The following is a 72,089-nucleotide window of genomic DNA, read 5'->3' on the forward strand; positions in this document are numbered from 1 at the left end:
TTCATAAATATTTTGACAATGCAATTATATGAACCAACGACTATTTAAATTAAATAACGATTATTTAACAATTATTAAAAGACTTAAAAAAATATTTTACTATTGAACTATTTAATGGTCCAAATATTATGGGATCTCGAATTCAATGCCTACTTAGTATATTAATTCCCTCACTAATATATAGTTAGTTGGAATGATACATGTTCTTTTTTCTTAACTAGTAGTAATTCTAAATTTGCGTTATGAGTATATTTCTAATAAATAGATACTTTTGGTTCTCTATTAAATGAAAAAATATATATATAAAACCTTACTGCATATATATAAAAATATAAAATATATATTAAAAATAAATTAAATAATACTTATATACAAATATAAAATGAAGATTTTAGCGGCTGATTTTTGTTTTTCGCAATATATATATATATACTTTTGGAGAACTCATGGTCATAGATATACCCTTACCTAGCATTTTGAGACACTCACATCATGTCATGCTTATATTCTCCTTTCTTTATTTTCTCTCATCTAAATGCTGCATATGCAATAATGCAAGTAGTAAAATTCATATTTGATTCCATTTCATCATATTTTGCTGATATCATGTTATATATGCCCATGCATTAGTTAGTCATTTTTGAAATAGTTCCAATTAATTCTCAATAAAACGCTAGCTAGCTGAGGTTTTGTAAATGCTATAATGAGTATTCAGTATTCAGATATACACTTAGCATCCTCTCATCAATTGATAGAATAAATATTAATAACTAATTAATTATATAGTTTTATCACAATATTAAAAAAGATGCAGTCTTTTTTTATAGTAATTAATAATTAAGTACTACCCTACAAAAACTTCTAATATATATATGTGTGTTTAGAAGGAAGGGAAAAGAAAAAGCTGGGCATAGGTTAAAGACAAGATGTTGATGCTGATGATGATGATAAAGGCACATATCATAAAACACACACAAAAACTAACAGAGTCCAAAAAAGAAAAAGGTTTAATTTCCACAACCTTATATATATATATACACACACATTTGTTACTGACAGTGTGACCTGCCTTATTGCCTGAACATATTTATACTCATCACAGAGTTATCAGTCCTAATTAGCCTGCTGCTGCTGCACACAGTGTAGTAGTGTATGTAGTACTACATTCTACTACTACTTTGGCAAAAGGAAACTATCCTCTTCAAATGTTAACCCCCAATAATAACATGCTCATTCTTTAGTATATAGTATTGCTAGATGCTCCCTTTAATTTGTTTTATCACAAAGTATAACAACAACGTTTATAATCAAACATTTGTAATTTATGATTTAGAATTTAAAATAATTTTTAAAAATTAATTAATATTAGCTAAAAAATAAATATTCTATTATTCCTCCTCTTTTATATATTTGAATTAATTTTTTTAGATTTTGTGTTTAGAGTCAAATTAAATGAAATTATATATTAAGGAGAAGCAATAGTAGTTGAACAATTTTCATGTACATTCTTTATTCTTTGTATTAAAATTGATTAATGAGAAGTAAGAGAATATAAAAAAATTGCTTTTAATATTGTAAAAAAAAAATTTGGAACAACATTGAGTTGTTTTTGTTTGACTTTAAAGACTTTTTAATGGATTTTGTGTTAACTCAAAATATTTGTACCCCATATTTATTCTTTGTATTAAAAAAAATTTGTTTATACAAAAAGTAAATACTAATTTTTGACATTAAGGAGTTCAGTATTGTTTTGCCTCTATTGTGATGAATCCTTTTCATGTGTTTAGAAGCAGCAGTACTCTTATCAAAAGGCATTATATATACACTTCAATCTCCGTAAAGGGCAAAGCAGAATGTACAGCCATGTGTTTCAGCACATAAAAGATGCAAACTTAGCTCTATAACAGAAACCCTTTAATAATAATAATAATAATAAAGTAAAACAAAATAGAGAGAGAAGCAAGTGGCTGTACATTGTGCAAAGTGTTTTAAAGTTCAAAGACTAAACAGTAAGAGCAGTTGCTAGGGTTTTGAATCACATAAAAAAAAAAAAAAAAATTAGCCAAAATCTATACATACATGTAATAGAAGCTGTTCATTTGTTCAGAGTCTATATAAAGAGTTATTCTTTTGTGTCTATATCTTGTTTTAGTCTCTTAAATAATATAGACTTGTAATTATCATGCACATAAATATATGTAAAATTTGTAATCTATCTGTGTTATAATTAATGAGGATACTTTATAATGCAGTATCAATAATTAACTAACATTAATTAATTAAAAATATATAACATGAATCAAGTAAAGAGGAGACAAATTAAAATACCTGAGACTATATTAAATGACATAATCTTGTGAAGGATATATGGAGATAGAGATAGTGATGATGATGATTTTCCTAACAAGGTCATACATATAGAACTGCTTTGCTAGGTATTAGGCTACCAAATAAAAGTTCAAAAATTAAAGAAAGACTACTATTGTACTTGGAGAATGCAAAGAACAATGCAGCAGAAACAACAAGAAAGACAAAAGTAGTGACCCCCTTTATGATGAAGGTTTCTTTTCTAGCGAGAAAGCTTGAGAGACAAATCAATGTTGTTGTTGGTGTTGGAATTGGAAGAAGGAGGAGGAAGTTTTCTATAGGGTGTAGAAGTAGGAGGAGGAGGAACAGTGATAGGGGAAGCTTCAGCTTCAGCAGCAGCAATTGTGGGAAATTCCAGCTCCTTGGAAGAAGTGCCTCTGCCATCTTTTCCTGGGAAAAACTCATATTCCATGAAAACTCTGCCACACACTGAGTTTCCCTTCCTGTGAACAGCAACAACTTCCACACCCTACAATAAAACACAAACATGCCCCTTTATTCAATCATTTATTAACCAAATTCCTACTATCATCTATACATCAAATTTAATTATTAATTAATTAATCCACCTCATCAGCACCAGCTTCATCATTCTTAATAATCTCAGTGACTTCTTCCCCATCATCAAGGTTTGGGGCTTCATATCCAACAAAATTAGGACCATTGTTCCATATAATCAAAGAGTTCTCCTTCCTTGCTTTTGATCCATTCACATTCTCCTCATTATTGAACCTTGTTTTCTGAGATAAATCATGGCAATAAATAAATATAAACAAAAAGCTAGGGCAGTAGATTATTTAATCAACACAAAACAATGAACAATTAAATAAGCCATCTGATACCTACCAATGATGTTCAATTCATTAATTCATGAAACGAGAATCACATTGAAATGGAGATTAATTAATTAATTAGTTAGTTAGTTAGTTAGAAGAGTTATTAACAATTAGAGTACCTTAAGGCAAAAATCAAGAGGTTGATGAAGGTGAGAATGGTGGTGAAGATTTGGTATTGAAGTGAGCTCTGATCTCGAGGTCTCAACCAAAGGGGTTCCAAGCAAAGGGTTAAAAACTGGCGCCATTGCCACAGATCCAAACGAGGAACAAGAAGAAGAAGAAGAAGAACCGCCACTAAAGCCACTCCTATTATTCCCCATGAAATGACCAACAGCACTTCCATGAAAAACTTGTTGAGGGATGAATTGAAACCCACCACCATGGACATGGCTTCTTGGTGCTGATGGTGCTGCAGAAGCACCATACTTCATAGTAACACCACCATTGTTACCACCAAAAGTAGCTACCATGTTAGGGTAGTGATGATGATTATGATGATGATGATAATAGTCAGCAGTTGTCGAAGTTGTTGTTGGAAGAACAACCCCAGAGGAAGATGAAGATGAGGGTGAAGAAGAAGATGAAGATGAAGAGTCGTTCATCATCATCATCTTCTTCCAACACTCTTGCATTCTTAACCTTTCAAGCTGTTCAACACCTAAGCCTCTTTGTGGCGGTTTCTTTGGTTTGACACGAGCACCTTTATTCCTTCCTGATCTGATGATTCTTCCTCCATGTTCATTAGAACTCCTTGTTCTTGTTGTTTCCTCACTGAGAACAGGATTGTTATCCATCATGGGTTGTTGATCTTCATGGTTGTTGTTGTTGTTGTTATCAGTAACCATAAGATGCAGAAATGAAGTAGTAGTAGCCATGGGTGAAGGGGTAATGGTGGTTGTTGTCTTAATTTGTTGAAGAGAAAAAAAAGGAATGAAACAGAAAGTTGGAATCTTTTCAGAGAGAATTGAAATGGGTCTAAATGATCTTTTTCATATATATACTCAGTAGAAAGAATTCGACTGTGTTTAAATGCTGAAATGACATGGCCATACGTGTGTTCCTTCGTGTTCTTCTCCTTCATCTTCTAAAATATATAATATTTCATACTATATTCATCTTAAAATTATGAATTATATATCAAATATATCTTAGATATTTATTAAACAACAAAACTTTTATTAGTAATAAGTATAATATATAAGTAGGATAAACCCTAAAATTATATTCTGAACTTGTCAAATTAAATAATAATATACAATGTAATTATAGACGTATTAATTTCCATAGTTTGTTTTATATATACAAGAGGATTAAACAATATGGTATTTTGGTGTAGATCAATGCATTAATATTATGTGATCCTTGCATAACCCTATGATTACGTCACATGTGTTAGTTGCATAAGTTTGATTGGTGGTGAAAGGCAAGGTCCTCTACATTAGAGTGGGGTTTTTTAGTAGTTGTGATGAGGTGATAATCGTGTGACACGTGTCAAACTTTGAGGAATGTGGGCCAAATATGTGTTTAGTTGTATTTGTGGCATTCTCACTCTGTCAGTTTTATAACAAATTTATATGGCAACATATCATTAGGCTTTACATTATCATGCATATTGTTCGTTTTTCAGAAAGTTACATTATTCTTTTGCATTTGGTATGTTAAATATAAGAATAAATTCAATATGTGACACTAATTTTTAATGTGTTAATTAATATTGTCATTATAAAATTAACTTTTTAATTTTTGTTCTTTTAAAAGATTTAGAATTTATGATTTAAGAACTAAAATGTAGACTAAAAAATAATTAATTTTTCATATGATGGTGTTTTGCAATGGGCATATGATGATATAGTTATATGGAATTGAAAGATACGCACGTAATGTTGGTCGGTTCTAAGTGGTAAATCATTTAAAAGATGGAGCCTTTTGGCAATCATAAGGAAGAAGATATAATTGATCATGAATTATGAGAATCTCTGCCTATAGAAATAGACTTGCAATGATGGCTTTCATATTTGAGTAACAAGAAAAAGTTGAACCACGCACATGTAAAGAAGCATATATGGTTCTCTCATCATTCCATGGACCTTAACAACTTAGCTTCAACGTCATATATATATAATGTGAAAATTTTATACCCCAATTATACAAAAATATACATTATATAGGATGGAAAGAAAAGTAACCTTTTGGGTTTTTTTTTTTTTTACTTTATTATATTTATATTTCTCATTATAAAATAAAATAAATAATACTTTAAGAAAAATAATTATCCTGCTATATTTGTATACATAAAAAATCAGTTATAAAATCAATCGTTATATATTTATATATAAAAATACATATATTATTTTATATATTTTAATATATATATATATTTAAATATATATTCTATACAAATAATTGATCAATAGTTAATTTTTCTGTGTGCACATAATACGTTAATTGATATATAATATAGTACAAGTTAATTTGAACATGCAAGCCAACATACATTAGCTCATTACTATTGTATCTAATTTGGGTTGATCTATTAGTTAGTTTATTGATTTATTTAAGTAAGTGTCAGATATTCGAATTTTGTTTTGTACATGTAAAAATTTATTAGCCAAGAATAAATTCTTAAATTGAGTTTTAATTCATGATAGATTAGTCATTTATCTATTGTGTTGAAGAATACCGAAAAAAAAAAAAAATAACTAACTTCTGTTGCATTTATTAGGGGTGATCACGGGTAGGGTTTGTTTAGATTTGAGGTGAAATTAGAACCGAACTAATTGAATTGTAATTAGTTCGATTTAGTTTGAATTTATGTTTTTTGTGTATGTATCCAAACAAAACCGATTAAGAACGGATTGGTTCAGTTTGGATAATTGGGTACCTGACTATCCGATAAAACAGAAATTCATAAAAAAAATAAAAAAAAAATTTATCTTAAGAATTCTGTAAATATAATAAACATGTAAAATCAATAATAGAAATAATTAAAAAATGTTAAACACTAAATACATTAAAAACTAAATACATTAAAATTTAAACATATTAAAAGGCATATATATTTTAAATTTTTATTTTTTTTATTTAATTAACACATGGTCGGATCCACGAATTAATTTGGATTCCCAGACAAGTTTTTTTTTTTTTGTTTACCCAAACGGTATCCCCCAACCCGACAGATTAAGGACTAATTTGTCGCGGATCTGAGCTCCATTTAAAGGTCTGCCACTGGCCAATGAGTTGCTGCATGCACAAGGGAGGCGGGGTTCGAACTCCCGACACTTGCTTAAGCGGACGAGTGACCCAGACAAGTTATTAGAAAGAGTTATTGATTTGATTTGATTTGAGTTGGACCTAATTATCCGTTGATTTCAGAACAAATTTAATTAGTTCGGTTCGAATTTAAATAAATAATCGAATACTCAATACTCGTGTCACCCCTAGCATTCATACATTGTGAAATTAATGAAGACTCCTAAGTTGTGATAACATGAATGCAAGTAGTCATATATATGATGCCCTACTTTTGCAAACCTTAGTGAAGACGGGCTTTAATTTGGGGACCCCAAAATGCAAACCATGTGTGTGAGGGTTGCAAAGAATTTTCATTTATTTTGTAAAAGGATAATAATGGTGAAGCTAAGAGTTGAAGTAGGACCAAATATCATGAAATCAAAGGTCATGTATAAGTAACAATCACCATCCCACAATCACAATCAAAATCACAATCACAACATCAAGCACAGGATTATACTAGCGCCGCTTCTTGGAGAATAGCTAGGTTGGTCCCAACAACCTTGAAGATCACAAACTGATCCCCATCCATGCATTTGCTTTTGTGCTTTCATTAATTTCCTTGTTTTATTGTTTTTTATATTCATTTTCAAATGTATTATTATAGTTCATAATTGATTTACTTTTAGAGTAGATTGGATTGGGAGTTTAAGATGGGGAAAAAATTTTATGGATGAATTTTGTTTGTATTCCTACTTAAGAAATTGAATTAAAAAAGTTTTACCCTATTTTCTCCCTAAAGTGAACCTACCCTGAGTGTTATTATGTTTCACTTTTACCACACTTTAATGTAACAGGGTTAAACAATAATATTATTATTTGTCTTGAAGGGGGACCACCTTGACACACCTATTATTAACCTTCGAAAATGCAATCATCTCCTATATATGCTTTCTTCTTCTGCAAATACCTACTTCATCATTATTACTTAGATCATAGGGGGAGGCCAAAATAACAAATTAAAACAACACCAAAACATTCCCAATATTTCTATTTCGATCATTCCTAATTATACATCTTCACATGCTAGTTTCAAATTATTTTTCGTGTATAACCATTAACCAATTAAAATCTAATCTATATATATATATTTACAAATACAATCAGTTAATGCTTATACAATTAACAATATAAACAAGTGAATAATAATAATAATGAGATTCGAACTGAAACTGTTTGTTGTTAGTGAATTTGTCTAAACTTGATAAGTTGATTGAATCGATTTATTTTTTAATGGTTAACTAATTTAAAATAATAAAATATAAAAGTACGTTTAAGTTTTAAATATATTTTATATATAAATATTATTTTATTATATCTAATTTAACTTTAATTAAATCTTTGAAATTTTTAATTTTAGTAGTTCGATTAATAATAATAATAATAAGGGCGGGTGAAGAGGAAAAGCAGGACCCCACAAACAGCTGTTTTATATGAATGCATGTCATACAAATATAACACACTTCATGTTTCATAAATATGGAGGAATCCACCGCCCAAGACGAAGGTTTCACTTCTTGTTTTGTAGCAGCAAAAAGGGGTGGTTTAATGAGTGTGACAATGCAATTAAGTTGTGGGGAAGAGGAGTTAGGACCTAAATCAACTAATACATTATTTTAGGAGGAGGATTCATAATAAAACATAAAAATTATACACAACCAAAAACATCGTAGCACATGTCCTGAACCTGATCATAAGAGAAGCGTTGTTATTAAAAATACCAAAACTAAAAAAAAAAAAAAGAAAATTAAAGAAAAGTAATAGAAAATTGTTTTGTTTGTTGAGAGAATTGCCATAAAAGAATAGTGTTGTTAGAGTAACTGTTGGTTGTAACTTTATGCAACTAGTGAAGGAGCATAACTATTTCTATACAAAACAGCCAAAGATACCTCTCTCCCCTTTCTCTCACACATACATACCAATAAGACAATAAAATCAAAGAAGGACCACACTCACCTCCCCAGATCATTATTTAGATCTCAATCTGAACTGAGATTTCCTCTGCTACTATACTATACTCCACTTTTACCTTTCTGCCCTTACCTACCGTCCTAAGAAGACCCTTTTGCCCCCTCTCCCATCTTATATGCCATAAACTCTCCACTTTTGTTTCACAAAATAATATGAATTATTTTAAATTGTATATCTAATAAATAATATTATATTAATAAAAAAATTATATAAAACATTAGATGCAATCCAAAGATTTTATAAAATATTACTCAGGTAATATGATGAAAAAAGAATAACATCATATATATAAGGATAGATGAAGTAGATGGATCAAAGAAGATTTTGATGAAAGCAACATATATATACCATAGTCCTTAGGGTAGTGAGTGTTATATGGAGCGTGGAGGGATTCCAGGATGGATCGTAGAAACTGCTTGTGTGGGTGTGTTGTTGATACATATAGAGAGCATTGATTAAATTGCAGAGAGAGAAGAAAAAGGGCATGTTTAAGGGTCACCATCACCTGGTAGTTGTGTTGGTCCTGCCAAAAGGAAAACAATTAGAAAACAAAATGAACAGACATAAAAGCAAACATGTTTCTCGTACATGTCCCACACTCCCACCTTAGTAAACACACACCTCTCTCAGCTGTCCTCCAACTCTGTCACCTATCTATCGCATTTTTCACAAATCATCATAATATTATTCCTATAATTCTATCTTCTCATTACAATTATGCACTTGAGTTACTTATCATACAGAGAAAAAAAAAAAAAAAAAAAAAAAAAAAAACCTAACCACCAATGCACTTCTCGTTTATCTTAAAGTTGGGCAGAATTGACCACCTGCGAGTTAAAAACAAGGTTTCGAAAATCAGACCGATAGAGTTAAAGATTCAAAGATTCAACTAAGTTCAACCGAAATTAATTTGGATATAATAAAATAATAAAAATGTTAGATGAACAAGTATTTTATAATTAAGTACACAACCAAGTCTTATTATACTTTAATGAACATTTCAATATATTTTTACTTTCATCTTATTTAGGACGTTAATATACATATTTATTTAGAGTTTTTGTTGTGCCAATAAACTATTGAACAAACTTGATTAAATTTGATTATAAAAAAGATTTGATTATGTAATATCTCTCATAAAATAATATATTTATGTATGAAATATATATTTTTTATAAAATAATTTTTTTGTGTTTTATTATTTTAAGTTAATTGATTGCTAAAAATTAAACTCATTTAATCAATTTACTGATTCGCTCATAACTAATTTTTAACTTAAACCAAACAACGTTGTGATCGATTTTCCGTTAAGGAAAATACTATTTGTACATAAAAATTAGTCACTAAAATCAGTCATCAATGTATTTGTATATAAATATATGTATGGTTTAATTTATTTTTAATGTGTATTTATATTTCAACATATATTTTATACCGATGGCTGATTTTAGTGGCTGATTTTGGTGTACACATAGCATAACTTGTCAGTTAATTCAATTGAAGCGACTAATTTGGTCCGATTTCTAAAAGCATGGTTAAAAACACACACAAAGATAAATGAATACTCATATCATATATTGATATTACTCATATTAGAATTGAGTAAGCATAATGCACAATTACTTAGAGAGTATCTTTATTACCTTTTTGTGAATGTATGGTGTGGATATATATATTTTGTTATTTGAGAAACACCAAGCAGACAAGGAACTTATAAGTCATATTCAAAATACAAAAGCAGATTAATTACTTGTCATATTTGTAGTGTCCCTTTTTATGTCTCTCCAATTAAATAATATAATACATTTGTCAAATTTATTGATAAAGGTAAAATTAATTTCTTTCATTAATTTAAATGTCATAAATATGTTAGTGAATACATATATTGACACATTAATATTGTGAGAACATTTCGAAATCCAGATAGTACTAAGAAAAATTTGAGTTGGGAGGCAAGTTCAGTTTGGTGATTAAGAGGAAGCATACCAAACTGAAACGTGTCACAGCCCATACAAGAGATGAAGTGGACCCCGTGGGGATATGCACGAAGACAACCCAACAAGAAGTTAGGAGTCACTGGTACCGTGGTACTAGAATTCAAGGGCTTCTACATGTGACATCAAAGTTCAAACCATCTTTTGCTCATACTATGAAGTATGAACCTTCAAAGATCAACATTGTTGGATTTGTTGTAAAGACATTTTACTCTCTTGTAGTTATGTTATTTTGGCCCCATGACTGGGTCCTCGAGATCTTGTTTTCTGTCTGATGTGTAAGGCTGTAACTGTAAGCCATAAATCGCAGGTATGTTTGGATAACAGATCCTGAAAGAAAAAAGGATTAAAAAATAAATGGCCAATTTTGTTGGAACAGTATTTTATATTTGAAAAATACTCTTGATTATTGGGATTTCTCGTGATTCAGCTTAGATAAAAGAAGAGGACAATTATTAATAAAGGAAAAAGTACTTTTGCAGTTTTGCCCATCTTTTATTAAATTTATTTTCATTAGAAACATAAAAATACGCCAAAAAAATGATGTTATTTACGAGGAACTGACAGTATCAGCATTTGGGTCGATCATGGAACCACTCTTGATTCTTGAATAAGATAAATCAACTTCAACTCGAAAAGAACCCACCGGCAGCTCTTACAATTCAATAAATGCATGTTATTGGACTTTTATTTCAAACATCCTAAGAAAATAAATAAACAAAGCTATGCGCTGGTATGGATTTTGATAAATACATGTTACAACATATGTACATTATTCGCTCTGGGCATGGGGTAACTAATGTAATGCAACAAAACTTTGCTAAGTGACAGTAAAAAATATTTAAGTATCAATTGCAGTATTAGCAAATGCGACACTTCTAGGGAGAACGAATGATGCACACAACATCCATTTTCCGGGCGCCACAAGTCGTACACGTCGCATTTCTACGTTGACTGCGACCTCTAGCAGGGCAATTCTTATTCTCTGCACCACAAGAGTTTCTTCGTTAACATGCTTTTATGTTTGTTGCAAGGTATATGTATGACTAAATAAACAAAAGGAAGCATAGGGAAAAGAAGAAACAGGTCACACGCATTCAAGAGTGACACAATGGTAAAATTCCCAGTCATTTGGTGTTGAGTCTGATCCAATGACTGCACAAAAATATATACAGATAAAATACCAGCAACTTACCTCGTGAAAATCAAATTCCGGATCTTGCGCTTTGGAGAATCCATAAACATGGATCGTTGGCAAGTTACATTCCGTGTCCTTGGGTCTGTCTTTGTATATTCCCCTAAATGCATCTGCAGTAGAAGAAAAGCATCTAGAAGTTAATCAAGGTGTAAAGAGTTAACCAGATTTAAGTTATAACACTTACATACAAAGTAGGGTCGATCAAATTAGATGAGTGACATATATTTGGATAGATTAAAGGAACATGAGATATATATATATAAAAAGTCACAGTGATCCAGTCATGAAAGGCAACCTAGAAATTCTGCAGCTTCATTTGGCAAGTTCATAACCACTTGCGTGATTGATTGAGCTTTATCACTGGCATACATAGCCCTAATGAACCTTCTCCCATCCATGTTAAAGACCTAGAACAACAGATTAAGAAAAATATTGTTACTGTACGCTGATTCAAGTGTAACTTCTGCCTTGTTTATTAATCAACATGTGAAAGTACACTAATAATGGGTATAGTGCATAGTTTTTAATCATCACTCAGTCACATCATTGTGTAGCACACAAATAATACTTCAAATCCTAAATAGACACTTTGAAAATTCCTGCTTATGTCCGCACTTCTTACCTGCTAATCCATATATAAATATTTTCAGCACTTCTACATTAACCAAGAAATGGCATCTATATATTCCATGGAGCTGCTTCCTTTTTATCATTTCGTGTGTAAAAGTTCATGAAACATATTCGAGAAGATAACCACTTAACAAGCAAGCTTACCTCAATCTTCCTTTCAAGTTTGTTTAGAACACTATTTCTTTCCAGATACTCCACTGCAAATGGGTTTAGATCATTAGCGAAAACATGCTTAACTATCTTTGCTGCAGATATGGCCAAGGGACCAACTCCAGAAAAAACATCACCTGTCAATATGATTTTATAACGTTATTATTATTATTAAGTAGTCATGAATTTTATCCAAAAAAAAAAAACCCTATCATTAAGTCAACATACAGAGAATGCTCTAACAAGTCACCAACTAAAGATAAAAAGAGAAGTTATTGCATGGAAAAGGACAAAGAAAAGGAAAGTCTTTGAAGCAACAGCAACACTTTTGTGCTGTCTGTTTTATGCAGGTCCACTAATTGTTGCTTAGTTTTTATTTTCCTTGAGACTTTCAATGTCATAAAGACTTCAAAGTAATTTTACTGTTCCCATTTTCCAGGAAATCATAAATTCAAGCAAATGTCATTTAAAAAATTAATTGATCTCTTAAATATTAGAAGCTGCTTGACTACACACTATCCAGCTACCAACAACGGGCTGTCTAGCCATCCAAGACTTCTACACCCACTCACAAAATAAATCAGTTCTTCATATGCTTAAATCTATGTAAACCAGCATGTAGCACTAAAATAACCTGAGCCCATAAGTTGTGAAAAGGTTAAATCTCACAGACAAAATTCAATTCCAAGACTTTCTCACTGATCTCATTCTCACAGCCATACTGTTTAGCAAATCTGCACCAAGACCCAAGTAGCACTATCTAATTGTGTCACCGTTAAGCACTTTTGATATTCAAACATTTGTTACAAACAATCAAATTTCATCATTGGTAGCTGACATCAGATTACGCTGAACAGCCAAATTTGTTCAAAACATAGGATCAAATGATACAGAAACTGAAATATAACATAAGTAGGCTGGTATATAATCTAAAGAAATAGATACATACAGACAACATCTTTCCGTGTAAAACCACTCAGAAGCCTTTGTCTTTCAGTTGCAAGCCTAGAACTCCAGTATCTGCATAGTAAAAAAGAAGCAAATTCCAGGTGTTTACTATGTTAGGAGATAGAGAGCTATTACATTGACATGAATTGAACAATTTTTAAAGCAAGTCTTCCAAAATATTCTGTACTGGTCAGTGATGGAAATAGAGCATACACTGTTGCTAAGTCAACCTGAAAGCGTATTCCGTTCTCAACAACTGTGGTAACTAGAGAGTGGTTTCCTGCTAGAACCTCAAGCTGCATGGTCCTGTATTCATTATGAATGGAATCAATCTTGTTCACAACTGTTTGTATCTTTGGCTTATTTTTATCCAGCACAACCTGAATATGATAGTATGTGTTAACATGATTAAGAAATTTTATGATGTTCTAGGTTACACATTTAACTTGATTGGCAAAGATATTTCTATACAAAGAACCTTTGCTATGAGTGTTTTGTATGGTAAATGTTCCTCTCTCAAATTCAGGTGTGCAATGTGACCAACGGTCTCAAAAGCTGAAGGAACAACCACACCATCAGGTAGCAAGACCTCCAGGATCTGCAACAATAATACAGGACTGACTGACTGAGAATTTCTTTTTTCACTCACAATTTGAAGTTGAATAAAGAAATTCAATAGTTTCTTTTTTAAAAGAACATATCTTCTAGAGATCATAATACAAATTTGAAATTAAAAAGTAAACATCGTATGGAACACAGGGCAAAACATATTATTTTATTTTTGAAGCACAGATATCATTTATGTAAACCATGAGGGTGAAAAGAGAATTTCATCTCCCACGACAAGAGAAAGAGAAAAATATTTACATATGAAAAACTGAACACAGATACACACAGCACAGGCTAAAAGATATTTATATTTACAACAGTGGATAACTGGATATCCTTGGTCTAATTACCTCATTCATCTGCCAATAATCATAAAACAGAGTCAACTTGCACCTAACTAGCTCAAAAGTCAAATTTGCACTCTTTTCGGCATACTCCTTTAATACGGCCTGAAGACAGGAAACGTAAACCATGTCAAAAGTGAATGGGTAAAATGTCAGAAACAAAATGTAATAATAATACACAAAAGACAGATATGAATCTACATATGATTATCCCATTTAAAACTACGAATAGCAAGATGGAAAAGTTTGACCAATATCAGGTAACAAATATCCAAACATTAATGTAATTTTTCAACTGTTTTGTATTCACTTTCATGCTAGCACAATTAAACTGAACTGGCGTAAATAACATCGACACTAAGGTCCTCAAGGATTAACAGTATAAATTCCCCACATCAGCATGAAGCTAAAATTGCACGAAGGACTAGATGGCTTGTACAATCGTACAAAGCATACCAAACACAAAACATCATATGAGATTAACATACATGCTTTCAGATGCCTAGTACCATAGCATCACAATGCTATGCCTAAAGCCCTGTTTGTTATGTTGTATAAGTATATACTACATAACTCATTTTTATTATATCTTGTTTGGTGTGAGGTGTGATATATGTGATAGGATTAAGTTACTCGGCTAACCTATTCGGCTGGTATCAATTTACAAGAAGCAATGCATACCAAAGCATAGCATCAATAAACTACTACAAAGACCAACATCACTTGGTAAGAACCAACATATCAACAATCATATTCAAGTCTTCTGAAACAGGTAAGAACTAGTGCCAGAGCTTTCTTTCTGTAATGCTCAAACCGAATTAGTTAGATTGCAGATACTAATAATAATATGAACAAAATCAGATATAAAAAGCAGTTGCAAAATGCTTGTTTGTCACAGAACTCACAGAAACAAAAGAGCCACACACACACCACCTTGATAGCCTCAGGCAAGTCTTGGACGCCGCGACCGGCGTACCGTTCATCCAGCAACAGCAACCTCGTGGAGCCCCTCCACTTCTCCCTCCCAAACTCCTCCTCAACCAAATTCCCCAAAATACCCCCTCCATTATCGTCCTCTTCAACAACCTCCACCGTAGCAAAACCGTTCTTCCCCGTGCGCCTCTCGACTTTCACCTCCTCCTCCTCCTCCTCCTCCTTCTTCTTCTTCTTCCTCTTCGGCGGCCTCGATATCTTCGCCAGGTTCCTGAACTTCACGAAGCCGCGCGTATTGAACGTCCTTGCGAGCTTCTCTCTGTACAGAACGGGGCTCAAAACGTCGCCGTCTCCCTCGGCTTGGCCGTAAATCCGTCGCTGCAACGACACGTGTCCTTCTTCTCCTCCTCCTGATTCTCCGGAGGTAACTAGCGAAGCAAGGTCGGGATCGAGGTCATCACCGGGGACGCGAGCGATGTTGCGAACACGAGGCCAGTTGAGGAGGTGGCCGCGGAGGCGAGTCTCTAAGGCGGAGCAGTGGGCGGAGGGGACGCGGAGGGCGGAGAGGTGGAAGACGCGAGTGAAGGCATCTTCACGGAGGGTGAGAAGGGCATCGTTTTGGGGGCATTGAAGCGTTGGAACGGTTCCTTTGTGGAGGGAAGGTCCGTATAAGATTGGATTGGGATTGGTGGATGAGAAGCGGGTGAAGGATATGGAAATGGGAATTAGGGAGAGGGAGTGTTTGGGATTTGTAAGAGGAAGGAAAAGGAGCTTAGTTGGAGGGGGGAAGTGAGTCCTTAGGAATATGCTCCCTGCTGTCTTCATTCAGAATCAACTGCGTCTGTGTTTCTGTTACTACTCCCGATTCTATGAGCCTATGAATATGGTTGTAGTTTCAGCCCAAGTGAGGATGATGTTGCGGTCAAGTTCTGAAAATCGAATTGGTCATCGAACCACTTTAGTTACTGATTTATTGGTTTATTGATTCAATCGGTTCAATCGTGATTCAATCAAAATAATTATTTGATAATAAAATAATAAATAAAATATAAATAAACACATTAAAACATAATTATAATTTACTTTATATATATATATATATATATATATATCAACAAAATGTTAGTGATAGCTAAATTCATTGTTTGCATTCTCTTACAGATTATATAACTTGGTTTATTGTACAAACAAGAAAACCTCATTTCAAAACATATGCACAGAATAACGGAAGGATAGGACAATGCTAATACAAACTGGAATTTTTGCACTAAAAGGCCTCTTCAAACCCACACATTCAACACATTATTAAAAAAAACACATACCTTGCATTAAATCAAGCAAACATTTCAATTTGTCTTGATATAAGTTCACTCAGTTCTAAGAATACAGTCAAATTCTTCAGAAACATATTTTTAACAAAAGAAACATAAACCAAATAAGCTCTTTTACAAAATTAGCATAAACTCACAAGCTCTAATTTAATAAGATGATCACATGGGTAAAACCAAGGTTCTGAAAACCGGACCGGTCATCAAACCGCTTTAATCACTAGTTCACTGGTTCATTGGTCCAACCAGTCCAACCGGTGGTTCAACTGGAGAAACCGTTTTAGAATAAAATAAATAAATTATAAAGGACCAAAGATGAGGGTACTCCAAGAACTCCTATTAGATGCAACAGCATTCAACATTATCACATATTCTCACACACACATACAAAGCCTTAACTCAAAGAACAACCACAGCAAGTGACTTGGAAAGAAAATGTAAACACCGAAACAATCCCAAGCATACAGAACATGTGAATATTATTATAGCAAACATAATAATAAAATAGCTCTTCTAATGCGTCTCCGAAAATATCCCAAATCAAGAAAACTACATAATCTGATCCACTTGATTCAGAAAGCTACATATATTAGAAAAATTAAGAATCAACTAAAAGAAAAAGAAAAGGAAGGCCTGGTTGATTCGATTCAATTGCCTGAGATGAAGAATCAAACAGGGCTGAGAAGCTCAAGAGTTTAAATGTTAAACCTCAATATTCAAATAACATGACTCCATTATTGTTATTATTACACCCTTCTAATGTCACAAACTCAATATATATTATAGTCCGTTGACACTTGTGTATTCACAACTTGGCCCCATCATTCTGATTCATACCTTAAGTAGAAGAAAAAGTCCCAATAAGCTTTCGCTACAATTTTATCCAGAGAGTTGGGGTTTTGGTTCGGAGTTCATGCCAATGATAATGACGAGAGGGATGAATCCGTGAATCAGTAACATAGGCAGTGCAAATTTTAACAAAGTTCACCACAATGATTAACAACAACAAAAAGCACTGAAGGAACACTCAGTAATATAGACAGTGCAAATTTTAACAAAGCTCATCACAATTATTAACAACAACAAAAAGCACTGAAAGAACAGTGAATCAGTAACATGGGCAGTGCAAAGTTAAAATTTAAAAGTTATCAATTTAAAATTTACCATCAAATACAATTAGTGAGCAAAGCCAATCAATCAAGCACTGACTAAGCATTCTGTTCTGATTCTGTGACTGGGAAGCAACAAATTCAGCAACAAATTCAAGTTACAGCAACAAATTTAACAAATCCTAGTAAAGTCCCGATTTAAAGCAAAAAGGCAAATTTATTTATTACCAATTCAGCAACATGCAGAAATACAGGGACAAGGGAAATCTGGAAAAGAGAGAACACTAAACCAAAACATTAACCAATAATCACAAAACACTAAACCTTCACCCAGCAATTACAAACAAAGCCAGCAATTACAAACATTAGCACATTATAAAACAATCCAAAACACTAAACCTTCACCCAGCAAAACCAGCAACTACAAACAAAGTCATCAGTAAATTTGAACAAAAAAATTAAAAGCCATCAGCAACTAACCAAGGTTCTGAAAACCGGACCGGTCATCAAACCGCTCTAGTCACTGGTTCACTGGTTTATTGGTCCAACCGGTCAAACCATGGTTCAACCGGAAAAACCGTTTCATGATAAAATAATAAGTAAATTATAAATAAACATCATAAAATATCTTTCAAATTTAAAACCCTACACAAACTATCACCAACTAAATGTAATTAATCATCAAAATATGCAAAATAATTGCAGTGCACAAGTTAAAGATAGACAATATTACCTTAATGTAATTGAGTCAAAAAGTAAAACAAAACAGGCTCTTTTAATTCTTTTATGCTTGTAGGCTTTAATATAATCATTAATATAATCATTATCATACAGAGGAAATTTCTTGAAGGAATTTATGGCAACCAAAATAGGCCCTGCTTTTGTCTGAATTGTACAAGATATGATTAACAAGGTTAAATATTGAAGTTAGTTAATCAAACCAAACAAGAATATTTCCCAGTTGTCTCACTAAGTCCAGCCAAATGGAAAAAACATCAGTGTGTACTATCGTAATTCTAGATCATATCTTACTTTCGCATCAGGCAGTGAAACAACAGACTCAGTTCCAGAAGATGTTGTTATCGTCACCAGCTCCTAATTCCCATTTGAAAGTTGAAGCCAACACCGAACCTTTTGAAATAACGAACTTCAGAAGTAAGGCAAAGAAATAGAAAATTCTAAACTATCCATGTCTTACTAATAATGAGAACAGAAAAACTCAATCTCTTAAACTCAATAATTACATCAGTTATCCAACTAAATAATTGGATCACAGTTATCATAAACTGATTTCAAAGCCTAGAAGCAGAGTGAAATTAAAAACATGAAGCATATAATAAATCAAAAGATCACCAATTGCAATTTTTTTAATAAGAACAGAAGTTAAGAACAATGAAAAATGAAGAAAGATTAACATTTTTCAACCCAATTTTAACAAAGCTCATCACAATGATTAACAACAACAAAAAACACTGAAGGAACAGTGAATCAGTAACATGGGCAGTGCAAATTTAAAATTTAAAAGTTATCAATTTAAAATCTATCATCAAATACAATCAGTGAGCAAAGCCAATCAACCAAGCACTGACTGAGCATTCTGTTATGATTCTGTGACTAGGAAGCAACAAATTCAGCAACAAATTCAAGTTACAGCAACAAATTTAACAAATCTTAGTAAAGTCCCGATTTACAGCAACATGCAAAAATACAGGGAGAAGGGAAATCTGGAGAAGAGAGAACAGGGAAGCGATGGTGCAGGGACTCACCAACGGTCGACGGCGAGTCAGCGACCACCCCACGGAAGGCGACGAAGCAAGAGACAACCCCACGAGTTGCTTCGGCCGCCGGCGACGAGACAGGCGAACCACGAGATGCCAGTGACTGAGACGAGACTCGAGTAACACTAGGAGGCAGAATCGAGCAGAGACAACCACGGACGACGAGCAGCAACCAACGCGCACAGCTCGAGCACTCACTGGCGGAGGGAGACGGGAGCAGCCGAGCATAGAGGAGAGAGGTGAGATGCGAGCACACGACGCGGAGGATCCGGCGAGAGGCCCGAGAGCACGAAGACGGTAGTTCTTGAGTGCGACGGACCGCGGCAGCAATCTCCCACTCCGACAGACGGCGACGACGATTGGTGGAGGCTGCTAGGGTTTGCTTTCTTTGGTGGAGGCGAGGGCATTTGCTGTAGGAAAGAGTTGGAGAAGTGGGGGATAAGTGGATAACACGTGCAATCTTTTCCCTTTCAACAAAGGAAACGACGTCGTTTTTGTAAACCGGCTGGCTTCCGGTCCGGTCTGACTGACCGGTTACCGGCCGGTTTAGCGGTTCTCGAGCGGTTTTACATATTCGACCGAATCGTTTTCTTTGTCGGTTCCCGGTTGAACTGGTTCGACTGGCCGGTCTGGTCTGGTTTTTAAAACATTGCAACTAACAGAGCCATCGAGCCATCAGTAACAGAGCAAAGAATTGAAAGCAACAGACTAATAGAGCCATCGAGCCATCAGTAAATTTGAAAAAAAAAATTTACAGCCATCAGTAGCAGACAATTAAAATTTACAACACATTACAAAAAAAAATGGAACAAAAATTGAATAACAATTTCAGAACTTCAAACGAAGAAGAAGACCGAACATTCAGAAATTAAAAGGAAGAAGCGGAGGCGAAGAATTGAAAGCAAGGCCACTAACCTGGGTTCCGTGCCGAGAAGCTAGCGAAGATAAAAACGACGTGCCGAGCTACCTGGGGAAGAGGAAGATGAAAACGACATGCCAGCGAAGATGAAAACGACATGGGGAAGAGGAAGCAACGGCGGCGCTGAGGACCTGGGGACGGTGGCGGCGATGAAGGGCTAGGGTTTTCCTTGGCTTCAGAGGTCTCCAGGGAGTGCACGAATGATTGGGGAAGAAAGGGGGGAGGGTTGGTTCACGAATGGTTCTGCTTTTGTTTTTTTTTTTTCTTTTTTTTTATTTGCGTCGTTTTATTCGAACCGGCCAGTTCAGTGGTTTTCAAGCGGTTTTCTTTCCAACGGTTATAAGTATTGGACCGGATCATTTTATTGCCGGTTCCAGGTTGAACTAGTTCGACCGGCCGGTCCGCTCCGATTTTCAAGACCATGGGTAAAACCCGCGACACTTCAAATTCACTGTAGACAACAACAACAATAAAAGAGTGCATAAAAGATATCATCTTAGTCCAATTTACTTCGTACAAAGGAATAAAATGTAACAAGCATAACTTTGACATTAACCTGGAGACGGTCTCAAGAAACATGCCAGGACGTACTGGATGTGACTTCCTTCCTGTCGCACTCACCTGATTATAAGGAAAGTTATACATGTTATGTCGCTATAATTTGCATTCATGCATAAAACTTAGGGTGAGTATGTTAACAGAATCAAGATGGGGGAGAATGTTTCATAGATGAGATTTGTGTATAAAATTTTAAATAAGTTCTCACACAGAAAGAGTATATAATCCGAAGGGCTGACCGGTAGAACAGAGTTGGCGCTAGCAGAACAGTAGCTGCGGGATGGAGGTAGGAGGCGAGACCGGTGACAGTGGTTTTGAAGCTCAAATGATGGTTGCACGATGGAGGGAAAGAAAGTTGCGACGGTGACTTCAAAGCTCGAAGTTGCGATGGCAGCAGTAGCAAGCCGGTGGTTGGACGGAAGTCAGGGAGTGAGGGAGGAGCTTGATGACGATGAGAGGAAGGAGCAACTCAAGGTCAAGGGTGATGGGGGAGTGCTGCGCATTTTGCCGTTTTGGAGTGAGGGTTGGGTAATGCCGTAATGGTTAGGGTTCCTCAATCCAAGTGGCGCCGTTTTGGCAAAAATTCAGAAAATCAGCCGGATTCGGTTCGGTTCGACCGACCGATTCGATGGTCTAATACCGATTTTTGAAACTGTCGGTTTTAGCATTTGTCCGAGTCGTTTTTTCCATCGGTTTGCGGTTCGATCGGTTTGACCAACCGATTCGAACTGGTTTTCAAAATCTTGGTTATGGTAGTGCGGTTTCTAAACTTTCTATACAGAGTAATTTTTCATAACTCTTAATATTTGTATTAAATAAATAATTTTTTAATAATTAAATCTTAAAAAATCTTATTATAAAATAAATTTATCTTTCTTGTAAAGAGATTAATTAATAATACTTTTAAAATAATAAAAATTTATTAGAACTAAAATACTTAATTTAGATTTTTGGGACAGATGTGGTATTTATTTTTTTTATTTTTGCTTTTTAAGAAAGTAGTCAAAATTTTATGATATTAAATAGTAAATTTTAATTAAAATTATCAAAAAAGTATTATTGAAAAATTCTGATTGACAACTTTTTACATTTAATTAAAATTTTTCTTAGTAGAAATAGGTTTTTTTATTAAATAAAAAAATCCATTTTCAAAAAATGTCTAATTTTTTCTGATAGAAGAGCACGCAGTTAAAAGATTAAAATATTTTTTATTTTAACCATTTTTGTATTTATTAGTATTACATCTATCTATTAAAATTATATAAGTAGACAAAAAAATCTCCTTTATATATAAAAGGAGAAGTCCCAATAATCGACAAGTGCCATATTTCAATGGTTGACACATGTACAAAATATTTTTTTTTTTTTATCTCAAATGCACTCAAATGAGGACAACTAACACAAAATTTGATGGATAAAAAATTTCTAGTTGTCAACAACGTTTTCTTTCAAATGTGCTTATATTTTTTTGGTGACTTTCAAATGTGCTTATATATATACACGCATACATTCACTTTGATTTGTTTACAAAAAAATTAGATCCTTTGTCGGAGTAAGAGAGAGTATATCATTTGGTGATCTAAAAACAAAAATCTCATTAAGATGACGGAATTTTATGACTATCTAGGTGATATTAATACAAAGAAGTTTTGGTGGAGCTTCAAAATTTATGTCATTAGGATATGAAAACTTCCAAGCAAGTTTAACGAGAAAGAAGTGCAAAGTATTGAGATGATCTTGCAAGATAGTAAGGTAAGTATTTTACATATGTAGAGCATTTAAAAAAATAAAAATTATTTACCTAGAGTGTCTTATTCATACCGTTTTTTGTATTTTTGTAAAATGCTAGGGGAATAGGATGATTACTTCAATACCTAAGGCACTGGTCCAAAAGTGGAGTGGTTTGATTGTTCAGTTCCAAATGTATGCCATGAACAATTTTATTGTTGTAAAGAACACAGAATAGCACAAACAATCCCAAATTAGTGGATACTGACATTTTCACATAGGACAACAGTAAATCATATTCAAGAACTAAGCTTTTCGCTAGAAGCCTTTAGATTCAGAACCATAGTTGAGATTCTCAACACTGATAAGAATCAACAGAGCGATTTATTTGGTATGTTCCACTCCTAATCGATATAAATAATCTTTCTATTTATACAGTTGGAATGTTCAGGGTACATTTTAATGTTCCTTTCCTTTTTTTTTTTTGAAGATGTGATTGCGGAGGTGGTTAGTAAAGAGGACTCCAGGGACTTGCTTATCACTAAGGGAAAAGAGACTAAACATTTGATAGTTGTTTTGGAAGACTTAGAGTATATATTACATACATTAACTTTGCTATATTCTTATTACAATTTTTTTGGTGATTTTTTTTTTCATTTGCAAAACACTTGGGATGCATCTCTCACCTGATTTGGTAATTTTTTTTATAGGCACAACAAGATTGACTGCATTTTGTTCGGAAAGATGGTTAATCAAATACTCCCACATCTTGAGGCTGGAACAGGGGAACCTGTGATTGTTCTGCTACAATTCATCAAGGCTATACGGTGGAATTGTAACGATCTACAATTTTGAAAATATAAATATAAATAAGTCTATGTATATAAAGCTATGTGAATATATACTTTTATGGTTAAATGATTTAAAACAAAGTCTCTTTTTGATTTCTTAATTAAAGTATCAGTTCGTATTCACGAAGGCTCAATATTAAATAAAGATAGTATTGAATAAAAAGGTTTAGAAGTAAGTAACGCCTGAGCTTTTAGTGCGATCATGAGGTACTAAAAGTTAGGGTGTTACAGGAATGGTATATCCTGCATGATTGTTTTACATTAATCTGTGTTATGAAAATATTTGTTCAAGTATGTTTTTTACCAATATATCATAATGTCAAAATACAGGATAAACTTCTCTACAAAGCCACTTTGAGGTGTCAAAGATTCACATTAACTCACAGCTAAAAGAGATTGAGACTTTTAGGAGCAGGTTCGTAGAGCCATAATTCTGTTATGTATTTTTAATGCTTGCCATTTTGTTGTGGTGCTTGAGGCTCATAAAAAAAAAAAGAAACTATATGCAAGTTCATAAGCATGAGTTGTACCAAAAGGGTTTATACATACATATGTGGACCGATTGATAGATAGATAAAGTGAATTAAAAAGGTTCCATCAATATAAAAAAATATATGCATATTCATATAATAATTAGTTACTGGAATATTCAATTTCTTATAATAAAATAATTAAATCAAGGAAACTAATTTTTTAAATCTGTTCTAGGTTATTTAGTGATGCACCAGCAACTTCTTCAGTCAGGATTAGCCAGAACTCATCACAAAGCGGATGGTCTGCTGTTGATGAACTAACACAAGGTGATATAGCAATGAAAACTATTGAACAAGTGCTTAACTGTGAAAAGGTAAATACTTTCACTATGTGATGCTATTTTCAAGATTTAGGAAGATAGTTTTTTTTTCATAAACTAATATTTTGTAGGAAGGACCCGCTTGAATTGCTGGAACCATTGTTGCTATTAACGTTGGTAAGAAAGATTGGTATTACAAGTCATGTAGAAACTGTCTGAAGAAAGTGGATACTCCCATTGGAGATAAATATGAGGAGTGTGGCAAGTGTGGCCACATCCATGGAAGTGATGCACTCAGGTGACATTTATGGCTATGTTCCTACAAACCATTCTCATCCTAAAAGTGTTAATTAATTATGAATATATAATCAGATTCAAGCAAATAATGGCTAACTTAAATTATATATTATTTGTTTCCTTATTGCTGAGGATGAATAACAGGTTCAAGATTGAAGTGATGGTGTATAATGGTACTGGAAGCATTAGTTTACTACTTTGGGATAGAGAAATGGTGCAGTTGTGCAGTATGCAAGCAGAGTAGATTAGGGAGCAAGAGGTACATCTTGCTTAATTCGAAATAGTTAGTCAAAATAGTATATAAAAAGTTTGGCTGAGTAATGTATATTTGTGCAGTCCGACGGTGATAATGAGTATCCATCCACTCTTAATAACATAATAGACAAAAAACTGCTACTTAAGCTAAATGTAAAGTTTGCGAATATAAAACAGTTTGTCCATATTTATACTGTGATGAAAATATGTGATGATGAAGAGATTATTGAAAAGAACACGCAAAGTGTGCTATCAACTGAACCATTCACTAACAACACTGTATGTCCAATTATTGTTTATTTGCTAAACTATTTTATATTGCTTTCCATTTGAGATTATGCTTATAATCTATAACTAAGAAATATGGTGGATTTTGGGTAGGAAGGTGGGTGTAGCAACTTGGTGCATGTTTCAGGGGATGTTGTTAATCTCGAGAATGATTGTGATCCTGAGTATAATCTGGTATGTGGTGGAGTATTCGTCGCTTTTCAAAAATAGCTTATGCCTTCATGATATGTTTACATAAAAATTATGCATGTATGTGTTGATGTTTATGGTCTGTTATATCTATCTTTATCTAGGATGTTATAGAGGAATCTATTTCAAGCCTCAAGTGTAAAACACCAGCAAAAAGAACTTCCCAACAGCTTGAAGTGTGTCTCCCAATTTGTGAATGAGACTGATGAAGATGGTCAGTTATCAACTAACAAATTCAGCAGGAAAGGATGGAAGCGACAAAAGGTTCAGACGGGGGATGGAGAATATTGATTGTTTGACAGTATTTGCTGGAAATATTTTGTACTTTGGTTATTTTGAATGACTAATTTGATTGGTAGAGAGCTTTGAACTTATGGTATGTATTTGGATTTCATTAGTTAGTTACTAAGGCTAGAAAGCTTTGCATATTGTCTATGTTTTGGATTAGTATTTTGGTATTAAACGTGTTGCCTTGGAATATCATCGCTATTGATTATTACATGAATAGCTAGTTATATGATTGTGATATTTTGACTTACCAAAAAAGAGTAGGAATTAACTAGCATATATATTAATAATATTAGAAAGATATTAATAATAATATCAATATTAGATGGATATTAATAATAATCTCAAGATATAGAATCAAATAGCATATATATACCATATTGTATATACACGGGTCTGAATTTGAATTTGACAAAATTTGGTAGTGAATTGGTATTATTCACGAACATAGAAAAGGTAAAATAATTTTGAAAGGAATGAATTCAATTTGTATTATATTAAAATATATTTTATACACTTCTTTCTATGGTATGGATTCAATGTGATATACAGTTGTATGGGATCAACTAAGGATTAAAATCAATGTGCATTTATATAAAAAAAGTTTAAATATGAGTGGAAGAAAGTACGTCTTGAGTCATTATGGAGCTCTAACTTTTTTTGAGCCAGTCCTAACTATTCTGATGATATGCATTGACAAATTATATTGGATATGTTAGAAAGTTAAAAAAAATCAAATATTGTCCTGAAAAAATTTTATGAGACCTCAAAGCAATAGAGTATATAAGAGAGAGATATGTAATAGAAAATTTGACATCTAGGATACAAGAGTGACTGTATTTGGTGATGAAGGAATGTCACGTTAGAGGAAAAATTCCAATAGCCAAAATGAGTCGTGAAGAGACTAGAGAATTCAGTGTATCATAATAGTGTGGAAGTGGACATTACTTGCAAATGTTGAAAACAGAATAAATATGATTATAGATCTAAATATGGATTTCATTTGCTAACAATAAAAAAAAAGTTTCTTTTTAATAGATGTCTGTGCCGATAATCAAAAGTGATAAAAAAAAAAAGCAAATAAGAGTCTGCAACACATAGTGCAGAAGAGGAAAGAAATATATATTTAAGAGAGTTATTGAAAAAATTTAGATCATTATCGAGCCCTTAAAGATGCATTGGAATTGTATAATAATTTAAATTATAGGATATATAATCGCTAAATGCAACAGAGAAAGCTTATTTTAAAATCTTAAAATTTCAAAGTTTGAAAAGGTTGAAGTTGACAATGTCATTATGTATATAAGACAAATTTTCTTATTTAGTATAAGCAAGAAGTATTCAATCTGAGAAAAATAAAGCCTAAAGCAAAGATGAGTCCTAAGAAGGCTATAAAATTGGTTATACAATAATATTATTGAAGCAAGAATTACTTCCAAAATACGAATAGATATTATAGATGATTAAATGTATACATTTGGGGTTGTTTTATATGAAAATATTTAACTAGATTGCAGTAAAAACTATCAAATGACCAATTAAAAAATTTATTGTGTTGTCTAATGTGAAAAGATGGATTGTCTATCTTTAAAAAATATCATTATCACGTTTGGTTATTAATATAGAGCCAAATGTGATAACATAGATTGAGCTAGATCAAATGGATACTTTTGTCATTATCGGCAAATTGAAAAACAAGTGAAGAATTAGGGTCTAAATATGGAGTTTTTTTTGTAAAAAAAAAAAAGAGAGTCTACTCTCACATAAATGTCTGTGCAGATAAGCAAAAGTGATAAAAAGCAAATAAGAATATGCAAGACAAGATGCAGGAGAGGCAAGAAATAATTTAGTTATTGAAAAAATATGGATCATGATCGAATCTCTATAGATGCATTTGAATTATATAATATTTTGAATCATAGGAGAGATAATTGCTGAGTGCAAGAGAAGGTAAGAGAGAAAGCTTATTTTAAAATTTGGACATTTTTTAGTTCAAAAATGTTGAAGTTGACAATGTCATTATGGATACAAGGCAAATTTTTTTATTTATTATAAGTAAGAAGTATTCAACTTAAGAAAGATAAAGGCTGAAGTAAGGATGAGTCTTAAGAAGGCTATAGAATTTGTTATACTATAATAGTATTGGAACAGAGATTACTTGTAAAATAAAAATAGCAAGTATAGATGATTAAAGGTGTATATTTTGGATTATTTTATATGAAAATACTTAATTAGCGTGCAATAGAAACTGTCAAATGACCAGTTAAAAAAGTAATTTTGTTGTGTCTAATGTGCAAAATGATGGATTGTTTGCCTTTTTAAAAAAGATCATGGTCACGTTTAGTTATTAATATAGAGTCAAATGTGATAACATAGACTGGACTAGATCAGAGGGGTACTTTTGCCATTATTGGCAAATTAAAAAATAAAGAAAAAATTAAGGTCTGGACATTAGGAAGAAACACCGCACATGTTGAGAGACTAAAAAACGATTCAAATAGATTTGGTCAAAACATTACTAGTAAGTTGATCCTCTAAATATGATTCTGAAACTTCTTTTTAATTTAAATTATAGGAGACATAAACCCTAAAGTCAATAGAAGGATAAAAAAAGCTTATATTAAAAATTGGACAACTCTGAAATGAAAAAGATTGAACTTGACAATGCCATTGTAGAAACATGTTATATTATTATAAGAGAAAAATTGACTAATTTTTAACAAAGTATATATGAGTGAAGGTGCACATTTTGGGTTATTGTACATAAACTTTCTTCGATGATCTATAATAGAAACTGTATAATCACATAAAGACGTATAATGTGTGTCCCAATAGAAGTATGTAGATTGTTTGATGACCAGCAATAAAAGACTATATTAAAGTCAATATTTTTTAAAACTAATTTAAAAACTTAATAGATAAGAAACGGAAAAGTCTAAAACCAAACCAAATAAATATGTTTTTGAAAATTAGGTGATATATAAAATTAGAAGTTTGAATATGAAACATTGCCATTATATGATGCCAATATATTTGTGAGTGTACAAGCAAATGCTTAAAAATTTAAAAAACTGTGAAAAAATTATTGAAAATATCTATAATTAACTAAAGATATACTTAACTACTTTCATTTTATAGTTATTGGATAATTCTTCATACTATCAAAATAATTAAAAAATACTTAAAAAATATTAAAAGACTTTTTTGCCATCAAAAGGTAAACTTAGGTACTATTATATTATGGTTACTCTATAAGTTTTGTTTAATTCAAAGTTGAACTATGATAGGAAAGATATTGCAACCGAAGACAAGATGAGTCAAGAAGATTCTGTCGAATTTGTTATATCATAATAGTTTGAGAACAGGCATTACTTACAGAACTATTCAAGAGTTTACATAATTATAGATATAGATTTGGGGTTATTGTATAGGCCTATAGGATATTAGCTTATAATGGTAACTGTGTGACGAGCAAAAAGAAAAAGTTAGTGTTTTTCATTAAAATTATTGAAATTATTTTGATGGTCATAAGTATGAATTTGTGTCCAATTAAATATGTTAATAAACTCTAAGGATTAAGTTGAATAAAGATTGAATAAATTTTAGATACAAGTGATAAATAAAAAAGCTAATAATAAAGTTGGGCAGAATACTTCTAAGAAATAGGAAGGATCGCATTATGGGAGCCTAGTAGCTGAAACTTAATAAGATGATAAGGATACAAAAATAAAAGTTAGTGTAGTACAACTATAAATTGGTTATAATGACCATTGTCATTTTAAATCCCTTTAAAAAGTTATATATAACCGATATATATGTAGAAAATTTTATATATCTAAAAGAAATAGAACTAAGTCCATATTATGATATAGATAAGATATACAAATATGAAATATTAGCAAAAATAAAAAATTAATTAAGACAGTTCCACCAGACCAAATGTTATATTTTAAGTGACTATCTAAGTATATCTTACCATTCGTAAATAAAACTTCAAATAGAATAGTTATGCTAAGTGACTGAAATTCAGCATCTAACAAAAAGATAGGTTTTGCAAAGATATTCAGTATATACTTAGATATACCTCTCCAAGATAGGTTTCACCATCTAAAAAACGTAATGTTAACAATTTTATAATTGTCCATCATTCAACAACCTATTTAAATCTATTAACTTCATATTATACAATAGTCTGTATTCTTTAGAACATGGTTAGATTAAACAAGTATTTGATTAGTAAGTTAAGTGTATTTCTTATTTGAAATATATCAGAATTAATAAGACAAAAGGATTCTACACGATCAAAACATTACTTTTTCAAGTGATATTTATATCATATATATGAATGGGATATATACCAGATTTTTTAATATGTTGTCCATCAAGCGTGAAACTCTGCAAAAATATGAATGGTATTATAAAGACAGAACTTTACATTGATGATTAAAAACAAATAAATCATATATATCATAATATAAAATGTGGATAGTTGTGCAAGAACAAAGCTAATCTTTTGATTACAGAGGAAAATACTATAGTAGAGACTTTACCATTAATGGTTTTAAAAGGGATGCATATATAGAAATATAATAACCCTGATACAACTCTAATAAAATTGACATGGAAGATATAAATGCTAATGAGAGATATCGGTGTCCTAAAACTATTGCTTCAATAAGTTTTGTGTCATGTCAGAAAAAGTAACAATATTTCACTAATACTAGTGAGCTGCCCGCGCTTCGCGCGGGATGCTTTGTTAATTACTTAATTGTATATACTGTTGTATAATTCATATGAGTTTGAATTGTTTTGGAATCATATTTACTATTAACTAAATCACTTGATATATATTGACTTTGAATATAATGTAATGTGTCCCAATTAAATACGAAAAAGTAGAACGATAATGTTTCTTTTTTTTTGGTATAGGATATATATTCCCTCGGTCGATATTTTTTTTTCACTACTCACTCGATATGACATTGAGGCCTCCTATAATAATAATAATAATAATAATAATAATAATAATAATAATAATAATAATAATAATAATAAATTTCATTCTCCTTCTTTAAGAGATGTAAAAATAATATTCTTCTATCTTCTATTTGTAAAATATATATTTTCTTTTTATATATTTTTTAAAAAACCTCCTCTTTAATCTATTTAAAATTTTTTTATTAACTACCATTAAAAAACCTCATCTTTTTCATTAATTTATTTATCCTTGAAAAATAGGTAAAATTAGTGTTAGTTAATACAAAAAAAAATTAAAATATATTAAAAATGAAGTATTTTTAAAGTTATAAAAAAAAGTATATATTTTATAAATAAATTTTAGCATTTCTTAAAAAAAATGGAATTTTTTCTAATAATAATAATAATAGCGCCGATGATGCATGTTCCCATAATCCCATTAACTAAATCACCGCAATGCTTTATTCAGTCATAGTATGTGGAACATGTTTTTATTTATCCATAGGAAAAGAACAGTAAATAGCATTACATTACCAAAGTGTTGGGTTTAATTTTATTTTTGCAAGCAGAATACTCGTGGTTTAAATTTGGGGTAAATATGTCACTTTTGAAGATAAATTTTGAATTTGAATACTTGCAATCAATTAATAAATTTCTCACCGCCAAAACTTTTTCCCTCTCCAACTCCCCAAGACACATGCATGACACATGACATCTTCTTCATCCATTTTTTTGGCATTTAGCAATTATTACCACCAACCCACATCAATAAGGATTTATTATCACCCACTCCTCTCTATTCCATTAAACACCCTCTTTTTGAAAAACAGATCTGACACTTATAAAAACAATTGACAAGTGATAAATAAAAAGGCTAATAATAAAGTTGGGCAGAATACTTCTAAGAAATAGGAAGGATCGCATTATGGGAGCCTAGTAGCTGAAACTTAATAAGATGATAAGGATACAAAAATAAAAGTTAGTGTAGTACAACTATAAATTGGTTATAATGACCATTGTCATTTTAAATCCCTTTAAAAAGTTATATATAACCGATATATATGTAGAAAATTTTATATATCTAAAAGAAATAGAACTAAGTCCATATTATGATATAGATAAGATATACAAATATAAAATATTAGCAAAAATAAAAAATTAATTAAGACAGTTCCACCAGACCAAATGTTATATTTTAAGTGACTATCTACGTATATCTTACCATTCGTAAATAAAACTTCAAATAGAATAGTTATGCTGAGTGACTGAAATTCAGCATCTAACAAAAAGATAGGTTTTGCAAAGATATTCAGTATATACTTAGATATACCTCTCCAAGATAGGTTTCACCATCTAAAAAACGTAATGTTAACAATTTTATAATTGTCCATCATTCAACAACCTATTTAAATCTATTAACTTCATATTATACAATAGTCTGTATTCTTTAGAACATGGTTAGATTAAACAAGTATTTGATTAGTAAGTTAAGTGTATTTCTTATTTGAAATATATCAGAATTAATAAGACAAAAGGATTCTACACGATCAAAACATTACTTTTTCAAGTGATATTTATATCATATATATGAATGGGATATATACCAGATTTTTTAATATGTTGTCCATCAAGCGTGAAACTCTGCAAAAGTATGAATGGTATTATAAAGACAGAACTTTACATTGATGATTAAAAACAAATAAATCATATATATCATAATATAAAATGTGGATAGTTGTGCAAGAACAAAGCTAATCTTTTGATTACAGAGGAAAATACTATAGTAGAGACTTTACCATTAATGGTTTTAAAAGGGATGCATATATAGAAATATAATAACCCTGATACAACTCTAATAAAATTGACATGTAAGATATAAATGCTAATGAGAGATATCGGTGTCCTAAAACTATTGCTTCAATAAGTTTTGTGTCATGTCAGAAAAAGTAACAATATTTCACTAATACTAGTGAGCTGCCCGCGCTTCGCGCGGGATGCTTTGTTAATTACTTAATTGTATATACTGTTGTATAATTCATATGAGTTTGCATTGTTTTGGAATCATATTTACTATTAACTAAATCATTTGATATATATTGACTTTGAGTATAATGTAATGTGTCCCAATTAAATACGAAAAAGTAGAACGATAATATTTCTTTTTTTTTTGTATAGGATATATATTCCCTCGGTTGATATTTTTTTTTTCACTACTCACTCGATATGACATTGAGGCCTCCTATAATAATAATAATAATAATAATAATAATAATAATAATAATAATAATAATAATAATAAATTTCATTCTCCTTCTTTAAGAGATGTAAAAATAATATTCTTCTATCTTCTATTTGTAAAATATATATTTTCTTTTTATATATTTTTTAAAAAACCTCCTCTTTAATCTATTTAAAATTTTTTTATTAACTACCATTAAAAAACCTCCTCTTTTTCATTAATTTATTTATCCTTGAAAAATAGGTAAAATTAGTGTTAGTTAATACAAAAAAAATTAAAATATATTAAAAATGAAGTATTTTTAAAGTTATAAAAAAGAAAAGTATATATTTTATAAATAAATTTTAGCATTTCTTAAAAAAAATGGAATTTTTTCTAATAATAATAATAATAATAGCGCCGATGATGCATGTTCCCATAATCCCATTAACTAAATCACCGCAATGCTTTATTCAGTCATAGTATGTGGAACATGTTTTTATTTATCCATAGGAAAAGAACGGTAAATAGCATTACATTACCAAAGTGTTGGGTTTAATTTTATTTTTGCAAGCAGAATACTCGTGGTTTAAATTTGGGGTAAATATGTCACTTTTGAAGATAAATTTTGAATTTGAATACTTGCAATCAATTAATAAATTTCTCACCGCCAAAACTTTTTCCCTCTCCAACTCCCCAAGACACATGCATGACACATGACATCTTCTTCATCCATTTTTTTGGCATTTAGCAATTATTACCACCAACCCACATCAATAAGGATTTATTATCACCCACTCCTCTATATTCCATTAAACACCCTCTTTTTGAAAAACAGATCTGACACTTATAAAAACAATTGACAAGTGATAAATAAAAAGGCTAATAATAAAGTTGGGCAGAATACTTCTAAGAAATAGGAAGGATCGCATTATGGGAGCCTAGTAGCTGAAACTTAATAAGATGATAAGGATACAAAAATAAAAGTTAGTGTAGTACAACTATAAATTGGTTATAATGACCATTGTCATTTTAAATCCCTTTAAAAAGTTATATATAACCGATATATATGTAGAAAATTTTATATATATAAAAGAAATAGAACTAAGTCCATATTATGATATAGATAAGATATACAAATATGAAATATTAGCAAAAATAAAAAATTAATTAAGACAGTTCCACCAGACCAAATGTTATATTTTAAGTGACTATCTAAGTATATCTTACCATTCGTAAATAAAATTTCAAATAGAATAGTTATGCTGAGTGACTGAAATTCAGCATCTAACAAAAAGATAGGTTTTGCAAAGATATTCAGTATATACTTAGATATACCTCTCCAAGATAGGTTTCACCATCTAAAAAACGTAATGTTAACAATTTTATAATTGTCCATCATTCAACAACCTATTTAAATCTATTAACTTCATATTATACAATAGTCTGTATTCTTTAGAACATGGTTAGATTAAACAAGTATTTGATTAGTAAGTTAAGTGTATTTCTTATTTGAAATATATCTGAATTAATAAGACAAAAGGATTCTACACGATCAAAACATTACTTTTTCAAGTGATATTTATATCATATATATGAATGGGATATATACCAGATTTTTTAATATGTTGTCCATCAAGCGTGAAACTCTGCAAAAGTATGAATGGTATTATAAAGACAGAACTTTACATTGATGATTAAAAACAAATAAATCATATATATCATAATATAAAATGTGGATAGTTGTGCAAGAACAAAGCTAATCTTTTGATTACAGAGGAAAATACTATAGTAGAGACTTTACCATTAATGGTTTTAAAAGGGATGCATATATAGAAATATAATAACCCTGATACAACTCTAATAAAATTGACATGTAAGATATAAATGCTAATGAGAGATATCGGCGTCCTAAAACTATTGCTTCAATAAGTTTTGTGTCATGTCAGAAAAAGTAACAATATTTCACTAATACTAGTGAGCTGCCCGCGCTTCGCGCGGGATGCTTTGTTAATTACTTAATTGTATATACTGTTGTATAATTCATATGAGTTTGCATTGTTTTGGAATCATATTTACTATTAACTAAATCACTTGATATATATTGACTTTGAGTATAATGTAATGTGTCCCAATTAAATACGAAAAAGTAGAACGATAATGTTTCTTTTTTTTTGGTATAGGATATATATTCCCTCGGTCGATATTTTTTTTTTCACTACTCACTCGATATGACATTGAGGCCTCCTATAATAATAATAATAATAATAATAATAATAATAATAATAAATTTCATTCTCCTTCTTTAAGAGATGTAAAAATAATATTCTTCTATCTTCTATTTGTAAAATATATATTTTCTTTTTATATATTTTTTAAAAAACCTCCTCTTTAATCTATTTAAATTTTTTTTATTAACTACCATTAAAAAACCTCCTCTTTTCCATTAATTTATTTATCCTTGAAAAATAGGTAAAATTAGTGTTAGTTAATACAAAAAAAATTAAAATATATTAAAAATGAAGTATTTTTAAAGTTATAAAAAAGAAAAGTATATATTTTATAAATAAATTTTAGCATTTCTTAAAAAAAATGGAATTTTTTCTAATAATAATAATAATAATAATAATAGCGCCGATGATGCATGTTCCCATAATCCCATTAACTAAATCACCGCAATGCTTTATTCAGTCATAGTATGTGTAACATGTTTTTATTTATCCATAGGAAAAGAACAGTAAATAGCATTACATTACCAAAGTGTTGGGTTTAATTTTATTTTTGCAAGCAGAATACTCGTGGTTTAAATTTGGGGTAAATATGTCACTTTTGAAGATATATTTTGAATTTGAATACTTGCAATCAATTAATAAATTTCTCACCGCCAAAACTTTTTCCCTCCCCAACTCCCCAAGACACATGCATGACACATGACATCTTCTTCATCCATTTTTTTGGCATTTAGCAATTATTACCACCAACCCACATCAATGAGGATTTATTATCACCCACTCCTCCTCTCTATTCCATTAAACACCCTCTTTTTGAAAAACAGATCTGGCACTTATAAGAACAATTGCCGCTGGCAGCAGAGCAATTGTTTGCAAACTGATTGAGTTGATGGTGTATATATTGTTGACTTCTGAAGTTACACTTGATATGAAATTCGATCTTTTGCACTCGTATGAATCCAGGAGAGAGTATGGATCCAGGAGAGTGTAGTAGAAATCAGTTTTTTCCTCCACATCTTTTGGCCAAAAAGCTAATTTGAAGCGTAATAGAATTTTTCTGGAAGATGTGTTCTGCACTACTTATATGGTATTTTAAATTTTTATTTTTAATTTAATGTTATTATGTAAATTGTATGTTGTAATTACAACTGGAAGATTGATTTGTAATCTGGATGCATTTCTGTATAATCAATACTTAAAATTTAGGCTTGTGTTTAGTAGAATAATTAAATAAATCAAAATCTAACATGATAATATGGAAGATGTGTTCTGCACTTCTTATTTGGTATTTTAAATTTTTATTTTTAATTTAATGTTATTATGTAAATTGTATGTTGTAATTATAATTGGAAGATTGATCTGTAATCTGGATGCATTTCTGTATAACCAATACTTAAAATTTAGGCTTGTGTTTAGTAGAATAATTAAATAAATCAAAATCTAACATGATAATGTGTCTACATCCCCTTAATTAAGATATGTTGATAAAAGATACACTGAAAAAAAACTCCTTTGAGTTAACTTGTTGATTTGTTTTGACTGATCTGACTAGCCTATTCTTCTTGTGGCAAAAATATGCTACTTACCTATAAGCCGTAGTGAATTCCTTGTTCTTATTCTCCAGTTCTTGCCAAGGACTACAGTTGAAACCTCACGACAAAAGTTGGTGTTTAGGTCAATAACCATCCACTTCCGTACACATCAGAATCCTGTTAATCAAACTATTTGCAAATGTATGCTTATTTGTTGAATACTATTCATTAATCAGACATTCATATGTTTTCCTAACTTTAATTTTTCCAGATGCAGTGTGTGCCTGCAATATCAATGGTTTATATATCAAATAAATATGCTGGGATGGACAATGCATTATTATTTCCATGGTTGGACACACAGCGTGTTGTTTCAGGTATATTTTTAGACTTTTAATTTGGCATGGTGACTACCTGTGACAAAAGTTCCTGAGTCAATAGGCTAATATGTTCTATACATTGGCATCATGATAGTTTGTACTATACAACTTATTTTGGATTTAAAAATTCCTTGTAATGTAAGCGATATAAATAATAAACAAAAGAGTAAAGTATCGTTTTTGTCCCCAATGTTTGGGGTAAATCCTATTTGTGTCCCTAACGTTTAAATCGTTCTATTTGTATCCCTAACATTTAAATCGTTCTATTTGTATCCCTAATGTTTGTAAAAGTAATTCAATGATATCCTGCCGTCAATTACACATCATGAGCGCTTTAGTTTGAGTTTTAAAAATCTCTTCTTGAAGTTAGAATACAAATGTCTGGGATTGAATCGATGATCTACTCCGAAAAATAGCTCATCAAATGTTGAAACAAATTCCTACAACATTTACATAATTCACTTTTCTAGGGACATAATTGAATCTAAACACAAATAGTGGGTATAATATTAAAATCGAACATATCCAAGTGAGACCTAATTGAGAATGAATACATCCAAGTGAGAATAATTGAAAAATATAATCTGATTTGTTAGTATAATTGATAGTAGGATAACATTGAATCACTTTTATAAACGTTAAGGATACAAATAGGACGATTTAAACGTTAGGGACATAAATAGAACTTACCCCAAACGTTGGGGGCAAAAATGATACTTTACTCTAAACAAAATTAACTATTAGTTACATAGAATGTACCTGCCATTGTATGCATTGGTAAATTAGAGCACTTGTGATTTCTTATTCAAGATTTCTGAAGACCTCTTTGTAAACCACGTTGTCAGTCTCCCTAACTCTATCATCATCATGACATAGAAGTATCTTTAGACCTTTTTTATTTGTAACCCTTGAAACGGCAACATACAATTGTCCATGGGTAAAAACAGGCTTTTTTAATATCAAACCAACTTTCGATAACGATTGACCTTGACTTTTATTAATAGTCATTGCATAGGATACCATGATAGGGAATTGTGTGCGTTGGAATTTGAACGGTATCCTATGGTCGGATGGGCTTAAAGTCATCCTTGGAATGAACACCTTTTGACTTGCGTTTTTTCCTAAGATGCTTTTAGCTTCTAATATGTGTTTTCCAAGCTTTGTGAGAACCATCCGGGTCCCATTGCACAAACCTATAGAGTGATCGATGTTTCGAAGTAACATGACGGGAGTACCTACCTTAAGTGTTAAGTCGTGGTTTGGCACCCCAGAGCACCTAATTGTGTTTAGGAGTTCAGGAGTGTGGACAAAAGCTAATATGTCATTATTGTTCTCCGTAGGGCATGCTTTGTCACTGCTGAAATATGTTTGTGCTTCAATTGGGTTTAAACTCATCATGTACCTATTGATTTCATCAACCAACTCCAATGTGGGTGCGAGAATAGCTCGATCTTCAACTTGCATATCACAGTTCATTCCGCTCATCATTTCTGGGTAAATTTCTCTACAAATAGCAACTATGGGATCATCCCACTCCTTTATGAGGATGTCATCTGGAATTTCAACATTGTCCGCTCCATCCATAGATCTTCCACATCTCCCATCTCCAATGCTTAAAATCCAATCTGCAAACTCCTTTAGTTCTCTACAACTTTGATCGCCATTTGCCCCTTGTAGGCGCATGTTCTTGGTAAGTGTCATCAACTTACATCTATTCCAAATGTATGATGAATTAATTGTTGCATTTACAATCTCCTGTCTAGTCCCTTTGGGTATCACGGGTAATATTTGTCTAAAATCTCCTCCAAACACAATTGTCTTCCCTCCAAATAGTTGTTCCTCGCTTCTTGAGTTGTTAAACCTCAAAATATCTCGCATTGTCCTATCAAGAGCTTCTATACAATATCTGTTCACCATAGGAGCTTCATCCCATATTATTAGCTTCGTCTTAATCAGCAAATCAGCTAATGGACTTCCTTGTTTTATGTTGCATGTTGAAAACTCATCAAGATTTAGGGGGATTGCAAAACGTGCATGAGTTGTCCTTCCACCAGGTAGTAGCAAAGATGCTATTCCGCTTGATGCTACAGTCAATACTATTTGACCTTTGGATCTTAACCCAGATGCTAAAGTCTTCCAAAAAAATGTCTTTCCTGTACCACCATATCCATATAAGAAGAAAACTCCACCTTCCTTTTTGTTAACAGCATCCATAACTTGTTTGTATACACCTTTCTGCTCATCAGTTAGCTGTGATAGTTGAATGTTGTGTTCATATGAGAGTCTACGTCTATCATAACAAAGCTCATCACATATTAGCCGATTCACTCCTATTGTCATCAAATCAGTTGAATATGCATCCAAATCGGGATACGACATAGATTGAAAATCTTTAAGACTCTTATTGTGACTTTTCAACTTGTTCTCAATGTCTATAAGGGTGAAATCCTTAAGCTCTTCGTCGGACAAAGTAAGGTCTGTGCAAGTAAGATAAATTTATCAAGTGCATCGCAAAAATGTATAGCTTATCAACTTAGTATATAGAATAATCAAACTAATATTTGTAGTTACCTGGGTTGTCAAGAATTCTTCTTTGGCGATGTAATATGTCATCGAAAAGCAAAGTCCATGTATTTTCCCATACATGTTCAGGTCTTGCCATTGAATTTGAAAATAGTAGTGTTGCAAATAACTTTCGCAAATAATCTCCAGATCCCCAACTGCTTGCTTCCTCGATTGCATCAATGTATTCTTTGTCATCATCCAATAGACCACGTGCGTAGCATGCATCCCTGAATGTTTCGTACAAAACATCATCCACGGTTCTGATCTCTTCGTAGGAAATAGGACCTCTCACAAAGTTTAAGAGTAGTCTTAATAATAAATTTCACCAGACCCCGGTGGCACAAAAAAAATCCTACCAATAACCGATGTGATTTCCGTGGTGCCCAAACCCTTTCTTGTGCCTTCCAAACAAACTTTGTAGGAAACTCTGCATAAGTTAGAGAACGGGCTTCTTGGTATTCTTTGTTTGCCTCAAACCATCCCAAAAACATCGACTCCTTCGTAGAAGCTTGTCTAGCAACCTCATCAAGGTTCTCATGGTCTTTGAATATCACTGGTTGCTCATTGGGCAAATGAAATCCGAGCCTAATTACAGATGGATCTCTGTAATGAATATTATATCCAAAAATTCTCCACGCTGCCTCACATGGAGATATGTACCTACAGTCATAATACATGCTAACTTCATCAACTTCATCCTCCTCGGCATTTCCGTTTGCAGTTTTGTAGAAAGTCGCTGTGACACGATCATTTCCTTTGTTCACGTATTTGAATAAATACTTGATTGATCTTGATTGGTTACACCACTCAACATTTATGTGTGCCCCATATCTCAATAGTAAGAACCTATTGTGTGGAACCACATATCTATTGTCAAGGTCAACACCTATTTTGGTGATTACCTTTCCGTCATCTTTACGTCTATATATTGGATAACCATCGTCATCAATTGAGGTTGTCTCAACAAATCTTTTTAGGAAATGTCAGATACATTTGCCATTTTCCATGCAAGGCGAGTCTTTTCTAGCAGAACCGCATGGGCCATGCATCATGTGCTTTTTCACAGCATCATAATATTCTGGGTCTTTATCCTTATCTGAAATTTCTGCAGATATAATTCGATCAATGTCCTCTCCAGTAGGATATTTATCATCACGATGTAAGAATACCAGTATGTGAACGTGAGGAAGTCCACATTTTTGAAACTCAATAGTATATAACACTGCAAAAAAGATTAAAATAAAAGTCATTTGGTTAGACCTTATTAATCCTATTTTGAGTATAGTGTTGGAGTAATGTCTTAAGAGGCTATGTAAAGTTTCTTTTTTAATATGCCTATTAAAATAATAAAATATAGATTCAATCCCTACTAAAATGACTTTTCAGCAAATTTCAAACAAAAGTAATAGTTTTACTATCTTCCACACCTTAACATATGTGTTCTAATACTATAATAAATATGTTCGTGCATGGTGCATCCAATGGTGATTTAAGTCACTGAGCACGTGAATTGAAACATGGCATGATACTAAGGTCCTCCCTATATATGTTCTAATGCTTTCTCAGATATAATCAGCAACCATTATTTCTCTAAATAAAAATTATTTGAATAATTAAACTTTTACATGCACAATATTCGAATCTGCCTACAATATTTCTTGGTATGCCTAAATCACATATGAATGAATAATTTACCTGCAATGACTCTTCCAAAAATTTTTTTCGTCTTGATTTCTTTGATTAGTTGATCTAATTTCACTTTAAAAGCTCTACAAACCATGTCTGGTCGGTCCTCTGCATTTAATTCTCTGTTCCTTAAAAAATCTTCAAGCTCTGGCCATTTTGGATTGCATGTAAATGTTATGAATAAGTCTGGGTATCCCACAACTTTACAAATAGCCATTGCATCTTGATAATTTTGTATCATATACCTAGGACCTCCCGTAAATGATGATGGTAAGATAATATGCTTCCCTCGAGATGACGGGGTGGTTTCCCCATTGAGAACTGCTTCTTTTAAACCCTTGTACAATTCACATCTTAATTTTTCTTGCTCAAGACGTATGAAATTGAGTCTCGCAGACTCAATCATCGAATAGCTGTCGACTAAAAACTGTTGGAATTATCTCCTTGAATACAACAATGGTGATCCATCGGCCAATCTTTCTTGTATCCGAAATGCAAAGAATTCTTTCATTGTAACTTCTTTTCTACCTTTGCCACCATTTGTAAATCTCTTGTTAAGCATTATATCCTCCTTATAGCCATCCTCACCGTATGGAAACAACAATGGATATTGTAATCCCAAGTAAGCTGGATTAAGTTGATTGATGCGTTGTAATCTTCCTCCTTTTGTCTCAACAACAATGTCACGGTCAGTCCTATCCATATCGAAATCTCCTACGATTAGTGCAGCTACCTCATTGGTTGTAGGTAAGTTATATCTTCTACCATCCCTCCCTCTTTTACCCAACAATCTAAGCTTTACATTGCATGTTGAATCAGCAGCCATTGACTCCCTAACCATTTGAAATGCCTTTACCAAGACATTGTTCTCATCCAGCATATCCTTTAAGTCTTTAACAATGTCTTTGTGTATACTGTTCTTTTCTTCTCCACTGAAAGCAATTTTTTTTGTTAATGAGCAGTATCTAATAAAGCCAGGATGCAATAAATTAAATATTGAGAGAGATTTCTATTGGCGTAGGATACAATAAATTCAAATAAAAAATATTTACTTAAATAGTTTGATATTTATACCAAAATTAATTTGTATCTATCTAATAATTTATTGGCCAAATAGTTTTTACAGCATATGTGAAATAATAAGAAAACTAAATAAGTAAATAAATTTTCTTTTGTGTATATAAGTAAAATTAACTATTGAGAGAGATTTTTATTTAGCGTAGGATTGAGTAAATTTAAATAAAAATATTAGTTAAATAAATCAATAACCAAATTAGCAAATTAATCTATAAATGGTTGATAATTATGTATTCCTTAAAGATTAGTTATGTACCTCACAATAGATATGCGATTTTGTATCTCATTTTAGGTATCAAAGACAGAGCTGTGCGAATTTAGCATTGCTGCCTTCTGGTGGTATTAGGCTACCCATCAGATGATAATTTTCCCCACACAAAATGAAAGTAGGAGGACCCCGTGAACAATTAATTCTGCGATCAATCTTTGCCCCCATTGACGTGAATTGAAACATACTATTGTATGCTCTTATGTTTTCACGAAAATGTTTGCTCTTGACACCATTCCCATATAATAAATCGTATAAGACCTTAGGAGCTTGTTGTAGTTGTGGTATTTGAACTTGTCCTCCTCTATAGCATGTTGTATACTTTGGTGCACTTGTATTATAATGCTTCTTTGATCTTTCATCATACAAAAAAAGAGTATGCCAGTGTTCACACTTGTGAATTACATACCCCATGTGCAAATAATCTGTTGAGGCCCAAAAATTAATTATTTATATGTAGTTGCAAATGTTGAATTGGAGATGCAGACCTAATAACACTAATTATTCTACAAATAGCTCCTCTAATATACCTTTGTTAACATGGGTTTGACTTGGTTCTCCATCGCATGCTATATGTGATGTGGAATCTATTTCTCCAACTATTTTACAAACATTATCTCAAATTAGTAGTAAAATGTACAATTTTTTAACCTAGCCAATTGAAATGAAAATATCCTGATCCAACATAACTTTGAGAATTACCTTTAGTAGAGTAAGAAAAGTTACCTTCTTTTCTATCTTGTGATTTGGTTCTTTTGTCTCTTCGCTCCTTTGTTGTTTGCTCTATCATTATGAGACTCTATTGTTCAAGTATCTTAAATAACCCATTAATGATAATCCATGAAGTTAAAACATTTCATTGGCTTACCTGTATTTAGACTATTCTCACCACATGGGTCCCGTGTGTGGACCATGTCTTTGTTGATCATGTTTGGCATCGTGGTTCCAGATGAAGTTGTATTATTTATAATTGTCGATGAGCTGTTGATTAGGATCCATTCAATCTTGGTCATAGACATAGCATTATGGCATAGCATTTTTATTTCTCTAGCTACTAAACACATTTGATAAAAGTTGACATTGCAAACCTGATCCAGAGTTGGCTGTGTTTGTGACATGATACTGGTCTTTAGAAACTTTACCTGCAGATCAATGGGCTAAAATCATCTCCTTTTCCTTTAGCACAAATGAAACAGTGCTATGCATTTAATAAATTATTAATCCGATTCTATTTTATAAACATGTTACCATTAAATATGTTTTACACTCGTACATTTTTTTGCTCATTTTATAAAACATTTAAAAATCTTTAATCAAATCTATATTATAATTTTTTTGTGATATATCAGCATGTAAATAAAAATAGTTCTATTAGGTGACTATAAAGGAATTTAGCATTCATTTAAGCATTATCAAGCTTACCAAAAGGGATGACATTCAGTTCTTGAATCCTTTTGCTAGCAAGTTTTGTTGTCTTGACTCTCCTAGCATTTTTTGATTGCTCGATATCTAAAAATAAAAACATTCATGATTTTATATATATAAAAAATCATAACATGAAGTTATACTAAAAAACTAAGGAATTGTGCAATAAATAGTTTGTTAATTTAGTCTTTTGCACTACTGCACAATTATAGAATAAAGGTTTAATATGTATATGCATTCTATTAAGAGTCGATATGTTACTGTAGTCACTTTTATTAACGTGTAATTGAAACAACAGTCATGTAAAATTCAACTCAATTTACTGTTTTGAATTAATAAATTTGTTGGTTTGGCATGGCAATTGACTATCGTAGTAGATTGGACATGATAATAGTATAAGCTTTTTTATTACTTATGCTCTTTGGGTTAAATTTCACAACATAAAAAGCTCTCTATTAAGAAATAGTACATTAAACATACCCATCACATTTTTTTATGATAGATTTTGATATTTTTTGATAGGAAATTCAATTGAGTTTTGATTATGCAAATTTAAATTTCAAAGAATAACAATTTAATTATCCATTTGTAGAATAATTTGTTAATTAGGTTGTACGCGAATATACTATGAATGAAAAAGAGCTTAATAGGTGCAACTTAATATACACCATTCTAAATTTCACATACTTATTAATAAATAGATTATTAATATCTATATAATACAAAGTTCTTAATAACTTAATTCATTTAACGTGCAAACAAATTTGTTATTTATATATTTTCATTTGCTATTTGAATTTCCCATAATAAAAAGCTCTATTTATTAAGAAATAGTACATAGAACTTATCTGATATATATTCTTTTATGATAAATTTTGATTTTTTTTAACAGAACAATCAATTGATTGTTTCATAATGTGCAAATTAAAAATTGAAATAACAATTTATTTATCCATTTGTAGAATAATTTGATAATTGGGTCATACACGAATACACCATAGATGAAGAAGAGCTGAATAAAAGCTAGAGTATTAACGTATTTTCTTGAATGAATGTTTTTTATTTAAATTTATTGTTTGATTGTTTTCTAAAGGTTTAATTATTCTGTTGGTTCCTATAGTTTTGCAAAATTTTTAATTAGGTCTTTAAACTTTTTTTCCTTTTAATTGAGTTCTTACACCAAATTTGTTTTTTAATTGAGTCCCTACACTTTTTTTTTCTTTTATTTGAGTCCCTGCACTAATTTTTTAGTTAGTCCCTATACAATTAAGCCAATTACTACCAAGAGGGACCTAATTGAAAAAAAAATTAGTACAAGGACCCAATTAAAAGGGAAAAAAAGTGTAGAGATTTAATTAAAAATTTCATAAAACTATAGGGACCAACATAATAATTAAACCTTTTCTAAATCCTATATTCTCATTCATCATGAAAGGAGTTTTGTTTAATTGGGCTAAAAATATATTGATTAGATATCTACTAAATATTAAGTTTGTATAATTTTACAAATAAAAAAAAAAACCCAAATAGTAAATGAGTATGGTCTATTAATGTATAAGTAGGAATCTCACTCAATACTTGATTTTACTTTTATACACAAAAAAAAATATTTACTTTTACTATGGTGAAATAGATACAAATTTATATTAACCATTCTAAATTGTACATACTACCTTTTTATTGGGTTATTAATAGCAATACAATAAAAAAAGATTAATCACTTAATTCATTTAACATGTAAAAAGATTGTTAATTATATATGAAATATTCCTAAGAAAAAATAAATTAAAGTATGAATCAATTCTTGCAAATAACCCATTCTATAAGTCATTATATGAAAATTTAATGAAAATTGTTAACGTAATTCACCTTGTATGCAAATGCTTTGGCAGCTAGCAATATCCTCTGTTGTGTCCACATTGTTTGCTTCATATACTATTGGGTCTAATATTTCCATATTATAACAGCATCCAAAACCACCGTAGTTACATTTTTTGATGATGGAAGATTCTGAGCCTGTAAAATTGCTTCAAACTAATCATTGTAGAGAAGCAAGTTTATACTTATTATAAATACAAATTATTATTGCTGTTCTCACTTGTTATATATTTTAATCACTCAATCTTGTGCATAACTATAAATGTAAGCAATGTACAAAAAAAAAAATCATAGAACATATCATATGAAGTCATATGTATTTTGGATTGTCTTTTTTCAGCGAGCTTGAGTGCCCTTTCCCTCCTACAATTCTTTGTCTCCTCTGTCAAAGACAAAATTTATCTAAAAAAACTATATACAAAGGTCATAGTAAATAAATCATATAACAGCATAAGCTCAATCCACCATAAATTTATTTAATATCAGATTGTAGTTAAAATTGTAGTTACTTAATGCTCCAGAAGTGAGCTCCAGCTGATGATTTTGTTCTCCATTTGTTCTGTCGTTTATTGTTGCAGATTTGTTTATCCAGCTGTGTGCATTTTTTAATAACTCATCCATCTTTCTCTTATTCTTGCAATTTCTCCCTTCTACATCTGCATAAATTTATTTTCAAAACATAGAATTCCCTAATTTTTTTATATAAGTATGTGAAACTAATTGAGGTAATTGTCTCTCCTGCTAAATGAAGTAAGAATTTTTTCAAAAAAATGTATTGTAAGCTTCAGAAACATATTTAAGAAATGACTCCATGAGGTATATTACTTATAAGTACATACCTGCAATATTTGGCAGTGAGTTTAGACTGATACTTTGAAGAGGTAGTCTAATTGTGCCTTCATTATCTGTGCTCATTGTTGCCATCCATTGTCTCTTTCTCTTTACATTTAGATACTCTCTTCTTTGTTTCCTTGCCATGGCAGCAGTTGCTCTGTCCATTCTTCACTTGAAGGTTTTTGTCACAACCCAGATAGTTTTTTCAATATGCTATTGTCCATTACTTTCATCCCAATCTCAATTGTACTAATGTGATAAATATACAACATTTACTCTTTCTAATTAGACATGTCTTCTTTTATCATTTAAATTGTTATGTTTCTTATAAATGAAAGCAAGTTTCTTATAGTTTATCAGTCTTTTACATAGGGTTCCTATAGAAATTCCAAAATAATATAACTATTATAGACTACTTTTAACTTTATTGCCCCTAGAGATAGTTTTCTTAATGCTTTAATGGCAATGAATCTTGATCATATCTGGATAAGCTTACTTGTCAGTCAAGCCTGACTTTTCTGCTTACAACAATTCATATAGAGCACAGACTGCCCTTTTCATCCCAAACTAACATACTAAATGGCAATAGCTCTATGATGAACATATTTAATTATTTTATTAGACATTGTTTATGGTAACTTTGACCTTCTTTGTTTTCTAGATTTTAAAAAGGTGATTTTGGTCTATTATTGACTTTTTTGTTGGTTTAATTGTCTTATTTCACTGAAATTGCTCACGTAATTTGAAAACATATTCTGCCCAGAAAGATAATGCTTGACTTTTTTTGTGTTATGGTCAATTGAGTATCTAAAAAATCTTATAAATGATAAACCAATTCTTTTTTATAAGATAACACAACAAACATGTTAATGTTACACTTTTAAAATTAGGGGATGCATCTGCATTGGATTCTTGTACATCTATGGGCAAAAAAAGCTTAGAATTTCTGTTATTACCATTCTCATGATTCACCTTTCCAAAATAAGAACTGCTTCTATATTATTTTTCTCACTTAATAGGATTTGAATTACTATATCATCCAATATCTCTGTTTTCAGATATTTTTCATATTATGTTTTCATGTTAATCACTTATAACTATATATTGATATTAAAGCTGGAAGCTAATAACATGCTCACATATTTCTTATGGCTCTGTATTACTTTGAAATAACATGGGATTACTGTCCTGTGTCATTGTTGGTAAAGATTTCTTTTTACATAATGCAGAGTTTATATTTGATCAATCCTTTTTATTGTAGGATCAGAATGAAAGCATGAATCCTGTTATGGGAGTTGTCCTCAATTTATATACATTGAATTTTGTTCTACTCTAAACTAACTATAAGTAGTGCGCTGACACATTTTAGGTGATATTATATAATTACATATATGTTTCTTTAGCAGCATTCATAAAAGATATGCTTTGCATACATACTTTTGATCTGATTTGGTTAAGCACAATGTATACACTGTTAAATATATAACTGCCCACTTTTATAATATATGTATGCTGATTTTTTTTTTTGGATTTCACAATAAAGTGTGATTATTCGGTCTTTATTGCATGTTTATTTTGCCTCTTGGTCTTACTATCATATGTTGTCACATTTGGGTAGTTCACGTGTTATTAGTTTACTTACATTATTTTTAGTCAATTAAGTTCAAGCTAATTGGTTGTTTTAGACTTAATGTGATAGATCATTTGTATAGTTGAAAATATAACATTATCAATGTAAATATAAATAGCAAAACACAAAATATTCATAATATCACATCATAAGAACACCACACTACATATTATAATAAAAGAAACATATTCATGCTGCATACCTCTCAATACCAAACAGCAACTACTGATCACATAGCAGCAAGTAGTTCATTAACAAAAAGATATTAGGACTAAGCAAAGATAGACTAAACATAACAATAACGATTTACCTACAAACATAAATTATAACAACACAACTTAGAAACATCATAAGCATTTAGTCCTTGCTTTAACATCGGTTTCATCAAACCATATAGAGTCCTTCGGAGTGTAGAGTGTAAGATTTGATATTAACATTCTCATCCCAACTGTGATGCAGTATATGATCCCTTCTAGATATCATGTATTTTAGTTTTGAAACCAAGATATCAGTCCTCTCCGCATCATTTGAACCACAAAAAGAACTCCGGTACTCTAGGACAGAAATGATATCCTTCCCTAGAAATAGTGTAGGTTGATATGGCATTGCAATACATGAAACCTTTAACATTCTATGCCACCCTAGCTCATTGTCATCAACATGGCTCAGCTGCCACATTACAACCTGCCTGGTGAAGCCTATGTTTGAATAGGACATCAAGCCTACTCCATTGTTATAATGTGTAAGAGAATGGTAGAGTGACTTTGCATGAGATGGGATCTTTCCTTCATATGTGAACTTTTTTTGCAGGGAGAAAATGACAATGCTACTTGGCTCCATATAGTTAACTCCTTCCCAACCAATCCAATAGATTGATCCCTTGTCGACAACTGAGTTGGGACCAAATTTTTTAACATCACTGTGAAATGATCCACAATCTTTCCAAGCAGCATCAAATGAATTGTACAATGTCCATGACATGGACTTGTGGAAAAAATGCTTTTTGTAGACATGTAGAATTTGATACTCAATGGTATCAAACAAATACCCAAAAGCATATAGGGAGACCGCATGGCAACAGTGTTTTTTTGCCTCATCCGAGACATAGTTCACATTGCGGGTAAGCGGATTCCAGATGAGCAACATAGAGTTTAAGCCATCTTGGGAAAACCTAATACATAGGTTCCCATTATCAGACCCTATCATTGAGTAAAATCCAAAATGGTTTATATTGACAGGTAAATTAAGCTGAACTTGCTCTCCATTTTGTGGATTTGTCCTCAAAAGCCATTGGAAGTTGTCATTAGTTGGAGGGTATCCAACACCAATGATAAGTGTGGTGCTCCTCTTCTTATTTTCTTGGTAGTTCAGCTTCACAAATAATGTTGTGGAGAGCTTGTACCTCCATGCTTTATTAAGAGTCCTACACCTTCCAGCCATTTTTGGGTTGGTCTTTACCAAGATCTTCCACAACAGGTCGTCATTGAGGTGTGGAAGGGGCACTCTCCTTGGTGGTATATCACTTATTCTTTTGATTAAGGACCTGAATTTTGTAGATAATAATTTGGATATAGTATAAGCTTTCTTATTGGTGTTTGTTTCCATACTCACAGCAGGTTTATATATACATCCGTTGTCAAGCACTTTGTACATCATACCATTTTTAAAATAGTTGAATCTTAATGATGGGATTGTGATCCAAAGGATGGAAACAATGGTCATTTAAAAAAAAAAAATCATAAACCCTGTATGATTCCCAATGTAAAGGGCTAAAAGAAAATATCTCTACATAGGGCAGAGTAAAAGCTATATTACCTTGCATGTTTCTATGATTTGTATGATATTTACATATTTTCTAGTAATATAATTTTTTCATTTTTTTATGTTTGGTTTAAAGATATCACTCCAAAGCAAATAAATACCTGATATTGAAAAAATAAGTATAAAAAAAATGTGTGTTTAATAATATCCAAGCTTTATCTGGGCAATATCAGTCTTTCACTCTTTTTCTTAAGTTTGACCTTTACCTTATTATGTTACACTTAATCACTGCATTTTCAGGTTCAGATACCAATAAGATTTGATTTGTATCCCCTTTAGTTCCATGCTAAAGCAAACGTCTTTATCCCCGAAAATATGAAAGTATTGTTAATCTTTCCAATTACACTTATGATAGCTAGCCTATCTATCACTTATTTAACTTTCTTTGTTCCTAAGTAGTGAAACATTTTCATGCTATACTAATTTTTTATTCATCTATCAGTTAATATCCATTGGTTTGATATTTTATTCCCTTCAATTACAACATGTCGTACAATGTAAATCCTCTTCATAGGTATTTCCTTTTGCAACTTGCTTATTTGGCATTGAGCTATTTACATGTTAACAATTCATTATTTTGGACTTTGACTATGTATAAAAAACTTTTTTCATTTGATATATATAAAAATATTTTTTTTTAATCTTCTCTGTGTGTGAGCAAACAAAAGAGGGAATTGCAGGAACATTGCAAATGTAATTAAATTTTTTAAAATGGTTTATTTTTATCCAAATGTCTTGCTTTTATAATGGACAATTTGAATATTATTCATAATTTGTTTCCTTTTCCTTTTTCCATATATGTTTATTTCTAACTCAAAACAAATTAGTACTACAATATATTGAAAGTATTTTATTTGAAGGAAAGGATTTAGTTCTAAAAATATCTAAAAAATTTCTATGATCAATTATTTCAACTGGAACCAACAGATAAATTTAAAAAAAATTATATTTTTTGTTATGATTTTTATTTCCTATATTTAATATGCTACATTGTCAGTCACTTAAAACTATTTCATGGGTAACTTTATTTTTTTAATTATGTTTTTCATATCATCAATTGATTATAGATCTCTATATTTTTTTTAAATTTCTGTTAGTCTATAGCCCAATTGGGCCAGCTAAACCCAAAACCCAATAGTATATGTATCTTTAGACTGTAATTCCATGGGAGCAAAACCAATGTTTACTTAATCTATGTATATAGCACAGGATTTTGTATTTATTTCCATGTTATAGTCAGAATTAATCCATCTTTACTCTTCTGAAACACTCGATAACGATTAGACATTAATAAAGGTAATTTTTACCTTCTCAATAAAGTGAATGATATCTAATTATAATTGGTCAACGGTAGCATAACTCATCACTTCAATGGTATGATATCACCATGCTTGTCCTATTATATTGATATGTGCTTAACCCCAATTGACAAATTAATTATTAAATAAATATAATTTAATATTAACTACTCTAAATTTCACATGTTTTTTTTTTGTTTCTTAATATCTATATAATAAAAAATTAGCCACTTAATTCATTTAACCTGTGTTCTAAAAGAGCTCAATAGCTATTGTCATTTTAATTACTAAATTTGAGTTGAAGTTAAATTAAAACTAAATATTCACATCAACTGAAATGGAAATGAGTATAAAAAAGAATGTGTGTTTCACAACATCCAAACTTTATCTGGGCAATATTAGTCCTTTATTCTTTTTTTTTTTTGAAGTTTGACCTTTACCTTATTATGTTACACTTAATTATTGCATTTTTAGGTTCGGGTAGATTAAGATTTAATTCGTATCCCCTTTAATTCCATAATAAAGCAAACGTCTTTATCCCAGAAAATATAAAGGTAATTATTGTCAATCTTTTCGATTACACCTATGATAGCTATCCTATCGTATCACTCATTTAACTTTCTTTAACCCTAAGTAGTGAAACTTTTTTGTGCCAGACTAACTTTTTATTCATCTATCCGTTAATATCCATTGGTCTAATATTTTATCCCCTTCAATTACAACATGTCGTACAATGTAAATCCTCTTCATATGTACTTCCTTTTGCAACTTGCTTATTTGACGGTGAGGTATTTGACAATTCATTATTTTGGATTTGGACTGAATTCACCCTTATTCACATTGGATTCTTATACAAATTCCAAAATAATGTAACTAATATAGGCTACTTTTAACTTTATTGTCCCTAGAGAAAACTTTTTTAATGATTTAATGGCAATGAATCTTGATCGTATCTAAATAGGTTTGCTTGTCAATTTAGCCAGCCTTTTCTACTTACCCAAAAAAAGATAGAGCACAATCCATCTTTTTCATCCCAATCTAACATACTAAATGGCAATAGCTTTATGATGTATCTATTTAGGGCCATATTAGACATTGTTTATGGTAGCTTTGACCTTCTTTGTTTTCTGAATTTTAAAAAGGTAGGTTTGATCTATTCTTGACTTCCTTCTCAATTCAATTGTCTCATTTCACTGAGATTGCTCATGAAATTTGAAATTGTATTATGCCTAGAAACATAATGCCTGGCTTTCTTTATGTGTTATGGTCAATTGAGTATCTAAAAAAACTTGTAAATCTTTGTAACTGATAAACCAAACTTTTTTTTATTATAAGACAATACAACAAACATGTTACTGGTACACTTTTAAAATTGGGGGATGCATTTGCACTGCATCCTTTTATATCTATGGACACAAATGCATGTGTTATCACAATGCTGATAGTTCACTTTTCCAAAATAAGAACTATTTTTATTCATTTTTTCTAACTTAATAGGATATGAATTACTATATTTCTTTTTTGGTTAAATTTTACATATTAAAAAGCTCTATTTTGCCACCAATAAAGGAGCTCACATATTGTCCATTATTTTCATCCCAATCTCAATTGTACTAATATTATAAATATACAACATTTACTCTTTCTAATTAGACATGTCTTCTTTTATCATTTAAATTGTTATGTTTCTTATAAATGAAAGCAAGTTTCTTATAGTTTATCAGTCTTTTACATAGGGTTCCTATAGAAATTCCAAAATAATATAACTATTATAGACTACTTTTAACTTTATTGCCCCTAGAGATAGTTTTCTTAATGCTTTAATGGCAATGAATCTTGATCATATCTGGATAAGCTTACTTGTCAGTCAAGCCTGACTTTTCTGCTTACAACAATTCATATAGAGCACAGACTACCCTTTTCATCCCAAACTAACATACTAAATGGCAATAGCTCTATGATGAACATATTTAATTATTTTATTAGACATTGTTTATGGTAACTTTGACCTTCTTTGTTTTCTGGATTTTAAAAAGGTGATTTTGGTCTATTATTCACTTTTTTGTTGGTTTAATTGTCTCATTTCACTGAAATTGCTCATGAAATTTGAAAACATGTTCTGCCCAGAAAGATAATGCTTGACTTTTTTTGTGTTATGGTCAATTGAGTATCTAAAAAATCTTATAAATTATAAACCAATTTTTTTTTTGATAAGATAACACAACAAACATGTTAATGTTACACTTTCAAAATTAGGGGATGCATCTGCATTGGATTCTTGTACATCTATGGGCAAAAAAAGCTTAGAATTTCTGTTATTACCATGCTCATGATTCACCTTTCCAAAATAAGAACTGCTTCTATATTATTTTTCTCACTTAATAGGATTTGAATTACTATATCATCCAATATCTCCGTTTTCAGATATTTTCCATATTATGTTTTCATGTTAATCACTTATAACTATATATTGATATTAAAGCTGGAAGCTAATAACATGTTCACATATTTCTTATGGCTCTGTATTACTTTGAAATAACATGGGATTACTGTCCTGTGTCATTGTTGGTAAAGATTTCTTTTTACATAATGCAGAGTTTATATTTGGTCAATCCTTTTTATTGTAGGATCATAATGAAAGCATGAATCCTGTTATGGGAGTTGTCCTCAGTTTATATACATTGAATTTTGTTCTACTCTAAACTAACTATAAGTAGTGCGCTGACACATTTTAGGTGATATTATATAATTACATATATGTCTCTTTAGCAGCGTTCATAAAAGATATGCTTTGCATACATACTTTTGATTTGATTTGGTTAAGCACAATGTATACACTGCTAAATATATAAGTTCCCACTCTTACTTTAATATGATAACTCTTGTGCCTGTTAAATAAATTTAATCGTTTCTTTTCGAACTTGTTTCGATCTGGATATACTTAACTATATTCATCTTGGGTGTAAGTGGTAAAAACAGAATGATAACAACAATATATATGTAAAAGAAAAAATTAGATATCATTTTAGTGGTCAATTAAACTAATGAACTGGCAATCCAAAATGTAATACAAAATCTAAAATCAAAGTCAACATAATTCACTAACAAAAAGCGATAAAGTTAACTGATAATTAGAAACTAACATCACATAGTCTAACAATCACAACATTCCACATCTTAGATTTAGATTTTTTGTCTCTTATTAGTCTTTCTGGTGAATTTGTTGGTTGAGAATTGTCCTTCCTCATCATTTATGTTGGTGCTTGAGAAGCCATATTTCATATCATTGGAAGTTCCTTTAATTGGGGTTTTGCTTTTGAGACTTGATACAGAAGCCTCCATAGGATCCTTTTAAACCAAATAAACAACAAAATGAGTTAATCAATCTGTGTCTTGTTTTTAATAGTCTTTAAACTATTTTTAAAGACAGCAAAGATGTTTTTTATTGAATCCATACCATATTAAACTGATTATCACTATCGGTCTTGATATTAATAATATTTTCTGAAATATCAATTGAGTTGCTACAACCCATCTCCTGCGAACAGGGAAAGTATAGTTCTATTTAGAATTAACACCAACTAACTCAGAAAAAACAAAAATGTAGACACAATTAAAGAAATGAACCACTACCCAACTTATAGACGGGTTTGCAGATACGTTGGAATGCTCTTCTTTTTACAAGTATTTATCTATCAGATGCTCATCATCACATATTTTAATGACAGGATAAACTTGGTCAAAATGCTTGATATTTCCAGATTTAATATTAATTTTAAATAAAGCTTTTTTATCCATCATATTGTCCAAGGAGGAGGGGTATTCTCCCTCACCGGTATCCTGCAATAAAAAACGCTTCTCTAGTTTAGTTTAAAAATGTTGAATTGGATATATTTTCTTTGAAAACCTAACTCAGTATGCACTAACCTCTTCTTCCCTAACTTGGTCTGCTCTCTTTCTACAGAGTTGTGTTGTTTCCCTGTCCCAAAGCAGTAGGCTGATGCTCCCAATACCATCATACACCATCACTTCGACCTTGAACCTGCCAATAGCCAAAAACTCCCACAACTAAGTCATTCCAATTTTTTTATTTTTCTAGACTTACTATACTAAATTGTCTATGTAGAGAATAGTTCCAAACCTAATAGATGCAGATCCATGTGTGTGTCCACATTTAGTACATTCATACCTATCTCTAATAGGAGTCTCAACTTTCTTCGGATATTTTCTACATGACTTATAAAACCAATCATTTTTACCTACATTTATAGCAACAATGGTGCCAACAATCCAGCACGTCCCTTCCTGAAAAATGTTAATTAAAATTGGTGATTGTTTGAACCCATGGTATGGCAACATATCAAGAATATTTCACATGTACATATGTATTACCTCTTTTGAATTTAGAGTCTGTTCAACAGTCTTCACGACAACGACACCATTGTTCAGCTCATCAGTCGCGGACCATGCCCCTTGGGTTGTAACTTGACTAATCCTAGATGTACTTGCAGGTGCAATATTAAGCAGTCTGAACAATACATTGTATTTGTAAGAATGAAGTTGCCCTTATGAACATTAACTTCAAGGTGCGAAAGGTTAATAACAACAAATGCGCAAGAACTGGTACTAACCTGTTTCTAAAACCAAGTACCTCTTCTAACTCTAAGTCAACATGGACCTTAGATATGGAAAAGTTGCTCTTGACAGATGTCTTTCCATTCCAACTTGATGCCTTGAAGTATTGCAACACAACAATAAGTGTAACACCCTCACTACCAAAGCTCACGCTTCCGGCTGTGTGACTCTGATAGCTCGGACATTACGACAACACTTATACTATTTAATACTAAAATATGAGCCTGTTTAAAACTTTAAACCGCAAAGCCGCTACAAAAACACGCGAGGCTCCTCCTCCACTGACTCTTGCACGGGTCTTCCTTCTGATCGCGATGAAGATGAACAGCAACTGACGGCGAGGCGCGGTGGTTGGACAGCGGCGCGGAGCTTCAGCGACAGTGATGCGGATGGCATCTCGCAGTGTTGACGGTGACGACGCGACGGTGGCGGTGGAGCCCAGCACGCTGGCGCGAATCTCCTTCTCTCCTCCTCCCTTCTCCCGCGGCCCTATCTTCCCTATTTCCCCATCTTTCTTTCTTTCTTCTTTCTTTCACGGTGGAGAAAACTATGGGGGTGTGGGCTGTTTGGTGAAAGGTGAGGCGCTGAGGAGAGTGGGGAAGGCTAGGGTTTAGATAAATTAGGTTTAGGGGCAATATAGTAATTTCACATAAAATTGGGAATAATATAGTAATTGAAACCCAAATTAAATCCAACACTATTTGTACATAGAAAATACTATTTGCTCATCAACTTTACAAATTATTTTCAATAAAATGCCCAAATCTAAAAATTAGAAATAATATAATTAATTTCTCTATTTTCCAAAATAGCAGTATTAATATTTAAAATATTAATTATTTAATCCAAATCATATAGAAATCCTTATTATTTCACAACTACCAACTTTATAATTTGAATATAGAAAATAATCCAATAATTGTAAAATTGGATAATAATCTCAATTTATTTCAAATTCAATAAATCAAAACTTGCTTTAATTTTCTTTAATAGAGAAATTTCTGAAATTAAAGCTACAGAAACACTGAATTTGAAATTAGCTAATGATAGCCCTTTTTCAAAGATTTTGGGTCTTACATTCTACCCACCTTATAAAAATTTTCGTCCTCGAAAATTGATACAAAACGAAGGAAATTTCATAACAGTTCACCCTTGAACATATTTAAGGAAGAAGCAAAATATCTCAACATATAAACATATATACAGTTTTCAAATACTTGGATGGTCGTATACATAAAGATACAAAGGTAGGAGTGAGATTGCAAAGCAAACGTTACAAGATAGGCTCAATGCACAAGGTCATATGATCTCAAAGCTTTACAAAAACTTGAGGTGCCAAAATAGGGTGCAAATCAAGATAGGCGTTCACAAAGCAAAGTGGTAATTAGTGTGGTAAAAGGCTGCAAAGCATGTTGGTATTTAAACAGCGGCATAACGTTCGCTGACAATTCTCGTTCCCGCTTCAGAACTTCAATTTCCCAACTCCCCCAATCATTTTATAACCTCATAGCCAATCATAAGCCTAACAATCGCAAACCCGTTCGCAAGGAATAGAACACCCACAACTCATAACGTTTTACACCTACCACTTCACCTTCCATACACACATATCACGTCTTAAAGAACTAACGCATCGCGCTACTACGTCTACAATTTGCACGTGATATCAGAACAATTCTCGAGTCTACTCAGAAGGATACAAGATTTAGAAAGGAGAGTCAAATGTCAAGGGTAGTACTCATAGATTTGAGAGAATGTATCCAATTCTAGATAAACAAGGATACTCAAGTAATGAAGTCTGCTAGACACAATTCCATTGACAACTTCAAAAATAACCCTTGGATCAAGAAAATTCAACAGGACAAATAAGAAGAAAGTCAACGCATTAGCTTGATACCAATTCAAGCTGAGCCAAAGAAGTATGAGATTTACAGAAAAGAATATCTCAAACCCAAGACAAAACTCACAGAACTTAAGAGCATGATTAAAAATACTTCCAAATACATTGTTCTTAAAAGAATCGAAAACTTGCAGAAAAATCACTTCGCAGTTTAAAAGAAAAGTTAAGCAACAAGCCTCCTTCAAGAGAAAAATAAAAGCATAAACGTGGCTTTGCTTTTAATACGCTTTCATGTTGAAGTAGATCATGTAGAGTTTTAAAAACAAAATGCACCTAGATTTGGCTAAGAGCAAAAATATTTTCATCAAATATTTCAGAAAGTTAGTTGGGTGCACAATCTTAACCAAAAGTAGTCACAAAAAAACTCGGAAGAGAAATCAAATGCTTGTTTAAAAATTCCTAAAGTTCATATTCAAACAAGCGTGTATAAAAATTATAGCAAAGATGAAAGAGAAAATTAAACTCTTTTTAGAAAGGAAATTTCGAGGTAAAAATTTGCTTACAATCTGGTAAGGAAATAAGTGGTGCGTTACAAACAAACCGGTTTCCACTGAACAAGGAAGCTTTTCAAAACTTCATTTAAAATAGTGCATGCCAACTTTAAATTAACTTTGTCAAAATTGAACAATAGTTTCAATCTAAATCAAGCAACAGAAAATAAATTCCGTTTAAAACTTCTTACAAGAGAATTCAAAACTTCTTTAAAAGGTTCAAAACAAGACTCCAAAAGTGTTCTTGAAATCACCATCTCAGAAGAACATTCAAGAAGTTTAAGATGTACTAAAAAGAAGTCAAGTCATGCAAGAAAGGATCTTAAACCAAGATAGCTCAAACAAGATCCACTAGGCATGAGATATCAAACAAGCTTTCAATTGATTCAAAAGAATGCAAAAGTCATAGAAAAAGACAACTCAACCATTAGTAATTTCTCATGGATAAATTTTTGACTAAAAACTCTTGTAGAGATAATGAGAGGATAGACGATGCACGAAATTGAAACAAATCAAGCTGACTCACATAAGAGTGAGATTCACAAAAGAGGAAAAACCAAGATCAATGGAAATGTTCACAAAATGTGAAAGATTAGTTAAAAACAAAGTCAAGTATGACATTCATAGAGATGGAAGATTTGATAGAGAATTTAGTCCGTTCATAGGAAGAAAGCTATGAGTCCAACACTTTCGAAAGAACAACAATGGCATAAACCATGTAGTATGCTAAATCAAACTCAAATCAAAATGAATTAAGTAAAGTTTACCAAACGAAACTCAACCTAAGTAAAAGCGAAAAATTCTTTCTTTCCGGAATTTTGAAAAATACCCAAATACATAATCAAATGAAGATGTGCATTGGAACCATAGTAAAATTACTAGAAAGTCAAATTGTAGTTAAAAACAAGTGTAGTTCCGTAAACTAGTAAAAGCACAGACGAGGTATTTGAAATAAATAGTTGTTAAACTGTATAAGAAATCTTCAAAGTTCATATATAGATAAGTATGTATCTAATCAACAGCAATTTTTATAAAATCTCAAAATTGGCTGTGATCACCGTTAAATAAGAGAAAAAACTGAATCAACAATTCCTTTAAGAGTGGAGTTGGAATCCAGAGTAAAATGCACAGTGCATTAGGACAAGTTCAAAGCCATATCAAAGGATACATTAATCAAGAGGAACTCAAACAGAGAAAGATAGATACAACAAGGATTTCAAACAAGCATATGCACTTAAGATCAAATAAGAATGCATATGAATAGAGGAATAGAGTTGGAAAATCAAACTACTTCTCAAGAGGATTAGCAAACAAGAACTTCATGTTAGGATATGAAAGAACAGGTCGATTCAAACAGAATTCAAGACACAACTGAATAGCCTCGAGAAATAGTTTCTAACGTTCCCAAAACCTGCGATTCGCCTTACTCAAAACTCGTATATCATCTATGATAACCCATTAGTACTCTCATATACATAATTCACTAGTATTAAGCCGGCCAAACTTAATACCAAGAATTATGCAATGCAAGACTAACGGCGTCAATCAATAGATCGTCATGTGCATAAAGCTCTAATTCTCGTCATTCGACAAGACCTATTACATGACAAATACTCAGAGTATGCAACTGAAGCATAGTCGGTCCATTCCTCAGGCTCTACATGAAGGACTACTCTGATACCATAATGTAACACCCTCACTACCAAAGCTCACGCTTCCGGCTGCGTGACTCTGATAGCTCGGACATTACGATGACACTTATACTATTTAATACTAAAATATGAGCCTGTTTAAAACTTTAAACCGCAAAGCCGCTCCAAAAATACTTTTGTTCAATAACGTACATCCATAAATACCATACAACTTACAAAGACTCATAAAGGGTACATCCATATATATATATATATATATATATATATATATATATATATATATAAATAACATTACAAGCAGTAACCAATACAATTCCTATCCCTCTTACAGAATATATCAAGATAAAGGCAAGGGTACAACAAGTAGTAATCTAAAGCAATACAGAGCATTTCAACAACTAAATAAACTCTTCATGACTTCTGTGCCCTGGTGCGGTATTTATAACCCACAAACTTACCGGCAAGTGCACCGGGTCGTACCAAGTAATACCTTACGTGAGTAAGGGTCGATCTCACGAGGATTGATGGATTAAGCAACAATAGCGTTTGATAGGATTAGTTAGACAAATAGAAAATAGTGTTGGAAGTTCAAAAGCATTAAAAAGTAAATTCAAAGTTTAAAGACAGGCAAGTAAATAAGTTGGGAAGAAAATATGGAGAAAATAGTTAAGGCTTCAGAGTTATCTATTTTTCCGGATTAACTTTTCTTACTAACTATTTTAAACATGTAGGATTTAATTTATGCCAACTATATGTGACTAGACCCTAATTCCTTAGAACTTTCTAGTCTCCTCTAAAATTCATCAACAGCCAATTCCTTGGTCAATTAATTCCAATTAGAGGGTGATGATCAATTTCCAGTTTATATGCCACACAAACTCTAATTACCCAAAAATAAAAGGATTATATGTCATGTATCCCGTTAAATCCAGATAATTAAAATTTAGGAGAATATGTTTTCAAGCTGTTGTTCAAGTAAAGAGCTTTTCCAAGTTTTACAAGAACTCAAATAGAAAAAGGGTCATACTTCCGTTCCACCCAAATTCATAAAATAAAGAGCGAAAACAATTCTTAAATTATAAATCCACACATAAATTAAAATAGAAAAAGCAATAAAATTAATCCATAGAAATAGACAGAGCTCCTAACCTTAACAGTGGAGGATTAGTTTCTCATAGTTCAGAGTAGAAAACTAGGATTGTAAATTGGGATGGAATGGGATCCTCCCCAGGACCTCTAAAGGAAAGAAAGCTTCCTCCTTTTATAACTAATCCTAATAAATTTAAAATCTAATATCTAAAACTGAAAATTAAAATAATATCTTTTCCTAATTTAAGATTTGAATTTAAATTTGAATTAATTAACAGATCTTCAGTTGATGGGTGGGGACCACTTGTTCTATCCATTCTGCAGCTTCTAATCTGTGTTTTCTGGGCTAAAAATTGAGTTAAAATAGCCCAGAAATCGCCCCCAGCATTTTTCTGCGTTTTCTGCCCGTGGCGCATGTGACGCGTCCGCATCGTCCATGCATTCGCGTCATTTGTGCAGATTCCAGTCCACGCGTTCGCGTCAGGCATGCGATCGCGTCATTGCGATCTCCTCCATTCCGCGCGGTCGTGTGAGCCATGCGTCCGCGTCGGTATTCGCTGGTCATCTCCCTGGTTTCTTCTCTTTCTCTGCAGAAACTTCATCAAATCCATTCGAATGCTACCTAAAATAAATAAAATTGCACAAAACTCAAAATAGCATCCATAGTGGCTAAAATATAATTAATTCTTAATTAAACTCAACAAATTAGATGCAAATTCACTAGGAAAAGATAGGAAAGATGCTCACGCATCACGCCCATATCCTAAAAGGGGAAAAATGTAGGGGGGTGAGAACATCATCCTCGAAAGGGTTCTCAGTAGAGGGTTTTTGGGAATTACTGTAATAGGATACGTGAAGATAAACCGTACCAGTGATTAATAACCGTCTTATGTCCCTTTTTAAAAACAAAGGTTTAGAATAAAAGAGAAATCTGAAATCCTTTTCTGAAAGAGGAAACTGTTTATTTAAAACAATATTCAAAAGCATTTCAAAAGGGTTTATCTATGCTGAACCAAATTAGCCTTTCACACATTTTCAAACCATAACCACAAAACCGAAACCAACCATCGGTCCATCTCAATTCAACCACGGCCCTAGGCCCAAACAATCCAACCAACAACCAATCATCACAATCCAACAGAGTCCCAGTTGCAAACACAGATAGGAAGTTCAAGCACAAACAAACAGTTACAGCAAGTAGAATAAGTAGCAGTTAATCTCAAGTAATCACATAGGCAAACCAAGTACAATATGCACACGCAAACAATGTCACATAGATGCATATGATGCATGCCTGTCCCTAGTGGCTGATGATATCATCTGTCGGTTATAGAGCCAACCCGACAAGTCCTGGTAGCTAACCATTGGACTGTCCATCTGTCGTGTCTCTCCAACTCGAGTTATACTCAATATAAACTTGATCATAATCATGATCCATATCCATCACCCTCACTGGTGAATATTTATTGGGGTGAGCTCATCCGGGGCTTTCACAGTGCCCGGCCACCCTGACGACATAGGGTCAAAAGAGCTTCGAGTCTCAACTTGGAGCACGTGGTGGCTAGCCACTGCTTTCTCCCAGGGAAACTCTTATTTCCGATAGTGGAAGTGCAACATTCACATTTATCAATGATTCAGCATATACATGCATTCAATCTCATCCATGGATCAACATCCATCTCAGCCATTCGACTCACGGTTCAGTCCAGAACCAGCCAATATTCATATCATACTCAGCCATTCTGGCTCACGGTTCAATCCAGAACCAACCAATATTTATAATCATACACAGCCATTCCGGCTCACAACAAAACAGCACTTCCACATTCAACATCATCAATTCATAAAATCAGCATTTAAGCCATAAATCACTTTTTCCCAAATCATTTCACTTTGAAATCAAGTGCCAACTCTTTTCAGCCTTGGCTTTAAAGATCTCATTTCTCAAATCATCTCAGGCTCATAAGCCACTTTTACTCAAGGTAAATTTCCCTTTTAAAACCATGCCACTCTCGGCATCCTCTTTTCAAAACTTCCATAACCATGGAAAGTTAAAGATTCATTTTGAAACATTCAAAATCATCCATCCAACAATGGGATTTTATAACAAAGTTTCTCGGCAAGGTCCCAAGTCCTTAGGGGAGAATAGCATAACTCATTTCGCCAAATTCATTTAAAATCATTAAAACATTGGCTTTCTGATTTGAGTAATAAAATAGGATCTAAGCCAAACCGAGTCACGTAATGATTTACTTCTTTCAAGCCATTTTCTTTACTTAGGCAAAACCAACTTCAACCCCCATGATAAATTCTAGAACGTTTCAACTGTTCAAAATTGTTTTAGTCTTGCAAGAATTCAGAGTTCAAAGAGTACTTAAAACCTTTCTCAAAACATTTCAAAATGAAACTTGTCAATAGACATTTAGGTTCTTTCAACATCATTGAAACTCCTCTAATTGAAACCCTCAAGTCAAATTAAAGGCATTGCCCTTGTCACATTAAAACAGCTTTAAAACATGAGTTTCATCTAAATAACTTTCTCCTGAAAAAGATACAATGTCTTTCTTAAGAAGCAAGACTAAATCACAATTCCCTCTTTAATAATTCATTTCAAAAGCATGAATCATCCTTTTCTTGATATTTCAACTAAAATAGTAGAAGCCTTCAGCTCATCATTTTTCCCAGACAACATTTCAATAAAGACTCGGATTTTATAGAAATTTCGGCAGCATCTCCCCTAAAACTTGGACTTTGCCACCTGGTCCGAGTCCCAACAAAGCCACTCTACAATCCTTTTCCAACAGCCCAAAATCCAAAATCAATTCAAAGGCAAGCCAAAATCCAATAGTTAATCTCAATACCATATTTCAAGAAAACCATTTCAAAAATCAAATAATTATTATCAGCCGAATAAACTCATTTCTAAAGTTTCAAAGAAACGGTTCAGTAACAATCATTCATCAAAAATCAGATCATTTAAAGCAAGTTAGGCTGAATTCAAGAGTGGATTCTATTTTTTCACATTCTCAATAAAATTAACTCAATTCAATTCTCAACGGATTAAACTCGATCTCAAAGCTTTAAAAGAATCAACTTGAAAAGCATTTCATTTCACAAAACCACACAACAATTCAACCAACAGACGTTCATAATCAACCAAGGCAAATCAAGCCATACATAAGGCCGATACAATCACCAAATACACATTCTCTCACATCAGTATCCATATGTAATAATTCCAATATATAAGAATATAGTTTTTGGAAAGTGCCCCTACCTCAAAATGCAAATTCCATAATCCAAACGTCTCACAGAGTCCTTTCTGCCTCAACCCGAACTGACGGCAACCAAAACCTCAGCTCCCAGTCACGTTCGTAATAACCAAAAGCAACACTAATCGCAACATATAATAATCAGGACTCGATCCCACGTTACCAAGACTCATATTCATTAACCAAACACAACAGAATACTAACGCGAGATCATTCGAAACATAATTTCTTATCAAAGTAACACAATGAGGCAGCTGCGATTTCGAACCGGCCCGGCAACAGCTCCGGCGGCGGCCAGAAGCTTCGGTGGATCAACTATAAAAATCGTGCAGCGTTAAAACCTTCTCGAATTCTAAAAAGGCAGAAACCTCAATTAAAACCCTTACCGACAAACTTTTCCGGCGACGGCAGCAGGGTCTCAAGTGGCAGAAGCTCAGTCCGGAGCTCCGGCGGCGATTCCAGAAGTCACAGAACCACTCCCGACGACCAGAATCACAGAGATGCAGCTCCCTTCTCTGGCAGCGACACCTGCGGTGGTGGCTGGTGCAGAAGCTCACAACGCAAGTAGCAACGGCGGCCTGCACCTCTTCCTTTCCTTCAGACCAGATCGAGCGGATCTCTAGCAGTGGCGGCACAGGGACGACAGCGACAGTCCGAGGCGACGGCGACAGCACACGGCGGCGCAGCTCCGCGCGGTGAGTCACACTCCTCCTCGCACGATTCCGACAGCAGCTTGTGGCTGGGCCGAACGGCGGCGAAGCTCAGCCCTTTGAACGGCAGTCGCGCGGAACTCAGCCCCTCTTCTTCAAGCTTGACGGTGACACGCGAGGCTCCTCCTCCACTGACTCTTGCGCGGGTCTTCCTTCTGATCGCGATGAAGATGAACAGCAACTGACGGCGAGGCGCGGTGGTTGGACAGCGGCGCGGAGCTTCAGCGACAGTGATGCGGATGGCATCTCGCAGTGTTGACGGCGACGACGCGACGGCGGCGGTGGAGCCCAGCACGCCGGCGCGAATCTCCTTCCTCTCCTCCTCCCTTCTCCCGCGGCCCTATCTTCCCTATTTCCCCATCTTTCTTTCTTTCTTCTTTCTTTCACGGTGGAGAAAACTATGGGGGTGTGGGCTGTTTGGTGAAAGGTGAGGCGCTGAGGAGAGTGGGGAAGGCTAGGGTTTAGATAAATTAGGTTTAGGGGCAATATAGTAATTTCACATAAAATTGGGAATAATATAGTAATTGAAACCCAAATTAAATCCAACACTATTTGTACATAGAAAATACTATTTGCTCATCAACTTTACAAATTATTTTCAGTAAAATGCCCAAATCTAAAAATTAGAAATAATATAATTAATTTCTCTATTTTCCAAAATAGCAGTATTAATATTTAAAATATTAATTATTTTATCCAAATCATATAGAAATCTTTATTATTTCACAACTACCAACTTTATAATTTGAATATGGAAAATAATCCAATAATTGTAAAATTGGATAATAATCTCAATTTATTTCAAATTCAATAAATTAAAACTTGCTTTAATTTTCTTTAATAGAGAAATTTCTGAAATTAAAGCTACAAAAACACTGAATTTGAAATTAGCTAATGATAGCCCTTTTTCAAAGATTTTGGGTCTTACAATAAGGGGTTCTTCCCTTACATCTTCTAAGTGTGGAAGGAGGTGATCAACCATTTCTCCGAATAGAGTACAACCAATCTTGTTGCCCTTGTTAAAGAAACCAAAATGAAAAAAGATTATAAATTTGACTATTTTCATCATATGATATATATTTATTTAATAGTAATATATCTTTGGGTTTGGGATCATACTCTAAATCTTCCAAAACAACTGCCAATCGCCTAGTTTCTTTTCCTTTGCTGGTAACCAACTCTCATGGATCTTCTTTCCCAACAACCTCTGCAATCATGTCTAGAAAGAAAACACATTGAGTATAGTCAAAATCTGGGGATGGAAACATTTAAGTAATAAACACCAAGATAACTTCCAAATTTTTTGCCAACAATATAGTATACACATATTAAGATAGCTTTCAGTAACGCATTTCGAACTAACCAAACAGTTCGGTATTGTCAAGCTTTTTAGCATTTAGTAACTCAGGAATAGTCTTCAATCGAAATGCTTCAAGGGAATAGCTTGGATTTTCAACTGGACTTACAATGGTCCTATGGGAGAAAGTGAGGACCCACTTTACTGAAGTTACCCGAGACTTGATCTTGTTATCAACAACTGTGAAGTTACTCATCACATACATGCAGAACTCTCGGATGTTACCCAACCACTTTTTCAAAACCGGGTTAGGAATTGAAGCATGAATCCTATCACCCTGAAAGATGTTTAGTTGGAATAGTCAATAATCAAAAGAGGGTCAAAAAATATAAATACCATTACAAAGGATTTTTTTTAATAACATACCTTAATATCCTGAAGAATCATCTCAATTGATCCCACTTCTTTCTCATTGAACTTGCTAGGACTCTCCCAGAGTCTTACCACGTATACCTTGAAATTCCAGGTTAATTTTTTTGCATTGACATCACATAGGTAATCATAACATTCAGCCATTTTTGTGATTTGTACCAAAGAGAAAGATGAAACTATTTCTATTTTTCAAGAGATGGGAACAAAATATTTTAAAGAGGGGTAAAATGTGGGTTTGCATCAAACAGCTCTATTTATATTGATGTCCCACTTATTATTTTATTTGAAATTAATTTTTTTATTTTTATTTTTATATTATACATTTGCCAAGAATATGCTATTGCCACTTGGCATGTATTGGCCACTAACATTTGTCAAACAAATAACTGCTCCACTTGTCAAATACTTAATCATCTAATGCTCTCCTATTATATATAGGAAGATAAGAGCATACAGTTAACATAAAATGGCGGAGTATTACTAATATCATACTACAATTTTAAAAATCTGCATGACGATCAAGATAGGAACAACCAAAGTAAACATGCATAGTAACCAATGATAAAATAGGCCTTTAACTTACAGCTAATTCAATAGTTAGTTGTGATAGACTATACAAATATTTTTAATTATTCAATATCAAATACACATCATAGTTCTTTTATTGTATAATAAATAAACAATTATATTATTTGGTAATGTGCAAGTTATCGACAAACTAATTCTATAAAGGTAGAGACCATTGTCAAAACATGTAAAGAAATTTATAAAAGCATACTATGCAAGCATTAGACCTAAAACATAAACCTTCATTTCTCAAACACTTAAGTGAAGTTGTTGTGTGTTGCCTGTCAAAAATGAGTGAATATCTCCCAAACGAATTCCTCTCCCACACCTCAATGATGACATTGTCTGAAAATTTTTTGTCAAGGCAGACCCCAAAACAGTTGGCAAATGCAGAACTTTGAGCAAGATATGGTGCCACCGACTCTCGATGTCATTGTTCATCAAGCAAAATTTTCAGGCGAACAAGAATAAGTACAGGAGTATTATTGTTGGAGTTGGGTATCCCCCAAATGACGAGAGATGTCATTAGTTTCTAATGGCCAATTTAGATGATGGTGCGCAGTCTCAACTCAATATACACATTAATATCAACCATTTCGGATTCTGTACACCAATACGTATAGGATCTCTGTAGCATCTTCAATAAAGAAAAAGTCTCATACACCAACCTTTGGTGACGTATATCCACTCTTAAGAAAAGAATGCACTAGGTTATCCATCAGGCGTGAAACTCTGCAAAAGTATGAATAGTATTATAAAGACAGAACTTTACATTGATGATTAAAAACAAAATAAATCATATATATCATAATGTAAAACATGGATAGTTGTGCAAGAAAAAAACTAATCTTTTGATTGCAGAGGGAAATTACTATAGTAGAGACTTTACCACTAATGGTTTTAAGAGGGATGCATATATAAAAATTGTAAGAACCGGAATAACCGCTTTAATAAACTAATAATTTAATGGCCCAGAATAAGTTTGGAAACTTAGAAATAATAATTAAAAAATATAGAGGTAAAATTTGAATTCAATCATTTTTCTAAGTGGGAAAATGTATCTTTTGCGAAAATTTTTTATAAAAACGCGTATCGGCACTTAACCCGACAATACTGGCTCTAGTATGACCGATACCGCATATTAAGAAAAATAAGATTTTGAAAATTGAATTTATTATTTTGGAAAGACAAAAATAATTTAGAATTGAAAACCGGACACTAATTCTAAAGGTTTTGGCCCAAAGTGGGCCAAAACGGACCGAAAATGCTAATGGGTTGGACTGGAAGCCCAACATATAAATACACATTTAATGAAATTTTAGCTCATTTCAGCACACCCAAAGAGTGAGGGGCGCTGTTTTGAGAGAAGGAAGAAGAGAGGAGAAGTTACTATTCATCTCCTCCTTCATTTGGCCATAACTTGAGCTACAGAGTACCGATTGACGAACTGTTTGCGGTCACGCGTCGCTCTCATTGAGCCCGTCATTTAACAGAGCTTTACTCATAAGAACTCGTGTCTCATGCTCCAGTTTCCTGTCCTAACATTTTTGCATTTTTGAGTAGATTTTTGTGTTTTGGTTGTTTAGGGATGATCTAGCATTAGATTATTATTGAATTTTATCCTTAATATTGTTGGGTAAGCTTGATAGTTGGTAAGTTTTGGAAGTGGTGTTGGTGCTTGAGGCTTGTTGATCTTGTTGGAATCAAGCTTTGGGTGTTTGTACTTTTTGGGAAATCGGCCAAGGTATGGTTTCGATTTTCTCTATGTAATATGTAATATTTCTGGACACTTAGGCTAGTGGACCATATGATAGGATTGAAATGATTGTTGATAATTGTTGGATTGATGATGTATGATGATTTTGATGAATGTGATGATTTTGATGAGAGTGTGATGACTGGATATTTGCACAACACAAATTCCTTCGGCAAGTGTATCGAATTGCTAAGTAATAACTCACTGTTGAGTGAGGTCGATCCCACAGGGATTGATGGACTAAGAAACTTTAGTTAGGTGATTTATCTAGTCAAGCAAATATTTGATGATTTTGTATAATTGAATGAACATAATGTAATTGACAACGACAGTAAATATGCTAAATTAAATTGCTGAAGAATAAAGAGCTGAAAGTAAATTGTGAAAGGTAAATGGCGGAAACTTAAATGACAAGAAACTAAAGAGCTGAAACTTAAATGACAAGAAAGTAAAAGCAAGAATGTAAATAGCAATGAAAGATAAAATTGCATGAAATGTAAATGGGTTATAGGTGCTGGGAATCAAAGATAACAAGAGATTCAAAGTAATTGAAAGGAATAGCAACAATGGGTGAGATTCATTAGGGATTGAAGACATTGTAATCCTTCATGAACTAATGGGTCTCACTCCTTCTCAATCATATAAAGTAGATCTATGGCGGATTGTCAATAATTGAGTTCTAATTCCTTGGCAACTCAATTTCTCTTAACACAATCAATTGCTAATTTCTTGATCTAATTGTTCATGAGAAGAGGTTAAGCTCAAGTTTCTAATCCATAAGCCACACAACCCTTAGGACCTCAATTCAAAGAGGTTTTATGTCACATACCAACTAAGAATGTGTTGATCAAAAGAGTTATGAGGGAGAAGTTTCAAACTGAATCCTATTATCCCTTTTCCAAGGCTCACATAGAGATTCAAGTATATCCAAACCCCCTTCCGGTAGTGAATGGATCTATGAAGTACAAAAGCTTTCCCTTAGCCACAACAAGCGGATTAAGAAGAAGAAGAATTGCATTAATTCATTAGAATTACAATAGAGCTCCTCCCCCTAATGATGTGGGGTTTAGTTCATCATCGCTCTGGAAAACTCAGAAAAAATAAAGTACATGAAAAGTAAAACTAAGTACAATGAAGAAAGAAAAGTAGTCAGAGTTTCCCAATTCGGATCTCCAATCCTCTGATCCTCCTCTTTCTAAGTTCAAAACTCTTCCTATATATACTACTCTTCTGATCTTCAAGTTAGTCTTCAAGTATTTAGTGGGCCCTTGGCCTTAACTGAAACAGTGAGGGAAATGTGAAGCCCTTCTCATAGCGTTGGCACTAGCGTTAACAATGTTATCAATGTTGCATTCTGGCGTTAATACTGGCGTTAGTGTGCTAACGCTGCCACCAACGCCAGCGCCTGTTGTGTGTACGCATGTTGACTTGTGTGTTCGCATCCTTGTAAGTTTTGCCTCATGTTGCGTACACACACTATTTCGTGCGTACGCATACTGACCAATTTTCCTCTGGTGCGCACACACACTGCTTCGTGCGTACGCACACTAGCCAAATCTTCTAACCCCAACTCGTGCTTTGATCGAAGACGTTAGTGTGTTAACGTTGGTGGCCTTAGCACACTAATGTTGGGCACAACGTTAGCACTGGTGTTGGTGTGCTAACGTTGCCCATTAACGCTCCCTTCCTTTTTGCCCAACGTTGACACTGGCGTTAGTGGACTAATTTTGCCACTAACTCCAGCTTCTTCTTCTCCCTTGGCCATGTTAACGCTGGTGTTAATGGGCTAACTTTGCCACTAACACTAGCTTCTTCTTCCTTGGCAACGTTGGCACTGGCGTTAGTGGGCTAACTTTGCCACTAACGCCAGCTTCTTCTTGCCTTCCTCTACTTCTTCTTTGCCTGTCATCAATCAAACAAGTGCATCAAAATTTTGCCATAATCACAAGATAATGCATCATTCATTGCATCAAGTAGTTCTTGCATAAATCTCATGAAAATGATTATAATTCACTAATGTTTGATGAATCAAGACATGCATAAGTAACTCATCCAAATGCTTGCTTATTGATGAAGATAATGCATGAAACTAGCCTAAAACATGCTAAAAATGGCTTGTGAAACTAGCCAAGATGCCCTAGCATCAGAGTGTGATGTTGAGTATTGATACTGGGGTTGAATAATGATAATTGTGAGGATTGAATATGAGATAGGATGAATGATGTTTATGATTGGTTAAATTGAGCAAAATTGTTGATATTGATACCTTGATTTGGAAGTTTGTTAAGTTTTGTTGAATTATGGTGGAAAGATTGAGTGAAATAGAGGTTGAGTTGATTGAAGTGTAATAGAATGGTAAAGTGTAGTATGTGATAGTGTTTTGTGATGAAATTGGGTATGTTTTGGTTTGGTTTGGTTTTGGAATTTGGAAACTAGAGAACTTTGATGTTTTTGTGTAAAACTTGATTTTTGGTGAACTTTGGTGGATCATAAATTGATTCTTAGACATTGAAATTGAATGATTTTTATTTCAAATTAAAGATGATTTCAAGAGCTTTAAAATGATATAAAGTTTGAGGAAAATAGAGTTTTGTAGAGGAAGTTATGAGCATTTGAAGTTTGGTATAAAAATCTGATTTCTGCAGCTTTAAGATTTTTCTAAGTTTATTACAGCATGCGTACACGACCATTACACGCAACACGAGTATTCCCTTCAGGTTGGAACACTCGCGTATGCTTGCAGGTGCCGCATACGCAGACACGCAGTTTTTCAACGTGTGCGTATGCACGGCAGGGGTGTGCATACACACAGATCT

At 32.5% G+C, this 72,089-nt stretch overlaps 2 protein-coding genes across 3 annotated transcripts; both read right to left on the reverse strand.

The window, feature by feature from the left end:
• Positions 1 to 11,120: 11,120 nt before the first annotated feature.
• On the reverse strand, positions 11,121 to 19,951 carry LOC112769410 (tRNA (guanine(37)-N(1))-methyltransferase 1). 2 transcript variants are annotated; one of them, XM_025813932.3, is made up of 11 exons: positions 19,475 to 19,951; positions 18,741 to 18,839; positions 15,272 to 16,200; positions 14,345 to 14,443; positions 13,864 to 13,983; positions 13,599 to 13,765; positions 13,387 to 13,457; positions 12,432 to 12,574; positions 11,953 to 12,064; positions 11,655 to 11,767; positions 11,121 to 11,444 (listed from the first exon to the last, which is right to left on the reverse strand). In XM_025813932.3, exons 3-11 carry the CDS (start codon positions 16,094 to 16,096, stop codon positions 11,301 to 11,303), a joined length of 1,794 nt encoding a protein of 597 aa, XP_025669717.1. In that variant the 5' UTR covers positions 16,097 to 16,200; positions 18,741 to 18,839; positions 19,475 to 19,951; the 3' UTR covers positions 11,121 to 11,300. The 2 variants fall into 2 exon arrangements, with proteins under 2 accessions (XP_025669717.1, XP_025669715.1); XM_025813930.3 differs by having other exon boundaries at positions 15,269 to 16,200.
• A 17,840-nt stretch (positions 19,952 to 37,791) lies between these two features.
• LOC112769734 (uncharacterized) lies at positions 37,792 to 40,468 on the reverse strand. Its single transcript, XM_025814208.1, has 4 exons — positions 40,458 to 40,468; positions 39,970 to 40,401; positions 39,562 to 39,863; positions 37,792 to 39,467 (listed from the first exon to the last, which is right to left on the reverse strand). The coding sequence occupies exons 1-4, from the start codon at positions 40,466 to 40,468 to the stop codon at positions 37,792 to 37,794; spliced, it is 2,421 nt and encodes an 806-aa protein (XP_025669993.1).
• Between the last annotated feature and the right edge of the window lie 31,621 nt (positions 40,469 to 72,089).

This window comes from Arachis hypogaea, chromosome 18 (genome assembly GCF_003086295.3).
Source record: "Arachis hypogaea cultivar Tifrunner chromosome 18, arahy.Tifrunner.gnm2.J5K5, whole genome shotgun sequence".
NCBI lineage: Eukaryota > Viridiplantae > Streptophyta > Magnoliopsida > Fabales > Fabaceae > Arachis > Arachis hypogaea.

Excerpts from the sequence above, each read along its gene's own strand:
- LOC112769734 (XM_025814208.1), bottom strand. Across the intron at positions 39,864-39,969 it reads TATGCAGAGTTTCCTACAAA|ACTACTCTTAAACTTTGTGA; the intron begins GTTTGTTTGGAA and ends TTTATTATTAAG. Across the intron at positions 39,468-39,561 it reads AAGAATTCTTGACAACCCAG|ACCTTACTTTGTCCGACGAA; the intron begins GTAACTACAAAT and ends TTACTTGCACAG.
- LOC112769410 (XM_025813930.3), bottom strand. The coding sequence starts at position 16,096 with ATGAAGACAGCAGGGAGCATATTCCTAAGGACTCACTTCCCCCCTCCA. Across the intron at positions 11,768-11,952 it reads TGAAGCTGCAGAATTTCTAG|ATGCATTTAGGGGAATATAC; the intron begins GTTGCCTTTCAT and ends CTTCTACTGCAG. Across the intron at positions 11,445-11,654 it reads CGGAATTTGATTTTCACGAG|AGAATAAGAATTGCCCTGCT; the intron begins GTAAGTTGCTGG and ends CTTGTGGTGCAG.